Source organism: Amblyomma mixtum, chromosome 10 (assembly GCF_055824585.1).
Source record: "Amblyomma mixtum isolate Tamu chromosome 10, ASM5582458v1, whole genome shotgun sequence".
Taxonomy (NCBI): domain Eukaryota; kingdom Metazoa; phylum Arthropoda; class Arachnida; order Ixodida; family Ixodidae; genus Amblyomma; species Amblyomma mixtum.
In genome coordinates, this window is record NC_143021.1 from 78,275,325 (window position 1) to 78,347,413 (window position 72,089).

At 46.7% G+C, this 72,089-nt stretch overlaps 2 protein-coding genes and 1 long non-coding RNA gene across 3 annotated transcripts; 2 read left to right on the forward strand and 1 right to left on the reverse strand.

The window, feature by feature from the left end:
- Positions 1-1,436: 1,436 nt before the first annotated feature.
- Positions 1,437-5,474, forward strand: LOC149326225 (uncharacterized). The gene is made up of 4 exons (XR_016286260.1): positions 1,437-1,670; positions 1,996-2,064; positions 2,576-2,640; positions 4,997-5,474. It is a non-coding gene; the product is annotated as an uncharacterized LOC149326225 (long non-coding RNA).
- A 5,094-nt stretch (positions 5,475-10,568) lies between these two features.
- LOC149326226 (chromosome-associated kinesin KIF4-like) lies at positions 10,569-35,110 on the reverse strand. The gene is made up of 10 exons (XM_089564504.1): positions 34,770-35,110; positions 29,956-30,233; positions 27,070-27,230; positions 26,317-26,408; positions 24,672-24,785; positions 14,442-14,679; positions 12,128-12,248; positions 11,888-11,978; positions 10,943-11,124; positions 10,569-10,718 (listed from the first exon to the last, which is right to left on the reverse strand). The coding sequence occupies exons 1-10, from the start codon at positions 34,990-34,992 to the stop codon at positions 10,569-10,571; spliced, it is 1,650 nt and encodes a 549-aa protein (XP_089420630.1). The 5' UTR covers positions 34,993-35,110.
- A 2,242-nt stretch (positions 35,111-37,352) lies between these two features.
- Positions 37,353-59,346, forward strand: LOC149326227 (uncharacterized). Its single transcript, XM_089564506.1, has 2 exons — positions 37,353-37,457; positions 58,060-59,346. The coding sequence occupies exon 2, from the start codon at positions 58,327-58,329 to the stop codon at positions 59,344-59,346; it is 1,020 nt and encodes a 339-aa protein (XP_089420632.1). The 5' UTR covers positions 37,353-37,457; positions 58,060-58,326.
- Positions 59,347-72,089: the final 12,743 nt, after the last annotated feature.

The following is a 72,089-nucleotide window of genomic DNA, read 5'->3' on the forward strand; positions in this document are numbered from 1 at the left end:
TAGAATTACTCTGATGCTAATGAAGAAGAAGGCAGAACACCGACCAAAATAAAAATGAACACTTTAAACGACGTTTCGGCTCCCACACGGGTACCTTGCTCACAAAAAGGTACAGACGTGAAAAGGCTGGCTATTTATGCTTTAAAATGTGCCCTAGGCAGCCGGCGTATGCACTAGGAAGTGCCCCGTCAGTGCGATTAAGAGTGTGGTCGGTTGTCTGAATGATTAATGATTCCAGATATAGGCGGCTTTTGAGATTCTTTTCGGTTTTTAAAATGCGCGCATTGCTTCAATCTATGCTCAAATCATTGCTCCAATCATGTACACCCCCGACCAGACGGGTTTCCGTCCAACCCTCGACTCTGATGCTAATGTTTACTGCCGCCACGATCCGATGACAACGAAACGCGGAAGCACACCACGCTGCTAAAAATGTTTGACTGCGTGCATACTCAAAACAAATACTTACTCGCCATGACTTCTTGGACCTCTTCCGCAGACATTGCCAGATGATGCCTCTTGCCGTTAATTATAAAATCCATTGCTGTTTTCCCAAACGATGGGTGCGGAGTGCGTAGCTTGGCGAGGTGGCAAACGTTGTGACAGAAGCACGTGTGACCGCTGTTGTGGTTTACAATCAAATGCGCGCGCCATAAGAAAGGCGGCGCTGCATGCATGCCCCCGCCGGGTGCATCATTTGTCCTCGATGTTGACCCTCGCCGGGGCGCCACCGCCGCGGTGCGCAGGGAACCGCGCCGGTTTCGGGGCGCACCCGGTGCGAGGTGATCGAGGACGCTATAACAATGGCCCTGAATGGCATATCCGGTTGAGGTGAGGAGTATCTGTTCTCGCTTCGGCGAGCGCGGCTTCGGCCGCTTCTTTTTGAGCAGCGTCCGCTCCGGCGGACGCAGTTGTTGCTGCGACGCGCGTCTTTTCTTTCCTTTTTCTCTTTCGTCTGATCTTTTAACTCTCCTCTATCTGCACGTGGCAGCGGTGGTGGCTTGGCTCGAGCCAGTAGCAGGCCCGTGCAATTTCCTCTTCATCCTTCTCTCAGTCACAACAACAACAACAACAACATATCCGGTTTGTGCGTTTTTGCCGCGAAAAAAATATCCAAGGAATTCTTTGAGCTGGCATTGATGGCAGTTGCCAGAGAAGACAACTGTAGGCTGCTACAAAACGCTAACGACGCAACAACGACGCTAACGACGCAGTACGCCGTTGCTAGTGGCCCGAGTTCTCTTAGCAACAACGACAACGTTGCTAGTGGCCCGACTTTTTAAGCCTAAATTTTGACGTCACTTCCGCCACATTCTTGTCAATGCATTGGGAATACGAAGTGCCTCTCTTTAGTTTTCCTTCCTCCATGAGCCGTGGCAGAGCGGTAGGCCTAAAAGTCGATCCAATCCAATCCATGGATGGTTGTGGCGCGTTCGTCTCGTTCAGTCGTTGGTTCTCGTCGCGTGGTGCTCCTTTCGACCTTTACTTTTGCTGCAATGTGCGGTTTGTTCGCTCTGTGGTTGCTTGGCTGTGCTACAAATGTGATGTGTCACCTACGCGCTCGAAAAGACCTTCGTTTGCTTCTGAAGCTCTCGTGAAAAAGACCCCTTGCCGAGACATGCTTTGTGGCTTTGGATGAAAGAAGCGGCCATGGTGTTACCACTTGCGAGGTGAGTAACTGTGCTTGAAAATTACTTTCAGGATGTTGCTGTGGGATGAGTAAAGCGCATTAACGCAGTTGTACTCTGTTGCGCAACTTGTTTGCCACGGAGTGGAAATTACAAGCACTATGCATTAACTGCCGCAAACGTGTTTCTCTGTTTGTGAAAAAAAAGTTGAGACGGTGTGTAGTTGCATGGTGTGAATCTTAAGGCAATTGCGCGTAGGTTCATAATTGCGATAAAACAGAACGCACGAAAAGCATAGTGCCAGGACGGTGTTAGTTTTTCAGTGCTTCGCGACTGAGTTTTTCTTACTTTTCTGTTGCCTTTGCAGTGTGGATGTGGCCTGGCTACCGAGTGTATTGGTGCCTACATTAATAATGCCAAGCCATGGAAAGCACAGGTAGGTTGAAAATGTCATATAAAGTTGTGCATACTTCCGCAGCTTATCAATTTTTTCATTAGGCTTGCCAAATGGAAGTCTCCAACCATCCACTACACAGTACTTTGCACTGCGCAGTAGCATTGTTTAGGACAGCTTAACTGTTGTGTTAAATTTGCAGCTTCAGTCACACATTTTTCACTTACTTCCCAATCACTGAGTGCAATGAGCTCTTGCAGTGATTTGGTATAACTTTGCCAAACATGTTATGCCCACAGGGCTCAATGCTGAGCCAGATAACAGGACCATATATGGCACTCCTAGAGCCACATGTTCCTGGATTGTGACCAGACCTCTCTTCCTTACTCCTGTGCAGCTGTGGATCATCAAATATGCTGTCAGTGCCCTGATGCATGATTCATCAAGTGAACCCTGTGGGCATTGTAGTTTCAACAGAGATTGTGTTTTGCTGCGTCATTGACAACATGTGGTATAAGTTGCTCTCTCATACTTTATTTTCTTGTCCATACAGTGTGGATTTGACTGACCTAAGCTAGCAGCTATATAGTACCTGCAGCGTACAGCAGCAACCTTCAGGTAAGTTTGAACTGTTCATGTTCTGAAGCGACACATGGGCTGAGGTGCGCCATAGTGAAAGGCTCCGCATTGACTGGGAGTCTTCAAAGTGCATTGACATTACACAGCACTCAGGCGTTTTTGTATTCCACCTGCACCTAATTAGCGCCAGTACGGCTGGTATCGAGCCCACAGCCACAGAATCAACAGCCGAAGGATTTTTTTTTCAGACCGTCAGGAAGAGTATATCGCTGGTAACGGGCTGGAATTGGTCTTGTTGCCGCTGGCGCACTGCTAACAAGCTTTCTCACTTATTGCGGTATTATATATGCCTCAAAATAAAGCGAGTCCCATAGCCCCCCACCAAAAAAAAAGAAACAACGGATTGCACGATCATTCGTAACTGATAACTGACCTCTGTTCTAAGCGCGGCGTGAGAGGTTGCATCTGCAGCAAATGGCATCCTTACCGGGCTAAACTGCACGCACAAAGATGACACTAGACTTCGCAAGCCGCTGGTTGCATTCATCCTATCAATATCGTGGGCCTTCTATATGCCCATTTGCGGAATGTGGATATGGACGTTTGTCTGTCTGCCTCTGTCTGCTACTCTTTCTACCCTTGTTTCTTGCTGCCTCTCTTTCTGTCACTCTTACTTATTTCTGTATCTCTTACATATCTCTTATTTTGTACAGTAACTCTTTGTTGTTGCCTGTCTGTCTCTCTGTGTGTCTAGTCTCTGTCTGGCGCTACTGTTTACAGTCGTTAATGTTTACAGCAAACATTGGCGTCGGCACTAATGTTTGCAGAAAATAAAGTTAACCACACCAGCAAGTGCGAGAAAAACCGTGGCGACGTCTATGGGCCCATTCGCCTTGCGTCGAGACTTCTGTTAGGGCATGTACGCCGCTTCTAGGTCGCGTCCTTTCGCAGTCGTCCTCTTCCGTTCAGGCTATACTCTCTGGTCAAAGTGAGTGGCACCAGATGACGCCGCAGTTGCCGTCACGGTTGCTGCGCCAGCTCACTGCGAGCGCTTCAACTGCGCGAAAGTAATCCTGCACGCTTCGCTCTCTCGGTAGCTGACGACCGCGTTTTCAAAGGCACGGACCGCATTCATTTTCTGCAAAGTGCAAAACCTTCCAAATCTTTTGTTGACGATGTGTGCGCGGGCTCCTCTTCTAGGCTGAGAATTCTCTGGAAAAAATGTCGCACCTCACTCAGGTTCTTCGGCCATGCTCTGCCACTGATATTCGCCACGCATTCTCGTGTGATCCTAGGCTTTTAAACAATAACATTTTGTTGGATACGGTCGACTTCTAGTAAAATCATGTTTGATTCCCTTGCATGCTGTGAAGATATACTACTTTGGGCGTGACAAGTAAAATCTGTGAAGAAAACCCACGTGTTGGGAACCGTGCCGAAGTGTCGAGAAACAAGTCATTAGCAAGAGGTTGCGCTGTGGGACATGATTATTTTCTAATGAATTTGCCCTCTGCGGCGACAGTTCGACCCGCTCACTGCGTCACTGAATCCCACCGTCGGCATACGGCATCCGTAAGCGCATGTGCTGCAGCGCGCCCCGAACGTAGGAGGGTTAAACGCGTTTTCAGGACGCCCCTGGAATGTCAGTTAATTTCACGTCTGTGCTGTGGACACCCCGCGATGGCTAAGGCATTCTGCTATGTTGCAGAACGAGATTGAATGTGGCCGGCGCCCTTGACGCGATGGTCGTAAGTGCGGCGGGGGGACCGCGATAAGACGCACTCAGCAATCACTTCCAGCAATGCTCCAGCGAATTTGCCCGAGGCATATTTTTGATTATCGCACTATGACGGCGTCTGTGCAACGTTGAGGGTCCCAAAACTTCACATGGGCTGGGAGAGAGGACGTAGGAAAGGGCTGTGGTTTATTTGGACTGCCTGTGGTTTTTTAACGTGCGCTAACATCGCAAAGTAGACGGATATCTCAGCATTTCGCCTCCATTGAAAGTAGTCTGAGATTCTCTCTGGCAACCTTAATTTAATTGTTCTCGCAGACTAATTCCATGGCCAGTGCGCCACCGCGGCATGTGGCTCACTGTGGTCAAGCAGCCTGCTGAGTGGATGCGAAATATTTTGGAATGGTGCCAGCACGAAAGGACGCACTCGAGAACAGTCCACGGCACTAAGCAGCTGGGCCACCTATGGTGGTGCCGTGCTTTCTCGAAGGCGCTTGTGTAGTCCATTTCATTTACTCAACTGTACATATCTTCCTTATCGTCGCCCTGTCGAAGGAGCCATAAGCCACTGATATGCATATCGATATGAGCGTGTTTATATTGTCTGTCTGGAAAACGCTGTGTCTTTGTCTCACAATGGTGTCTTCGCTACTTTCACAGGTCGGCCACTGCTGGTAGAAGACCTCTCATATTTCTAACCTGTGCAGAAGTTGGGACTTCGACATTTCTTGATGAGTTCTCGGCAATCAAAAGAGCCAATGGACACACCGGATAATCTCAACGACAAAATGCCTACCGGCGTAGACAATAAGGCATTCTGGTCAACAAACGCTACTCGACGACAAAATCCCTACTGGTGTAGACAATACTGCCTCCTCTGGTTAACTAATGCAAAGAGCGAAGGCATGCGACTCCGCTGAGACCACATTTCAATCTGGCCTAGAGACCATGGGTTCCTATGGTGAAATGACTGGAACTAGGAAGACCTGTGGTGACATTGAGACCGCAGTTCCCCCTGGCGTAGGGACGGTGGCTTCTGATGGTCAAGTACTGGAAACGAGGACGACCGCATCTACCAGCACGGCCACAGTTACACTTGGCGCAGAAACGGGTGCACGTCCGAAAGAGCGGCTGTCGGGCCGAGGGACCAGAGTGGCAGAAATAAAAAGCATGCGCGCGGAGAGACCAATGACGACTATGTGCCGGAGAAGAAATCGCGCGGGTCAGTGAAGGGCAGATTCGTTGGCTCATGCTCATCCTCGTCTTCTGGCAGTAGCAGTAGCGAGAGTTTGGGACTCCAGAGTAGCTGTTTGAAGGACGAGGTGCCAAGTCTACAGTCTGACTTCCCACCAGTGAGGATCCGACAGGGGCAGATGGAAAATGAGAGCAGGATGGTTAACGCTTCGACCAATCTGCACGCTCTTGACCACCTCGGGGAGAAGTTGATGGAGCAGCCACCAGACCGTATGGGAATATATGATTATGTGCTAAGTTTGAGGACGCAATTTTCGCAGCTACTGGTAGCCCTCCACGCCATTGTTGAAAACACCTTTAGCCTAGAGGAGATCATCATGAAAAGGGCGACTGGCCTGCTGCCGAGTGAAGAACCTGCAGGCCCAGTCACTCAGAATTTGGGTGAACTGCCGCGGGGCACACTGCTGATCCCTGAGCCGAATCACCAGAGAACATCACCTCAGGACAGTTCGCAAAGTGAGGAGCAAGGGAACCCTCTGAAGAACACGCTCGACGCCTCCAGTGAGTACAAAGCGAGGCTGAGCCACGTGGAGAAGGAAAACGCTGTGCTCAAGAAGAGAGCGCAACTTCTCTCAAAGCTCCTATTAAAATACACAGACAAAAAAAGAAAAACAGGAAAATGCGACCAGCTCTGAAGCAAGCTCGAATGAGAAATGATAAACGCCACCGTGCCGTTTAATCTTCTGGTTATAAACTGTGCCTTGAATTGATTTACTTAGAAGCGCACACAAAAATTATTACCCAGGAGATTTGCTCTTGTGCTTCGAATTTGTCTTTTGCTTTCATTTTCGTCCACTTTTCATTGAGAAGCATTGCGGTAGGTACTCACGTACAGAATACCTGTTGTGTGCAATAAATGGTTTCCTGGTGCCTGTGTCCTTTTCTGTCGTGCAGCCGGCCATCGTCACTGGCCAGAGCCCAGTTGCGGGCTGGTCAAGCAGTGATTGTACTCAGTATCAAGGTGATCAACTTGATTTTTTTGTGCCACCTAGCGCATCTTCCTCGTTACCTTGTCAACCACGCTATAACGTGAGCGGACCTTTACCGTTGATTCGAGGCCGTCCCTCCACGCTTCTGCCTTTGAAGAAGTGAGGGATACCTCGCCATCTTCACCTGGAAAATAAGCATGAATATCGAGCATGCCCCGGAAAAAAAAAAGTGAATGGGATGGCATGTTTTTATAGACGTCTTCTTTTCTGGGTGCATTCAAATGCAAAGAAACGAAAACAGAGGGGTAAAGCTCATGAGGGTCCGCATAGGAAGGCACTGGAAACCTCTGTGAGCGTCGCGCCATCTCTGCGCGTTTTCTTTTCTCTTAAAAGAGAGAGGAGAAACGCTGCAGTTCATCAGCCAAGTTGTTGTCGCGCATTGCAGTAAAGAATCATGAACAGCAATCATAACCCGTTGTGACTTGTCCGTCTGATGTCGATACCAGCAATACGCTGTGCAGGTGCCATTACGAAGGCACGGTTGTTGCCGGCCAAAGCATTATGTGTAATTAAAGCAGGAGCGGCTTGCTTTCTAAGAAAAAATAACTTTTGCTTAAAAGTGGTGACAGCTTTTCTACTTCGGAGTTCTTACAAAAACTCGGCAGATCAAAGTATATCAACGGGAGTGCAGTGGCTACTTTGCAGGAGTGCAGAGGGTACGATGTTGCGAAGGTGCGCTTTGTTTTCAGAGAGATAGCGTTATGAGTGAACTTCTGAGAGCGAAGGCACTGGGAGAGATTGTGTAAGAGGAGGAGTCTAGCATGTCTTCCGACACTGCCGAATGCACTTTTGGAGTTGTGTTCAGGGTCTGTTTAGGAGACGAGATCAGGAACACTTGCTTCATGTGTGTTTGCAGCGCGTGCGCAGCTATTTCTCAAATATACCTCAGAAACATAAGGAGCCCCACTGACGCCACAGCAGGGTTGTGGTGTGTTGGAAATAGTAGTGAATCGTTTACATGAATGTGAACTTACAAGGGTGGCCTTACATATATGTTTTTGGCTAAACAGCTCAGTCGTGCATTGCCTACACACCCATGAATGTCATGTTCAGCAAAACCTGGCAGTGGGCTGCTTGATCTGAATCCTTCATTCTATACTAGGGCATACTTGAAGGCTGTTGAGATCAGTCACGACAAAGCACATTCTAAACATCACATCATTCTGGTTGTGCAAGAGACAGTGGGTGCCCTCTGGAGCCTTGGCTGATGACACCAGTGCCAGGCCACCCAAGTTCATCGCCTGCAGAGCAGCTGTACAACGCGGCACACACCTCAATGCGATCGGTGGTCGAGCACCATTGGCATGCTCAAGAGCCACTTCCGGTGCCTGCAGAGGTACCGGACGCTCCATTACGAGCCGGAGCGAGCGGCTCTCATCATCGCAGCGTGTGCTGCGCTGCACAACCTCTGCTTGGAGGCCCCTATGCCAGCGGACGACGAGGATGCCCCTGCCCCAGAGGACAACGGCCCGCCTCTCCCTGCCGGCTATTTGCCATGCACTGGGACCCACCTGACTTACTTGCGGGGGGAAAGCCGTGCGTGCACGTGTCATTTATCAGCTGCGGAGAAAACATCTACTGGCACGGCTGCACAGGCTACACCAGAGGCAATGAACTAGCCGGCCAAGCCATCGCAGCCACTGAAGGCAGTGTCCAGGGAATGCTGCTGTGTGTGTCGTGGTTGTTTTGGTTACAGCTAGCCAAGTGGCAGTTTTTTTATTGTTTCTTGTTTGCGGCGTGTGTCTGGAAGCCTGCAGTGGCAACGAAGCAAGCGTGCGCACCAGCTGCCACTTCATTGATAGTGCATTTGACCCTATACCTCCCGGTCCATCGTGCAGTCACTCGTTCTCCTTCTGCAGTTGAAACTTGCGCCGAAACAACTGTCCCAGAAAGCCAAAGGACTTCTTGCACCCTCCTATGCCGTTGTCCATGTGGACCCACCTGCCCCTCCACTGCCGTCATCTTGCAGCCCGCCTGTGCTGTGCTCGACTGTTTGCATGATGAAGTGCGTGAATAACTAGTGTAATGTTGGAACAAGGCAGGAAATGTTCAAAATGATTGTTGTAACTGGAAAGTAGCACCAAGGAATTTATTCAGTGCACACCATTAAGTTTCAATTCAATTCAATGTTTATTTTTCCAGAAAGTGCCTGGAGGGTCTCCTTGGCTAAAAGCTGCTCACGCAGCTTGACTAAGGCCAAGAAGACCGTTTACATAGCAGTTACAGTGAAAACATATTACAATTAAAACAGACATTTTACCTCTAATTTGCAACAGTAAATTCAAGTTTTGTACAACATTCGGAGCACTGAAATTATACCATGTAAATAACACAAGTCAGACATCAAACAAAACACACAAAAAACACATTTCAAGAAACGTGGCAAGAAATATTGTACAATTTATTTACATGAAACAAAGCACAAGAACAGAACAAGGAAAAAAAAACAATGTGCAACAAAACATAGTATAACAATACAAAGTATTACCAGGGGAGAGCAATTACAAAAAACGAGACCTCAAACCTCTTCTATTCAAACCTAAAGTGTGAGTATTTTTGTTTAGTATAATTGGGAGGTTGTGTGATAACGCTTGATACTTATAAAAGGTTCGGAACCGTGGGATTTCCCACAAATCTTTATTTCTTGTGGGTACGTTAGCGTCGCAGCGCTGCAGTGATGCTAATGACATAGTTGATTTATTGTAGTAAGGGAGGAAAAGTAAAATGTTTTCAATAGTCGGAATTCATAAATATCCTCAATACAAAGTATTTCAAATGACCTAAAGGTACTCGTTGTAGTGGCCATTGGCTCCATATTCGCAATATGACGAATTATTCTCTTTTGTATTACTAGAAGCCTGTTTAAATTTCTCTTTGTTGTTGTGCCCTATACTAAAGCACAATATTTTAGGTGAGAATTAAATAACGCTTGATATATTTAAAGTTTCGCTTTCAAAGGCAGTATACTGCGGCAGTGTGCTACAGCTCCTGTAACTGAAGACAGTTTTCTACTTAGATAATTTTACCGCATACAGATAATACTACTTAGATAATAGATTTTACCGCATACAGCACCATTTCACATAGGTGGTTGAATCAGTACAGGCATTAGCAAAACATACTGCATGCCATAACACTGACACCAAATTCCATATGTCCTATCAAGTGCAGCACAAATCCTCACGTGGACATGATAATAAAAAGATCTGAAGACTACAAGTTGACATGGTAATTATGACAGCTTGTGCAGGCTGGAAGCCCACTTTTGTACGTGAGTGTACAAACATGGTGCACAACTGGTATAATGTTCAGTAAGTGCTACATAATGCATTTAACATGACTGCAAATGTAAAAAGTTTGTAAAAAATGTTCAAAAGCATTCATATCACAAATGGCCAATATCACTACAAATGGTGAACAGTGGAGCAGTTGCGATGAAAATAGTGCATTACTAAATGCATGCCATTTAGTACAAGTCACAGTGGCTACAATGATTGCAGCATGAGCACAAAGTCCTCATAGAGACGAGTAAACATCACAGCTGTGTTGATGAGGTGGTACGCAAGTAGTCTTTCGCTGAACAGCAAAACATGAAGCACAGTCATGCAGAGCTGTACAAAATATATAGCCTGTTGCAATGCAGGCAACACTGTATAAAAGCCCCGTTTTGCAGGAGCTCAATGGTTAGGCCAGTAACACTTGTGCATCTTGCAGAATGGAAAACTGGAGACATCGGAAAAATGCAGATAGAGACTGACTAGACATCAAGCATCCGCTACTTTCAGAATGTAAAAAGACACCATTGGAAATATGCAAAAGCAAACTGACTAGAAAATATCACACACCTGCATTCTGCAGAAGGTAAAAAGGCACCATAATAAAAAAAAACTATAATACATATCACATAAAGAATAAAAAAACTCTACATATCACACATAGCCTTCTGCACCTTGCAGAAGGCTTTAAAAAAAGGCACTGAAATAACACAGTCAATTTGATGGCTGCTGCTGCTGGCTGTACAGCAGCAACATCAAACAGATGGCCACCACCAGGTGCTCCTGCAGGCGCACCAACTCTGCCCTGATGTGTCTCTCCGCCCCGGCCAGGTCTGTCACAGCGGCACAAACCTTGCTGAGGTGCTGCACACCCAAGGTTCAGTTGCAAATTTGTGCTCCTCACAGACGTTCAAGGCTCGTTTCTCTTTCATGTTATAAATGACCCACTGAAATACACTGGGCCACGTCCCACAAGAGGCAGCCATGCAAAGGTTAAGCACAGGTTTGGAACCATGAATGCAGCAGCATTATGTTGCGTGCAGCTGCTTCTGATGTAAAAAAGTGTGGTGGATGCTGTCAGCACGTACCTGCAGGAGGCGTGCCTGGTATTCGGCATCCTGCCTGTTGCGTGCCTCAGCGAGGTCCGCTGTGCGGCGCTGTTGGAAAAGGAGCTCATCCACTCCGATGGCATGAAGACTGTTCCGCCGCATTGGGCGGCCGGGAAACGTGGGCGGTGCGGGTGGTGCAGTGGGCTGCTGCTGCTGGGTGCCTGTCGGAGGGAAAACAGACGCAATGTGCACTTGCCATACAATGTGCAGCACGATGTGCTGCATAATGCAGCATGCAGCTCACTGCAGCAAAATGTTTGCTGCAATGTCTGAGGGGAGCAGTTGTACTTCAAAACAGTTACACTCAGTGATATGACAAAGGCAGCATTGTTTCAGTGTACTCAATGTGCACATCACCCTCGGCACAGCTCCCGCTGTAAGGGGGCAAAAAGCACAACATGCCAATGCCAGATGTGAAGCAAACTTTTGAGGACATTTTAAAACGACTGTGACTGTATGACGCTCCTGCAAATGCTATTCATTTGAAGCCCCTTACAAAAAGGGTAATGTGGAGCCTGCACAGACTGCATACTGGCAGGTCAACTTAGTTGCTGTGTCAGCACGCTGCTGCTGCTCCTCCACTTGATCGCTTTCCAGCACCACCTCACTCTGCGCCGCCCACGACGTTTCGGTGGTGTCACCTATACGAAATCATTACATAAGCCACAACTGCTCATTTGACAGTTTCAGCAAAGCACGAAAGGTATAGAAATAAAATGTGTGGTTAGTCGGCACTGAGGCACAATGAAGACGAAAACGCACTACCAGAAACGTGAAGGTAAAGAAGCTGAGGCTGCATTTGCGGTCTCTAGTTTATTCACTCCTACACCTCCCAAACTTATAAAAAACACACATGACGTCATCAGCACTGTATAGCAGCTATAACTTATACACATAAAATGGTTTGAGCAGCAGTTCACCTACCAGCAGCTGAGTGGGCCCCGCTCTGCAGGCCGCTCGTGCCCGGCTCGCTGCCCACTGAAATTCTGGGTGGGAAAGGTGGGCTGGGCTGCTCCTGCAAGGAAACACAATGCCACACGTTCAAACATGAATGTCTCGAAGTTCATCATACGGTTTCGGTGAAGAACCCTTCATTACCAGCAAGCTGCAAACATTGCAATAGTCGGTAACGTCCTAGCAGTTGACTAACGACAGTGGACATACCTGCTGCTGGCGAGGGACATAAGCCCGTTCAAAGCTGCCCCCGACGCCCGTGGCACTCACTGGCCCGATTGACTCTACGAAGTGGCCAGCCATCCTCGGCCGCTTGTCTCCACCGGTACCCCTGTGATAGGATGCGGAAAATTATGTTCAAGCGGTACTCCACAGACCAATGTTGACAGGCTCACCCTTGGCCAGCTTGCAGCCACGCCAACTCCGCGCGCTGCCAGCAAGGAAGCACATGCCAGGTATGGCGCCAGTGCTCCACAGACTTAACTGCCGGGCCCTCTCTGTTTAAAGCGGCGGCAATTTCATCCCATAGTTCCCGCCTGCGAGTCGCTGTCTACTCTGGCAAGAGCTCTGACGCTGGCCGTGCCAAGGACGGATGCTCCTCGAGAAACTCGAGGTGCATCAGCTCTTGCGAAAGGGACATGCGTCGGCGCTTCGGAGGAGTCGCCATTTCAACTGATAACGTTTTTTCGCTCCAATTCCCTGGGCGATTTATTGGTATCGGACAGGGAAATTAACTCTGTAGACAGGGAATAGCAGGGAATAGTTGCGCTGCATTGGAACAACTTGTAGCAGAGTTATTTATGAAAGAGCAAGGACGATTGAGAGGTTTAAACTGTGTGCCTAACAGTTTTGCTCGCCCTCGCTCGTTCCTATGGTTGGTCGTATTCCTTCAGTTTTGTCATCGATAGTAAGCGACCACCGGCAACAAACTAACCTCAACAAGTTGTCTTTGTCGATTTTCGTGCCGAGAGCTCCTTGCAAGTTAATCTCTGCACACCCACAGCCTTCACTGCCTTCAATCACATTTTTCTGTGATTGTATACGGCACGTAATAAATGAAGGAACTTGCATGGAATAAGCTGTTTTCTTGCAAGCCGCCATGTTGACGCTTAACCACTACTAGTGCGCCCTCAAGGCAGCAGAAGCTACCCTACAGCAAATTTAATTGCAAAACTGAGAACGCTTCTAATTTTCCTTCACGTTGTTTAGGTTTCAACACAGTTTGTTAGCAAAATAAAATGTTATTTTTTTATTCATTGCATTTTTGTTTCTTTTTTAGCTGACAAGTTCAACTTCACCGCTGTTGGCGCATCTCTGCTGCAAAAAAAAGTTACTAAAGAGCAAACTTAATTTCAACACTAAGAACACTTCTTATTTTGATTACCGTGGTCAAGTTCCAAAAACAGTTTCGTTTGAAAATAAAACGTTGCTAATTTTGGTGTCTTAACAACAAAGCGTTAGCATAAGGCCCCTTGTCGTGCGAATAAATGCTTCCGGGGCGGAGCCCTGCTACTAGCCACCGCAACCTTGCTGCTAATTGGTTGATTCCGCGGTCGCCATCTCGCGGTGTCATCATTTTGACGTCATGCTTTCAAACTTGAGAGCGATATTGAGAGCGGTGCAGAATACGGCTCCTGGAGGAGGTAGCACACAAGAAGGCTGTTTAACGTGAACAGCAGTCCACAACTGATTAAAACAGCTACGAACATGTCAGTTAAGTTCAGAGAAAGGAGCTGATGTTGCTCAGAGGCTATGTTAGTGCTTCACTCTCACTACACGAGTTCCTGCAACCTTCTCCGGGTCAAATAACCACAGTCACTCATGTAATGTTTCCCTAATAATTTGTTAAATTTGGGGCAGAGGTGTATTCGTTATGGAAAATAATAAATCGTTAGAAATTCTGATGACAAAAATAGTGATTGTGTTCACTGCAAAGAAGTACAGCATTTCATTTGAGCAAAGATCTCCCAAAAGATGTAACCGTAAAAAAGAACTTTTTCCTAAATCGAGCAATAACCAGATGTTTGGTGGTGCCAAGAAGTCATCCTGTTTCTCTGTAACAAAAAAGAGCAATCAAACCACCATATTCTCTGCAGCACTTTTGCTGTGTGTCAAGGCCATTGAAATGTTGATCCTTGCATGCATGGCTGCTCAGCCTTCTCAGCAGCCCTGTAATATATTGATATTTGCAGTCAAAGTCAACCTATTGTTGTAACAGTGAGGCACACAAGCAGAAAATAGTGGCATAATGCATACATAAACAATTAAAACAAGCTCGTGCAATATATTCAGGCAAATTTTTCTTCTTCATAGTTACAATCAGCCACATAACCTGTCCCTTCTTGCAGCAATACTTCTACCAGCATTCTTCTGGGCAAATCCTCACTAATGCTCATGAGATCCCCACCACATGCCTAGCCAAGAACAACTCATGAGCAAACACTAGGGCACGTCCTCCAAAATGAGGTAACACTTGAAACAAACTGAAATAAGTGAATAACTGGGGTAAAATAAAACAACTCACGTCAAGGGCAGGGCTGGATGCTTGGCCACAGGTGACAGGCTCTCGGTCGTCACGAAGGGAGCAGCGTCGGAAGCGGCCATCGAAGCGGCATCCTCCTCAGTCCCCAGCAGAGTGCTCTCCAGTTGAAGAGCTGAGGTGCCAGGGCGGTGCCTTAGGGAGCTGTTGCACACCGACTTGGGTGGCACCCGGGTGTGCAGTGGGGGTGGCATGTCCAGGTTTCTGCGGTACGGAGTGCTCACTGCACACAGAGAGAGAAAAGGGACGGCATGTTTTCCTCCTCCACGCACACAGCGACGAAGGTATGGGATGAACTGCCGCAGTGGACCACCTCTGTGGACTCTGTTGATGGCTGGCTTAGTCTTGATCTGCCGAGCCCTGTCTGCATAGCGTAGGGTGCTGACTGTCTCTGCGACGTTGCCGATGGCTGGGCTGATGCAGGCAATCATCACTGCGAAGCTGCTGTCGTTCAGGCAGTCTGCGCAGAGGAGACTCTTTTAAGCATTGTCCTCAGGCATGCACAGGGAACCTCTGATCAGCTGTTTGCTGATCAATTAAATATTGTCACGACCAGAGGGGCCGTGGAGATAGGCGTCGGGAAGAACCCAAGACTGGGAGCCTTCTTTTAATTACAGCGCCAGGTTCCAGGACACCAAACAGAACAAGCGCGCCTCGAGAGCCCACCGCCGCTTCGTCGTCGTCTTCGACTCAGCGCGGAGGCCACGCGGAGCGTTAGGCGCGTGGCAATATGTAATGCGTTGGAACCAGGGTGTCGAACCGGAATTTTTTCGGGTTCTGTTCAGGTTCGTGTTCAGTTCCGGGTTCGGCTCCGGAGCGACATTCCGTTCCGGTTTGAACAGGTTCGGATAGCGTCGAACCTGTTCAAACAGGTTCGACACCCTGGTTGCAATATGGGTGAACAACATTGCTAAACAAAATTCTGCTTCCTTAGTTTATTAAAATGTTAATATAAGACATCAAATTTAGGAGCTGCATGTCCTTGCCAATCATTAGGCATTGGTGGGTCTACTAGACATCAGCTCCCTCCTGTAAGTCTACTAAAATGTTAATACAACATATCAAATCGAGGAGCTGTATGACCTTGTTGGTCATTAGTCACTACGCAGTGGTGGGTCTGCTACATGACATCAGCTCCTGCTTCCTATTAAACACATTAAATACTACAGCTGAATTTTCTGGCAGTTGAAACCCATGATATATTGATAATTTTCCTCCCACACTTTAATTATTTCTAAAGCAGCTAAAAATTTCTCTGCTTAATGCAAACTAGTTTACTTTTTGCAGTGTCAGTGTCTTGCCGGTGCCATTTAGAAATCTGACATGTATACTTATTTTACGTTCATGACTGTGGTCCATTCGCTATTGTTACAAATAATTTTGGGTATGGTATCCTATGTGGGGGTTTAACGTTCCGAAGCAACACGTGGGCTTTGAGGCGCCGTAGTGGAGGGCTATGGATTAATTTATGCCTCCTGGGGGTTCTTTCACGAGCGTTGGCGTCGTACAGCACACTGGTGTTTTTGCATTTTGCCTCCATCAAAAGGCATCCACTACGACTCTCATTGTGTTGAACCATTCTGCGAGCCACTTTAAACATCAGTCCCTGTCCCTGCTTCTGCTGTCATTTTCACTTTGGAAACTCAAAACAACAAAGGAGTGTAGCATTTATTTATTTATTTATTTATTTCACATACTTTCAGGGCCCGAAGGCATTACAGAAAGGAGTGGTACAACAAAAAAAAAATACAGTGCATAGTTATGCAAAACAAGTTATATGATGGCAGAAAACACAGTTTTCTTGAAGTTCTCAACATCGGTAATGGCAGCGATGGCACCTGGCACCTGGCAGCATGGCACCTGTTAGCTAAATGGCACTTGGCCGCATTGCTGCAGCAAAGCGCCTGGGTAGGCATACTGTCACAGGGCATAATAACGTTCTAGTAGAAATCAAGAGGATGAGATGATTTTGGGTGGGACATACAATGTGAGAAATGGACAACCAGCAATATGACAGTGTAAGAGAGTGGATTCCAAAGGAAGGAACACCTCTAGAACTTCATCCATAAGAACCGATCGTCATTGGCACAGCTGGAGTTGCCCGAGCTATTGAGCAACTTCCACTTATTTGTAGCCCTGGTCCAGACGGCATCAGCACCAAACTTCTAAACCTTACCGCACACGTGTTGGTTGCCTTACTAACTTCAGCACTCATTAGGTACAGGATGCATTCCCGATGACTGGAAAACAGCAAACGTCACCCCAGTTTTTAAATCCGGTGATAGCACATCACCGGAAAATTATCGCCCCATATCACTAACATCAATTTGTTGCAAGCTGCTCGAACATATCCCTTATTTACACATAACGACCCACCTAGATACCAATAACCTGCTTATTGCTAACCAGGAAAAGTCCGCTAGGTGGCGCCACCCTGGTTAGCTGGCTGCCTACCGCGCTCTGCTTTAACCTGCCCCTGGCCTAGTCCAGGGCCTCGCCCGCCCCTGGATTTACACTCCATCGCTTCAGGAAGGCTCCCGGAGCACGTGAAAACCATCGGCATCACGGCCCGCTGCCGAACTGGCCCTCCAAGCGTCTCCAAAACTGTGAAGCGGCGCGGCGCCTCGCTAAACCTAACGCGCCGCGCCTCCACCGCCGCAATGCAGCGTCTGACCAAGCCCCTGCAGCCCAGACCCACCGATGCCGCCACCGCGGGTCCTGTTCCAACCACGTCGACAGCCGTCTCTCAAACGGGTACGTTCAACGCCGCCCACGCAACCGATCACATTCCTGCCGCACTGCACGCCTTGAGCGACGCTGGGAGCACCGGATCGACGGCCGCGGCGCAGCCGGCAGCGTTCGTCGGCGGCGCAGCGTCCACACCTAGCCAACTCCACGCTACAAGGGACGCCAAGGGCTTCGGGGCCATAGACGCGTCGCAGCCGGCTGCGTTCGTCGCCGCCGCTGGAGCCGCTGCACCTACTCCAGCCAAAGGTCCCACTGACACCAAGACCTCAAGCCCGACACCCGCGTCGCACACTGAGACTCCGGCTGAGGACTCAGACATGGACCTTACGACGTCCCCGGCAGACGACACTCCTTCCCAGGAAATCGGCTGGACCACCATCGGTGCAAACCGTAAGCCTGCCACCGCAGCCCGACCCCGCGCCGAGCTCATCACAGTTGCCATCCAGCTTCCCCCTGGAACCCTCACCCCCAAGCTACCTCTCTACGACGTACTCGCCGCAGTCGCCTCCGCTGCTCAACTTTCCTCGAAGACCAGTGCCGACATCACCCTTCAGGCCAAGCCAGCCCAAAGCCTTGTGTTTCTAAAGACTCATTCTCCTCTCACCGCCCACCTCCTACTCTCTGTCACGCATCTTCAGATTCATGGTAAGCCTGTCACCATCAAAACTTACACCCCCCATCCTCCCATCTCATGCCTCGGCGTCATCCATAACGTCGGGGGCCACTTCACTCCTGATGACCTCATGCATGACCTGGAATCTTTCAAAACAGATATTCTCGCTGCTCGCATGATGGGATCCACTCAATCAGTGCTCATAACGTTCGCTGGCACCGTCATCCCCCACTTTGTTTATTTCAAACGCGTTGCCTTCCGGTGCCGTCCTCATAAACCTAAGCCTCCCACCTGCACCCGTTGTCTCACTCTAGGCCATCGCGCCCACCAGTGCCCCCAGCACAGCGTTCCGGCCAAGTGCCGTCGCTGTGCTGCTCCTCTACCCGCTGACCCTTCCGCTCATGTGTGTGCCCAGCCCTGGTGCGTTCATTGCCAGGTGAACACCCACCCCTCCCTCGACCCCACTTGCCCCTTCATCCTTGCTAAGCAACGCGAGTGTGCTAAAGCTGCATACCTCCGACGCCTAGCTTTGCGCCGGGCCACTCAACCCACCAACCCTCCCCCCTCCTCCTCCTCCTCCTCCTCCTCCTCCTCCTCCTCCTCTAATCATGAATCTCCATCATCTCCGATCACGTCACCACCAGGCTCCTATGCCGCCATAGTTAAAGGATCCTCGGTGCCAGCGTCCCTCTCTTCCACTACACCACCCTCTCCATCCTTGACTGACGAGAACCGCTCCTTCGACCTCCGGCTCGCAATGCTGGAACGCCAGCAGCGAGAGCAGCAGCGCATTTCCCACGATCTACAACAGCAGATACATGCCTTGACTCAAACCCTCCAGACAACCACCTCCTCTCTTACCTCCCAGCTTAGCAAGCTAAATGAGCACCTTGCCACGTTCACCACTCCTTCCTCCAGCGCCCAGGTCGCCCCTTTGGCTGACCTTGTAGAAACCACCACACAGGCACATCACACTCGCTTGGTTCAGCTGGAAACTTCGGTTCTCCAGATCCTTACCACCCTCCAAGCACAATCAAAGCAATTGGAATCCTTTGCATCTATGCTTCAATCCGTCCATGAGTCACTGCCCCCGGCAAAAAAGAAGGAACGCGTACCATCGCGTTCCTCTCCTCTATCATAATGGCGTTTGGCGAGGACCTCGAGATTGTGCAGTGGAACTGCCGAAATCTTTGTCACAATAAGACCCCCCTCCACCAGTATCTACTCACCCGCCCCTCCCTACCTCATTTTCTCCTTCTCCAGGAGACCCGGCCGGCCCGCAATGTCCCAGGCTACCGCGCCTACCATGCCACTACGGCCACACCACTTGCGTCTATTTATGTACGCAGTGACGTGCTCGTAGAGCAAATTGACATCCCCTCCACCCTCCTTAAATATTTAGTTGGTGTGGTTTATTACCACCCTTCTTCCCGCATCTCACTCGTCCTTTTGTCTTTTTACAACCCCCCTGTCACTTCCTCTTTATTCTCTGCTCTGGGCAAATTCCTTCACTCTCTTTCTTCTACCTCCCATCTCCTCTTTGGTGGTGACTTTAATGCCCCTCACACACTCTGGGGCTACCCACAAACCCTCAAACCCGGCCGCCTCCTCCATTGTCTGGCCCAGGAACGCCACCTCACCCTTCTTAATACTCCTGGCTCTCCTACTCGAGCGGGCACTGCCTCACAACGCCCTACGACACCCGACCTCACTTTCTCTCGGGGTTCACTTTCCTTTCACTGGCAGGTGACAGCCGAAACTCTTCTAAGTGACCACTTTCTCATCCATATCACCACCTCTCTCTCCCACATCCCTCGCTGTCATCCGATTATTCACACTGACTGGCATGCTTTTCGCACTAATCTCGCCTCCGACTCCTTTCAATCCTACGACGACTGGACGTCGCGCATCTCTGCAGCGCTCACGTCCAGTAGCCGTCGCGTTCGCTCTCGTTACCCAATCCAAGACCCAGATCCTCACCTTCTCCGTTTATGGCGTCGCCGTAAACGTCTTCAACGCTCCTTTCGCTCCCAACCACACAATGCCCAACTTTCCTCCCGGATCACTGCTTTGCGGGCCGAGATCGTCGCCCACTGCGCCTCCCTCGAGCACTCTCGTTGGAGTGCTCTTTGTGACCGTCTTGACTCTGCATTGCACTCGCGATCCACATGGTCTCTCTTCAAATCCCTCCTTGGCACTAAGCCTGCCCTTGCTCCCACTCTAGCTAAAGCCCTCACTCAAGGAACTCCCTCCGATGTTTTTGATCAGCTCGCCTCTCTCTATCTCCCGCCCCCTCTGGCACCCTCCTACCCGGTGTACTGCGGTGGACCTAACCCCGATCTGGACCAATCCTTCACTCTCCGGGAGCTCGAATCGGCTCTGGCTGCTAATGCTACACGCTCGGCTCCCGGTGAGGATGCCATTACATACACCACACTTCGCAACCTTCCTGACTGCGCCAAAGAATTCCTCCTTAAAACCTACAATGATGCATGGGACAGCGGCTGCCTGCCCAGCTCCTGGACCTCCTCCCTCATTTCTATGATTCCAAAGCCGGGCAAGCCTCCCTCTCTCTCTAACCTCCGCCCAATCTCCCTGACATCATGTGTTGGTAAGACCCTTGAGCGAATGGCCCTGACTCGCCTCTCTAATTTTCTCGAGACGAGGGAGTTCTTCCCTCATTCTCTCATCGGCTTCCGACGCCACGTCTGTGCACAGGACATGTTTCTGGTTCTCCAGCACACGTTTCTGTCACCTACCCCCTCTCAAATTCACGCCCTTGTGACCGTCGATGTTCGCAAAGCCTTCGACGGTGTTTGCCACGACCACATCCTTTCCCAACTCGCCTCCCTAGACTGTGGCTCCCGCATGTACTGTTATATCCGCTCATTCCTCTCTAAACGTGTCGCTCGCTTTCGAGTCGACACCTATCTGTCCGACCCCCACAACCTCACCCGAGGCACTCCTCAAGGTGCGGTTCTCTCTCCTACCCTTTTCAATCTTGCTATGGCCCCTCTCGCCTCCCAGCTAGCTGAAATTCCCGACCTGCATCATATATTTTACGCCGATGACATCACTCTCTGGTGTTCATCTGGATCTCCCGGTCACGTACAGGACACCCTGCAACGTGGCCTAGATCTCATCGACTCCTTTCTCACCACCGCTGGCCTCTCTCCTGCTCCTGAGAAATCCGAGCTTCTCCTTCTCAGCCATTCCTCCTACCAGCGCTCACACAACCACTTCGTCTCTCTCCACCTTTCTGGCTCTCCCATTCCTGTCGTCACACAGTGCAAAGTTCTTGGCTTCCCTTTGCATGCGGCTAAGAATGTGCAATCCCTTCACCGCGCTGTCACCACCTGCCACTCTGTAACTCACCTCCTGCGGCGCGTGGTCACTCGACGCTCAGGTCTCCACGAGGCTCACGCGTGCCGAGTTGCCCACGCGCTGGCCCTCAACAAGGTCTTGTACTTTGCACCCTACGCTTCCTTCACTCAGACTCAACTTAACGCTCTCGAGACTGCTCTTGTGGGCCTCTACAAGGCAGCTCTCAACCTTCCTATCACTACCTCTACCACTAAGCTCTTTGCCACAGGCCTCTTCCATCCTCTTCGTTCTCTTCTCAGTCTCCATCGTGACTCGCAGCTTGCCCGGCTTTCCCTTACCCGTCAGGGTCAGTGGTTATTGACTCAAGCGGGTATCTCGCCCATTCCAATCTCCCCGTTTACCTCTCCTATTCCCACCCCCGCCCCCAATCTTCGTATCCTTCCCCTCCCGACCAACATGTCCCCCGTCCTGCACGCCGGACGTCGTCATGCGGCCGCACAGCACCATTCCCCTCTCTTTGATACCCAGGGTGTAGCTTACACGGATGCCTCCTTCGTGGCTCCTCGAGGTTCCTGCGGCTACGCCCTGTACCATCCACACCTCCCTGCTCCTGAAACCCACACCAGCGGGCCGTATCTACACCCTCCAGACGCATTGTCCCTCGAGGTCCTCGCCATTGCGCATGCCCTCCAGTCATTTTCCCTCCTTCCCTCTCTCCAAGAGTACACAGTCTATTCGGACTCACAAGCCGCTATACACCACATACAGAAACGCACCCTGACCCCTTCTCTCCAACAGGAGGTCGAACGAGCGGTCTCCGCACTGCAGCCTTCCATCGTTTTCCTCCGCTGGGTCCCTGGGCATTCAGGGATTGACGGCAATGAGCTGGCCCATCAGCTCGCCCGCGACACAGTTTTCCGGGCACCGTTGATCCCCTGGCCCAAGCCCTCGGAGGACGGTGGGAGACTCACCCTTCGCCGCACCATAAAAGAGGTCTACCTTGAGCTCCGCCTCGACAAACGCCTTTACCCTCCCCCTCATCCATCACTCACGGTGCCGGAGTCTCGCCTTCTTCGGCACATTCAGATGAATGCAGTTATCACCCCGTCCCGCCTCTTCCTCTATCGCTATCGATCGGACCCTTCCTGTCCCAACTGCCCCTGTATCTATGCGGACCTGGCTCATTGCCTATTCTATTGCCCGGCTGCTCAGCAGTCGGGTTCCTTCCCCCCACCCTCTCTATCCATCACCACCTGGCTCGACTGGCTTGGCGCTGAAGGGGAAGAAGAACAGCGGCTTCTGGTCGCCCAGGCGGTCGAAATGCTCGGCCTGTAAATTATGGTTGATTAAAAGTCTTTTACTACTACTACTTGCTAACCAGCATGGCTTTAGGCAAGAAAAGTCCTGTCAAACACATCTATTTGAGCTCATAACAGATCTTTGTGAATCGGTACACGAATTAATATATACTGATGCCATATTTATAGATTTTTCAAAAGCTTTTGATTGTGTTCCCCATATAAGACCAATGAAGAAAGTTAACAACCTTCAACTGCACCGCGACATCACCCGTTGGATCAAATTCCTAAGCAATCACTCCCAAAGCGTCAAAATTAAAGAGTATTCATCTAAGAGTTCACGAGTCATATCGGGAGTCCCACAGGGATCCGTCCTAGGGCCATTACCATTTTTAATTTACATTAATGACATAGCATCTAACACATCATCCAATGTACGACTATTCGCTGACAATTGCATGATCTGTAGAAGGATAGTCGCCCCCTTGATGCAGTTATTCTACAGACCGACTTAGTGTGCCTAAATGAATGGTGCCAGCTATGACAGATAGAAAATATTTAAAAAAAAAACAAAGTTGATGACCTTTTCCACGCGCACTAATACACCTTCTAATGTCTACACAATTAATGAGAATATAGTTGAAAGAACGGATTGTTTTAAGTACCTCGGTGTTTATATCAGTGCTGATTTAAGCTGGAACACTCACATAAATCACATCACAAACAAAGCATTTCAGAAACTGGGACTCATCAAACATCGTCTATATCTTGCCAACCCCGAGACAAAGCGTCACGCGTATACTACTCTCATAAGGTCAGCTTTAGAATATGCATTTTTAATATGGAGTCCAAGCAGCATTTCATTAATTAACCGTTTTGAGTTTGTGCAAAATAAAGCTGTGAGGTTCATCCTTTCTTCATACTCACCGTATTGAAGTGCGCCATTACTGAAGCAAGCAATCAATATTGCTGACCTTATCACTCGACGCAAGTTCTCTCGTTTATCGTTCTTTCATTCTTTGTACTACGATGACTACCCATTCACAGCTGATCGCATCGCCCCTGCCCATCATATTTCATCCTGGTCTGATCATTCCCACAAAGCGCAACCTATCTTTGCATGAACACTGAAGTATCAAACATCACCCTTACTTTTATCTATGGCAGAGTGGAACTCGTTACCGGCTGACATAGTTGCTGAAATTGAGTTATCACATTTCCAAACAAAACTTTCAGTGCACCTTGGTCTACAAAACTCACCGCGATATTTTCAGTTTTGTTGAAGAATTATGTCTTATACGCTCAACATATGTATCCTTCAGCGGCTGCAGTGGTGTGTACTTACAAGTTGTATGTATAGTTATTGTTTCTGTTTGGTAACTACTGTGTGAAAATATTCTGTATTGTGTTGTTTTCATGCCCTCCCCCCTATGTAATGCCCACTTGGGCCTTTAGGGTACTTAAATAAATAAATAAAATAAATAAAACTGTGGACGGCGGAGACCACAGGCTGGGAGATGAGACCAGGGGACCTGCTGGGACAGGGAAGTTACAGCTGGTAAGGACAGGCTTACTGGAGATGAATGCCCTAGCCTAGCATGCCCTAATGAGGGCACAGCCATTGGCTGTTAAATATGTGAAACAAGTGCTGTATTCTAGGGTAACAAAGTTAAATTCGTAATATCGCTGCACTCATCATCTTTTTTAATGTGCTAATTATTTCCAAGCCATTTGCGCTGAACTGTGCGCCCATGACAAGCTTACAGGTATTTTTTTTTTTGCCAAGTTTCAAAAACAATTTCAATACAAAACAGATACAAAACTGTTTCAGTTATACTCAAGCCATACTGAAAGTGCCTCGTGCCACAAAAAAAAAAAAATTTGCTTTGAGCTCACTAGCCCTTTTGCTTTAGCTACCACGATTTCTTTGCAGGCCATTCATGGCTTAGGGTTCCAGTCCAACAAATATGAAACTTTTCCTTGTGTCACCATGCACTGCCAGAGTTAGCTCAGCAGCCATGCTAAAGCGTCCTTTCATATACCAGAGGTTTTGCACAAGCCGCAAAGTAAGCGCCATATAAGCTATAGAGATTTGTATATTTTTCTTTGCTTTAAAATGCACCTGTATCATTATGTGCAAACTCTGTTTCTAACTTGCATGCTACATGATGCATATAGTATAGCAGTGTACACGGCTTTCAGGGCAGGCTGAGAACGGCTGTCAGTACTCACCGCTCAGAATGCGTGTGAGTGAAGAGTACCCGTAGGAAATGCACTGTGCCTTCCCTGAGCACAGAGAATTTATGACATTCCTCAGGGCTAGGAGACCAAAGTGGATGAAGATACCTGCAGAAAGTGGCATGCCCGACAAATCCTCAGAGTCATGAGGCAAACAGAGAAACAGCATATCCCTTTCCTTGTTCTGTGAGCAATGCGCAAAACAGAATAGGCACGGTGACCTTGCAATTGATCAGCTATGAGCAGTTCATACAGTGACTAGGTCGATGAGTAACACATGTCAAGGTTTATGGCCTCCTAGTGGTTAGCTAAATGCAGACTGGGATTGAACCTGCATCTTTTAGGTCAGCAGCCAAGCACCGTACCGCGTCAGCTAGGTGATTGGTCATGTGAACAAAACAGCTTTACATTTTTTTTATACCAAAGGCCAAGTTTCCTTGAACTTCACGCATTTCTGACTACCGCTATGGTGGCAGTTTCACCAATAAAAGACCAGCCCACTCATTTATATGGTTTTAATTTATTCCGGTCTTTAGTGTATTGATGCTAGAAATTATATCTGATGATCTTGAAGAGCAATAGTAATTAGAACTTCTTGGTTAATTTATTTATGGGCTGGAAGACATGGTGGTGACACTAGGTTAAGTGACGGGAAAGATGCAGTCCAACCAAGCTTGAGGTGGGCCAATAAAGCTGGGTCAGTGAGTTGGAGGTATCGTATCTTCCAGTATATAAGGTGCAACACACTTTAAGTACCACAACATCATCAGCTGTTCTTAGTCTGCAAAAATTTTGCTCCTGCGTGTAAGTCACACCCTCACAATAAAACTACTCCATGGTTGGCACAATGAAAGTGCACTGAGAAATCTTTTCATGTATTTTGTGACATTCCTGCTATGGTACCATCAGCAGCTGTTCTAATTCTCTTCTTGGCTCAGTCAGAGTTTAGCAGCAATGCATTGCTTGTTTCACGATTGAGCCTCAGCTGAAAACATCTTGAAGTGTTATTAAAAAACCAAAGCAAACGAAGTGCCCATTGCATGTGACATGGTCATTTTTGGCTATTCTGGATTTTCATCTTCTTGTATGAAACGCAGAAGATGCCATTTAAAAGCCTATGAAAAAGTTACCATGTCATCTCGCGCAATTTACACTGTTGACTTTAAAAAACATACATGCACATTTCATAATGTAGGTTGCAGTGACTAAAAATTTTGGAGAAATCTGTCACTTATACACCGGAAGATAAGGTAGACTAGCTTCTTCAGTGTCTTTCAGAAAACTTGATGCTTTAGAACCGGAGTCAGACAGATAGTGATGGTGATCTGCCTCCTGGTAGTCTTGAAATAATTTTCCTTCTTCAACAAATAACCTGCCCAAATGGTTTGTTTTGTTCACCAGGGCCTTTTATGGCAAAACGCCGTTGCAAGGGGGGTCCTCTAGGAAATGAGCAGCTCAGCCCCGTTTGGCATGAAGGCCTTTCCCTGAGACCCAATACGACAATCCCAAAGGCTAAATTTACTATGCCCTAGCTGTTACATATCCTACCTCTACTATCTGAATACCAGTACCACCACCTTTGTACAAAGGCACTGCTTCCCTTCACTCGCCCCAATAATAAGAGGGGAGCTTATTCTACCTTCTTCCTTCCGGTCTCCACTGCTGTGTATCCACCCGGCAGCCTCCGAGCCGGCCAGGTCAACAAGCTGCAGCTTTGAGGTAAACATTGTCCTGCACAAATTGGAATGACCATGTAGGCAAGCTCTGGCCCAACAAACCTAATGGCAACAGAAAGTGGTACCGCTCTCAGTACTGATCGGACTTAGCCATGAAACGGTGTGCTTTGCTGGCAACAGCTGCTTCTCCCTTTTGGACGCAGTCACATAAACATTTAGACCTTATGAGGGCCAGGTTCGCGGATGAATGCAGCTTCCCACTTCTACCAGACAAAGCATCAAGTCTGGCTTGGTTTATTAGGGTTTAACATCCCAAAGCGACTTAGGCCAACAGGAGCACCGCAGTGGAAGGCTCCGGATAATCTTGACCACCTGGGGTTCTTTACTATGCACTGACAATGCACGGTACATGGGCCTCTACCATTTCGCCTCCATCAAAATATTGAAATCCAATCGCCATGGCCAGGAATGAACCCGCGTCTTTTGGGACAGCAGCCAAGCACCATAACCACCGAGCCACTGCGGCGGCACGAAGCATCAAGTGTTAATGCTAAATGTGTTGTTGCATAAAACAAACTGCAAGACAAGCCGGCCAGCAGTGATGCCGAAAAAATTTGAAGCTCTTGTCTCTGCCAAGCTGGCCCAGATAAAACCTGCCGACACTTGTGGCAAGAAGAACAGGGATGTGGGCAGTATCGCCCACCACCACCGCTCACCCTTCAACCTGTCCCTGCAGGTGGACACTGAATATGGCGTGCGAGCGGCTGGAGCAGCTGTTGAGCAGGGTGGCAGCCGTGCTCCGGTTGCGGCTGCCTTGCTCCAGGCAGTGGAGTGCCTCCTCAAGACTTCCCACCTCCCGCTGGACCAGCCCTGGGAGCTGGACACAGGGCAAGCAGTGTGAGCACTTCCCATGCTTTCCAGGCAGAGTACGACTGTACAGCCCAGGATCCCACAACTGATACAAGCGAGCAATGGACAGCAACAAAGGGCAAAATGTGCATTAGACTGTGCTCATGGCTTTGACCACGTCAAAGCCACAATGAGGCTTCCAAGGATTGCCTGTAGTGGATATGCAAAGAGCCAACAAACCCTCACACTGCAAGAATATCAGGCAAAACTGCACTGTCTTCCCTCCTCAAACATGCCCACCACTCAACACGAAACAAGCAGACATCATCTCTAAAGTACAGACGAGCACTCCTCTCACCCCACTAATACCCACCAGCTTTGGATGGTAAGAAAGAGCTTACAGTCCTGAATGTCTGGAGATCAGGGCAGATACAGAACCCATCCTGCACACATGTACCATATTTACTCGCATTATGATCGCACTTTTTTTTTCAAAAAATTGACGCAAATTTTGGGGCGTGATCATTACGCGGGGTAAATTTTTTACAAAAAATTTTTGCGCATCGAAAACGCAAACAAGTTACAGACAGACAACCCTAGTCACACAGGCGTGCTACCCGCGGTTATACCGCATTACATCGCTAAACGCGGTTATCGCGAACCTAGCACACAAGCTGGCCCGCTTCAAGATCGTACTTTCTTCGCACTAAATCACGTTCCAAGAGCAACGCATCAAAATAAGCAGTGTGTATAGTGCTGCACGATGGCGCTTTTATGCAGCCTTTGACCTCGTCCGATGACGCAGCAACGGTGTACAACAGCAACGTCTCGTGGCGCTCAAGCTACGCATTTTACCACCGTTACACGAAAAATCTCCGGTCCCTGCCACATCACTGATGTATAGTCTTTGTCAAAAGTAACCAGGCTGCATGGTTTGCTTCTAGCCCGTACAGTGGAGCACTTACAGCTTCCCTAAAGCTGAAATGGCCGTTAAAGGCAAGGACTGGGGGTCTTCTTACCTTCCATCAACTTTTGGTTTTTAGGAAAGTCACAAGGGCTCCACAGTACGAGCTAGAAGCAAACCATGCAGCCCGGTTACTTTTGACAAAGACTGTACTTATGTGACACGTTCGCAACGCTCGGAGCACTGGATTGCGCGCGCTTACCGCAATGGTGCCGCAATGATGGACGGCGCTTTTGAATTGACCAACGCTATAATGAATATTCTACTTATGGTGCTGCCTTACTGACAATCGAATTGTTTCATATTAAAAGAAATATATACGATCGATTTCAGCGACGTCTTATCAGCGGAGCTGGCATGCTGGCGGGTCAGTCGCACTGCAACGGCGACAGCTGCTACGCGGCTCTGAACGTAAAACTAGCTTGTATCGCAGTTATTACTCCTACCAGCAACTCGGTACAGGCCTGCGATCCTCAAGGAGGATTCATTTTTGACGTTCCCATATCCCAGGGCTTATTATTTATGAGAACAAGAAAGTTTAGCCCGATCACCACGTCACTTCGTTCGTTGCACCGCAACCCAGAACGGTGACGAGCCTTGCGACAACGGCGAACCGTGATTTGAGATAACTGCAGTTAAGTTTGGTATCCGCGATTAAGCGTAACCGCTTTTGGACTGCCTGTGTGACCGCAGGTCAACCAACAGGCAGCTGCCGCTATAGTGCTGACATAATGCTGACATAATGGTCAGCTGCACGTGCCATCTCTCAGACAGATGGCAAGTACGATCATCGTCGGCTAGACTCGACATCGTCGACAAATCGCAGCGGTAAGTTCGGGGTGCGATAATTACGTGGGGAATAAAAAAATTGAGTTTTGCCAACAAAATTTGGAGGTGGGATCATTATGCGAGTAAATACTAACACTTCCTTTACCCCTCCCTATTTCCCACCCCTCGCCATTCTTCCTTGGGTGCTTAGCTCCATTCTGACTATGAACCATCAACAAATCTTAGTGGCATAAGCACCACTTTTGACCAGGCTGTAGCATTGCCTAGAGTGAAGCAACGGCTGGCCTACTTCATGGCACGTCATCAAGCAAAATGATTTTCGGCAGTGTCTGCACCTCACGCACTGAAAGAGGGGAGGGCTTAGGTGAGCGTGGAACCTGTTTCAAGTAGTAAATGGTGCCAGCCTACCAACTGGTGGCAAAGTGCTCCACTTTGAGATGCACATCAGACAGAGCAGTGAAATCAGAACTTGTCATATGTGTCGTGTTTTTACCTTGCCCTGGGAATATGGTCACTGTTGCATCACTCACAGTCTCACAGACATATGCAGGCAGTACTAATGTTACCGTTATGAAACAACGCTGTCAAGTTGAGGTGACCACGCTTTTACTCCCAAGTGCAGTGCAAACAAACTTAAAATGAACTAGTCCCTAAGGATGCATATACACTGCAGTCACATGTGACTTCACAGCAACATAACTTTGTGCACAATGCAAAGTTGTGTCGCTTGTAAGACTCCATCACAGGGACTCTAGATCTTAATGTTGCAAAAAGTCGCACCTTAATGCCGACTGGCAGGAGTCCAGGAAAGATTAAATGAATGGCCTTATGCAATGAAAATAATAAGAGGCTTTTTCAGGTTTATGTGCGTAAGCCCTGCAACAATTTCCGCTTCTCAAAGGAACATTACACTGGGGCAACACGATGGTCCATACGTTAAGATATTCAGAACAACCCCGCAGTAAATGGGTGAAACCCTGGGAGAAAGGGTGCCACCCACCACAATGACCTTGCCCACTTCACGAATGGGGACGGCCTCTCGATCCCTGGGGCCCGCCAGGAGGTCAAAGACGCTCTCGTTGTAGATTTCCAGGAAGGAGACCCTCACGGTCCAGCGGCCTTCCGGCTGCTGTGCCAGGCCTGAGAACAGGTCTCGCAAAGCCCTGGGGATGATGCCAGGGTTGGCTGCGGCCACTTGGCTCTGGCCATAGTTGGTGCCCATCGTGTACGTCTTGCCAGAGCCTGTCTGGCCGTACATCAGAACGCAGCAGTTGTAGCCTGGGTGAACAAGAGTCTGTGGTAAAGACCACGGCAATGCAATACTGGGACAGCACTGAGCATTAAGGGGCTGAAGTGGATTTTCAAAATACGCATCCTTCAGGCAGAGCACCTGCTTGTGAAATGCAAGCAGAAAATCAGGCATTGTCTTCGTCTACAGGCCCCCCTGCTCTTTTCCGTAGTACCTATAAGCATGCCTACATACAAACCTTCTCAAAAACCGCAAGCCATAAGTTCCATACATGGTAGAACCTAGGAGGATATAAAAAAACTGCTGGAGTGGAAGCCTCCTATACTTACCAATGGGCCGGCATGAAGCCAGTGGCTGCCATCTTGTGGTGGGCAAAAAGCACTTAGCACACCACCTTGACACCACAGTCAATGCAGCCTTGCAGCACTTTTTTGAGTAATTCTAGTTCATGAGACATAAAAGAGCAATGAAAAGAAATATTCACCATTTAGTTCAAGTTTTCAGGCAAGAATGGTGCATTTAATTATGGGTTTATCGCCATTCACGTTTCACGACAGTTGCGTTCGCCAGCTTGTCATTTTACTGGTTTTTGAAAATAACCAGCCTTGATAGAACAATTCTAGTTCATGAGACATCAAACAGCAAATAAAAAAATATTCACCATTTATTTGAAGTTTTTCAGGAAAAAGGGTGCATTTAATTATGGGTTTTTTGCCGTTCATGATTCGGGATATTTGCGTTCGTCAGCTTGTCATTTTACTGGTTTTTGAAAATAACCAGCCTTGAGAGAACTGCTCTCACCTTCTCCTCAACCATCTTTCTGTTTTTCTCCTTTGTCACGTGGTGGTCTTATCTTGATGTAGTACTCGACTACTTGCTTGCATAAATTATATACATGGTTGTCGAGCTTGTAAAAGTCCAGAAGATAATTATCCAGCAGGGAAAACTATTTTTTTTGCTGTTTGGCTCAGTACCTCTAAGACTAGCTGCTTTGTCCTTCCGTGGATTGCTTTCACCTTTTTAGACTCTGCCGCCAGCCGACGCAGCCCTTTCTTTGTTGCTTCACCGAGTGCGATCACATCCTGCAATTGTGAAATCAGCCCGCCTCGGTTCTTCAGTCTCACCAAAGGCGGTCGATCACTCGTATGCAGAACTGCAATGCACTGTACGCACGTGCTTCCTGCGGCAATCTTCCTGGCAACAAAGCCTGCGATATAGGATGACACAGAACTCACGGAGAGTGAAGAGGCTTTCGAATAGTCAATACGAGTGGTGTAGTGGAGGTCTTCCAACTAGACAACCTCCGAAACTTCTGACTTCCTTGTCATTGTTATATCCGCAGATGAGTAATCCTGAACTGCCCTTGCAGATGCACTGAGGATGGAAACAATATCCTGTGAGCAGTTGCCACAAAGGGATGACTTTATTTCAGTTTGCACAAGAAGGTGCTTGTATGCCGTAGTGAACTGAGCAGCTGTGGGGTTGTTGTTGAACCCACCTCGTCCACGAATGCAGCCTAGGAAAACTTCTGCGTGATCTTGACTCATTTTGCGCATCAAAAGGTAGTTCAGGTGACCTTTACCGATGAGGTCATTATATATGTTTTCTGTGCTTTTCATGCAGATCAGGAAGCCTACAAATCCTGTCTTTTTTGGTCCTTCCAAAATATGACGCCCAGATGGATCCTTCAGTCCTTTGATGTATTCCTGAGCTTCAGCGAAAAACGGTTTCCAACAAGCCTCGTTCTGCTTTCGCAGAGCACCCTTGTAAGATCTTGACATAGGATTTCTCAAGTTGAGGAGGTCAAACAACCGATCAAAGAGCCTCACAAACTTCACCGTGGCACTTGCTCCTCTAAACTGTTGCACTTGTAGGAAGTTTTCGCAGAAATCCAAGGCATCAGCGACCGACGAACTGAGTGCTTGCACTGCAAGTCAGACTTTCATCTTGTTTCTCCCACTGAATGTGAAGTTTCGTGAGCTTGTTTACGAAGCTGGGAGCCCTCTTCCTGCTGCAAAGCATCCAGTGCCTTTATACAGGCCCACTTCACGTGATGGCCTTCAGCATCAATGACGTGGCTTAAGGTCGCCAGCATGTTTTTGACCAGCTTTATCATGTGGCAAGCATCTAGAATGATCCGTACATCCTTTGATTCATCAGCTGGGCTGTTAAAAGCTGCAGAAAACTGGGGAGAGTCAGGGCACAACTCTGCTCCGAGACATTCTGCCATCATGAAATTCGATGATGCCCCATCAAATGTTAGGCTAATCATCACAACTCCAGCGGACGCCAGCCTTTCGATGCATTATTTTGCCAACTCAGCCCTCTCTGCGCCCATGAGTGAGTCAATAAAAAGTAACCGACTGAAATTTTTAGCCTCATATTGATGCCTACAGCAATGAAAACACATGCATAGCTGGCTTCAGGGAGGCTGTCATTCTCAAGGCCTGTTCCAAAGTGAACATAAAGTACCACCTTGCCGCCGACAAGCTCGACGTGCTTCCTAATAGCCATGTCGTCTACAACAAGAGCGCAGTACAGCACTTGTGTGCGACCTTTAACCAGCTTAAAGGAAAATGCTCCATCTGTGAAGCCTGGACGTCCATCAACACTTCTGTACCATCCCCTGAGTGTGCACTGGGAAGGCAAGGCATCGTTGAATTTGGAGCGAACATATTGATACGGGGCTGGCAAGTAAAAATGCAAAGTCAGCGCAAACGTACGGAGGTACTTCCCTTTTGTTTCTGCTGTTGCTCTGCACAGTAGTTATTGAATATGGGGAGAAAATGTCGTCTCAAATACCTGAGAACCTTCCTCAGATGGAAGGTTTTTTTTTTAGTTCCCTAATAATTTGTTCGGCTGTTTGATTTTTTCTTGTCAGCCTTCGCTCGCTTTGCTGTAGTGCCTTTATCCTTTTCCTAAGATGCAGCGTTTCTTCCTCTGAGGCTTGCAGTTTCTCCTTATACCACTGCTTCGTAGGTGAAGCTGTCGGGCCTGCTTCCTCACACCCAGGTGTTTCGAGGTCGTCAGCAAGCAACTGGAGCCACTCGCAGCTTCGGTGGTGGTCGCTTCCTTTTTGCCTGAAATAAAAGTTTCGAAGCGTTAGCTTTCCTTAGCTCTTTTTCTCCATTTTGCGCCACTATCTGCTGCAGCAAGCCCATCTACAAGGCCATAACCTACCACTTGCCGTGCTTCCCAGCACCTCACGGATAGAAGGCGAAGGCTCCAACCACTAGGCCACCGCTGGCATGGCCGAATGGTTAGCACTCTACTAGGTTTCCACTCTTTTACGATCACACAGCAGCTAGTGCTCGATCATTCCTCTACAAACTCGTAACTGTGCGGCGATTTCTTTTCCTGTTTGACTACCCTCAATCATATAGTTCGTGCCTTTTCATGAAACAAAGGTAAAAGAGACGATGTCATAGAGCACAGCAACTGAACAGTAACTGCTGAACGAGTCCGAGTCTGCTGCATTTGTAGCGTCCTCTTTTGATAAGCCCTAGAACGCTGATTTCATTTTTTCAAAATCCATATTTCAATGGGGTGCGTAAGTAAAGGGCGAGCAAGCGAGGGCATGCAAAAAAAAAAACCTCAAGAGACACAGTCCAAATGTTCATCACTCCATTAAAGAAATTTTTTCATTGTAAAGCTACTAAATACATCTTGCTACAAAAAATGAGAAGCACAGTACACACCTTCAGCGTATTTGCACCTGCCGTCGTTCATGTTGCATGATTTTATGCCGAACAACGACACGAACCATTCTTCGCTCACCTACCAGTATCTGGAGATGGCTTGGAAAGGCAAGAAACAAAGTAGGCACTGACCCAGGTTGCAGCCGTGTAGTCTGGCCAGTTCAATCAAAGCAATCCGATGTAAAGTGTTCTGAACAGAGGCGATCTTCTTTTTTAGGCTGCCAACTTTCCCTGCGAACTGCTTGTTCCCAAACACATCATTCCTGAGCATCCTTAGGAAACCTGCTAATGATACGCTGTTTTAAATTTTAAATATCTCCGACATAACGATTACTAGTGTCAACTGCCCATAAACAAAACGGACACCACGCCAACTTCTAAGAACAGCTCTCTCACACTCACCTATGGAATGTAATTCCCGGTGCCGAATTCACACGGTTGTGCATCCTTATGCTACGCATGATGCCACCATGCTTGCTGAATCCGCGTTTTAAAGCACTCGAGTTCACAAAGACGTTGTTTTGCACAAGAAAATTCACAGCACTGCACGCAAAACGCCGTGCGGCATCCTAGCAGCCTCGAAGCGTGCGGCAGCCTAGCGCTTTCTTGCCGACCACAAGATGGCGCCGTGCGGCTTCACTTCCACTGCGCCGTCTACACTCCAGCAGTTTTTTTTATATCCTCCTAGGGTAGAACTAAATGAGTTCTGTGACAGGGGAACCGAACTTCTGAAAAACTTTTTTTCCATTTACAAGTTTGATCAGCGAAGTAACAAACACCAACAAAAAAATGCTTTTTTGCGTTGCAATTAAATTAGCAATCATTCAAGGCAGCTTTAGTGTGTATCATTCACAATGTACGACTCACCAGTGGTAATCTTCCCTATGAGATCAGAAACACAGCAAGCATAGAGGTCTTCCTGCGTCGTGCTTGTGTTGAATACGTAGTCAAAGCTGAAGCCATGCTCACGGGCCACAATGAGCTGAGCTCTCTCGGGCATCATCTCAATGAAGCCTTCCTCGCACTGGGTTTGCTCCTCTGGAAAGGGTGGCCGCACCCTGACAGCAACTTTTACCGCCCCATCCGCCATGGTTTGCACTGCCACTGGAAGAGGAAACCAGACATGTACCGCTTAACAGATACCGTACACAAATGCCATGCTGAGGCACTAACCATAGCCTCTACTAGGATGGCTGAAGTTGACCTGAATTGAATCCTTATTGTGCATAAAGTAGACAAATACAAAAGAAGACTTTGGAGTCGCTAAAAGAAAAAAGGGAGACTCTGAAGTTGTTTTATATGCAGCAATAAAAGCATTAGGAGCCCTTTTCTTGAGCGTATGCTACAAGATTAACACACTAACTACCAATGTACTAAACTATGCAAGCTATGAGCCGCTACTGCTTCTGTCACAAATGTGCATGTCATTTCATTTTATCCTTTTCCTCATACCTTCATTATTGACATTCAGTTAAGGGTTATTCCACAGTCACTTTAAAAGAGGTTTCAAACATAAAAAACCTTTTGCATTTGTTTAAAATCTGCCATACACTGCATGCTCATACTTTTCTTTATACAGATTTAGGATAATAAAGCTATATCTGCTCTGTAAGCCACAGTTTTTAATAATGTTTAACCATAAATTACATAAGCACATGGAATATAACATTGCTGGCCTGCGGTAAAACAACTGCTGTGTCCACACTAACTTTAGCCAAAGGTTAAAAAATAAAATATTTGAGGTAGGCCAGAGAAACCACTTACCTACATCTACCAACCGGCTTGCACATCATAGGCAATTTTTGTTTTGCAATTAATTAGCAATTAAGATAATTTTTCTAGCCGCGTAAATATTGACTTTAGACAGCAAATGTCAAAAGCAAAGTTGGAAAGCATCTTCAGAAACCCCCATTCCATTGATTTGCGGTAAAGAAAGCCTCACGTGTATCTTTTTTCCGAGCTCCAAGGAAACCCTGCGAAGTACAAAAAAAAAATCAAGTGACTAGCGCATTCACGCGCCACGATTGTGCTGCTCTCAACCGTGGCTTGAATGAATGAAATTAGCTGCTGGCAAGGCGCGTAGACCTCAATGCACCGGCAGGCCAATAAGTCCACGGTGGTTGCGGCGCCCGCGCGAGCCAGTCTGCAAGCGTGACGGTGCAAGTTGCAGCGAACGCGCCGTGCATTCTGAGCTATGAAATGGCGAAAGGTGACAAACGCAAATGCCACGAGTTTTATTCGCCACTGAGAGGCAAAAGATAAGTAAAATACTTGCCTATCTTCTTTTACCGCTCAGTGGCGAATAAACCTCGTCGCGTTTGCGTCTATCACCTTTGGCCATTTCATAGCTCACAATGCACGGCGCGTTCGCTGCAACTTGCACCGTCACGCTTGCAGACTGGCTCGCGCGGGCGGTGGGGGCTTAGCTTTAGTTAAGCCTGGCCAGGCTTAACTAAAGCCCCCCCACCAATTTTTCTTCTTTCCCTTTTTATCCTCAGTATGATATGTCCTGAATTTCTGTAATATATTATGAGTTGCTTGACAGTTTTGCTGTCCCATTTACATGAGGCGGGGCTAGCCACATATGACATGGTTTTTTTTTTCGTTCTTACCCTGTATCGCGCTGAATCATGTATGCTTGTGCGACGGAAATTCACCCGGAAACGTAACACCTCCGGCCGGGAGAAATTAAAATAGGTGAGCTGGAGCCCCGTCTCCACCACCATCCAATGACATACGCACACGTGACAACTTTTCAAGCCATCTAGGTGACTCAGCACACTCGCATTACCGCGTCTCGTCTCTGGTTGCCTTATGTCGCGAATATACTCTCGTGCGTTCATCTTCGCAGCTGTGCGAGTCTGCAAACGCAAGCTATTCCAAACTTGCAGCACGGACGACACATTAACAAGCAGGTACAGGGGTGCACCGTCAGCAAACTGAAGCTTTCGAAGGAAGCTAGAAGACAAAGGCGCGGTCTCACATTGTGAGATGCTACATCAAGCAGGTCGCGGCAGTCACGCAGGTAAGTGCAGAGCACACTTGGGAATGAGGCTGCATGCTTGGGTTGCTGAGGAATTAAGCTTTTTCGTAACTTCCGTAAAAACTTAGGGCGCGCATGCGGCGCGAGGCTCTAAATTACCTTCTTAGGGAAATGGACAGAACTTCTGTACTGTGGTATTAAGTTGTGCTAAACAGAATGCCAGTTTACAAGTACTGAGTAATCACAGAGCTCACATTTACCGGTTAGCTACACTTACCTACTTTCTTTCAAACTTTCAATTAATTGGTGTGTTGACCAGGACCAAATACTACTGAACTTGTCCAGGACAGCAAGAACAAGAAGAACGGTACCGCGATGGTGGCGGTACATGGGAGAGGCGGTAAACGCATGGATTGCCCAAAACTCCCCGAGCCAAGCTCAAACAAGTAAATCCAGAAATCCAATATGGCGGCGCGCGTTCAAGCGGATAGTTGCGGCTGGTTGCTCGATCGGAGCTGTGTAAATGCTGGTGATTAGCTACTCTCGCGCTGCATTCGCACTTGATTTCCTAAGTACTTAGGGAATCTGCTCACTCGCTTTTGTATTTCGATGTGTCTGTTGATGTAGCATGGTGGCGAGCAGCGCGACTGCTTAGCAGCTTAACGGCCGTTGTACGATCGTTTTTTGGGCGGATCCGCCAGCAAGCGGACCGCTCGCTTTCAGCCATGCTTTCAGCCTCCGCTCGGGCGTGGGGCGGAATGGTGTTGTACGATCACTTTGCTGCTGGCGGACGAGACGGATGGTTCGAACGTTCCGACTGGCGCTCCCGGCAGTGCCGCACGCCTAATCGCCTGCAGCGGTACAGGCATGTGTTTGTAGCGAAACACGCAGATATCTTGCGGTAGAAATTACCCATATTAAATGCGGCGTATTCAAGACAATATTCGTTGCGTCAACGTTTCTTTCGCTGCGGGATTTTCGTCGAAGGTAGACTCGTGGTTGGCTGTGATTCGGGCTGGGACGGCACGAATCTCTGTTCAGACGACCCTGACGGCCGCAAAACAATTCGCGACAAAACCTTCCAAGATCGAAGGCGAGTCTGCTGATCCGAAGCGATGCCGTCGGAAACGATACGTTTTGATCATTTCTACCCAAGAGACTGAAAAACGCGTCACATCGCGTCCCCCTTCGACGATACGTTCTCACAACGGCCCGTGATTTCTGCCTCAAAATAACAATGCTGCCTGCTCTGAAAGCTACGCTGCCCCGACGACTTCACAACGACGACGCGATTCTTACTGCGAATTTTCGATCGGGCCAGGCTGCAGCATAGGCTGCTAACAAACGTCCGTAATTACAATCGGTATAATCACATTTTTCTAAATAGTTAAGAGTACATACTTAAAATTTTTTAGTTAGTTATTCAAAATAGCACACTGCAGTGTTTTTGCATTGTTGACAGAGAAAAAACAATAATTGGACTTCCAGCCGTTCCCAAGAATTTTGCAGTCACTGTAATATGCTTACCTAATCAATATATGTGTGTGTGTGAATTGTGCATGCATTTAACATTCACAATTTAGCACGACACTGCTGTCAAACACAAATGTTAATGGACATGAGAAATTATGTTTCCAGTTAATTGGAACACGTAAAATCAGTTGTAATAAAAGCAGTTCTGCATTTCACAGAACAGTAAAAATGCAACAATAGCAATTTATTTTTGTTATGTTTTTCAGCCCATTATTAAAGTCAAAATAGAAATAGCACTATGTGGCTACAAAGGGGCTTAGACGTGCATCACTGGGCTAAAAGTGCATGGCTTTGTTCTGCACAGTAACAGCGGGCCGTCAAGGTGTGATATAGCATACCTTCCTGAGCTCATATTGCAGTTGCACAAAACAGAATGCAGTGTTGAAAACAAGCATGGGAAGTTCTGCTGAAGGCCATGTCATTGTCACCATGTACAAAACAAGCTGGCATATACTCTGTGCAACTCCAAAGCATTCTCAAATGTTGCTGTGAATACAAAACAAAGTGGGTGCCTTTGTATTGCATAAAAGCCTGTACATGCCATTCTAATTAATATAAATATAATCAGATGTCGGAGCCAGTAAACTGGATTACAGGTAGAGTAAATGCAAGAATCAATTTTAAGGGTTTACATGGCCACGGCTCCCGGCTTAGGCTGAGAAAGAATACTTGTACAGTCAGGAAAACAGGGTACGATGGCCATATTACATGGTTATCTTGAGCAAACACTAACATATCAAGCAGAATTTGTAAAATTAGATTTCCAGTAAGGAAGATATATGATGTCGTGCAATAAAATGAAATTACAAATAAGGCGTTTAAGTATGTGACAGGTATATATGCTCTGATACAGCCTTAAAGCATGTCTGAAGTTATTTTCACTGATCAGTAAAATGTAGAATGGCGGAATGTAATGATGACCAGTTCCCAAGGTAGCAAGCAAAAGTGAGCATTGCTAACAGTTAACTGATGTTCATACCACTCAGCATATGCTGAATTTTAAGTGCTATTTGTTGCTGACTATCAGCATGTTCAGTAAAACATACCTACATCACTGCCAGTCTGCTTTCAAAGAAAGAAATTAACTGAGGCATTGACAGGCAACAGAAATCTGGAAAAGACCAATCTGAAGTTAGGCCGAAGGAAAACAGAAAAGCAGTGATAGCTTTTGTCATTTCTGGCATCTCTATACTTAACTTAAAGTTGACGGCTTTTGAGTTTAAGATGAACCAGCAGTCCTGTTGACACTATCTTGAATATATAAAAGTCACATGCATAAGTATGCATTTGCAGCATTCTCACTGAGCCATGTTATGAAGTCGATGTCTTGCTTAGATGAAGAGACGATAAGAGAGAAGCGCCAAGGAAAGACTGAGACAGATAGGCACAGTAATGCATGCTTAGCTTTTCAGTGCACATGTTTAGCTGGCTAGACCTAGCTTGTGCAGTGTGCAAGTTAGCCTAAATGCAACTGTATACCGTCCGACAAAACTATTGTGTGAATATGCCCCGATATTACTTGAAATAGATTGTGAGGAAAGCTCTTACAAATAAGATAGAATTGTATTGGTTTGCTGAGCTGAGCAAGTGGCTAAGCACTTCATTAGAACTTATTTTAGCATTTATTATACCTAAACAGTACTAAGTGACAATATTTTAGTGGTGAGCTAACATGATACACCAAGTAGGAACTTGATGAGTTTGTAATTTACTAAAAAGAAGCAATTTACCATTAGCACCCAAGTACAGCCATACCGCTACAAAGGAAAGCTTTGTAGATTTGCTTTGTAGCCTTATGGCTTCACTTGAGTTGATGCTAATGAGTAATTACTCCCTTATTCCTCAAACACGTGCACTGTAGCGCGAAGATTGCCGCGGCTGCTGGTTGTCGCCGCACAAGCCCACTTGTGGCTTCGGCGCTTCCGTCTTTTTGTATGTTCAGAAAGATTATTATTATTATTATTATCACAAATCTTCACCTTGGGGGGATTTACCTAATTCATTGATGAACATCATCATTTACTGCTTGGATTTCTGCAGTGACTAGCTCAAAGGACAAGAGGTTAGTAAGCCCTATGAGTTGGAAGGCCATTCCAGCCTTTTGTGGCAAAAACAAAAATTAATCTTGAAATGCAGTGGCCTGAGCTAACTGAGGCACAACACTGCTTGTGCGACTAGTGCAGAAGGAACCATGAGTCAGAACAGATTAGTTGCTTATGTGACGATAAACAGTTAAAAAAATCTGCAGTTTCTGCACGACATGCAGAAATTTGAAGATTCACTTTTAGTGCTGTTACACTGGAGCTTCAAAAATAGTCTGAGAGAATAAAACAAGCGGCTCAGGTCTGAACTCATTCCAGGTTTCTAGTTAAGGTAGTTTTTGTGGCATGTGCCATTAGAATACCCAAGCTGATGCCACACAGAGGATTTGAAAGCAAGCAACTTGGAAGACGGTGATACTAAGGACACGTCGGGTGTAAATATCATAGGTTGTGGGTGGGTGTATGAGGATTATTTGGTATTTGAACCAGTATACAGTGAATATACCTTTATCAGAACATGTTATAAGTTGGCAAAATGTAATGCTGACAATAAAAAAAAATATTATGCATTCTTAGTAACATTTGCAAACAGGCCAATCCAGAGCATGTAAAATGTTGTTTGGAGAACTGAAATGCTGGTATTGATTGCAAGGTGGCAGACCCCATAGAGCTGTCAGTAAAAACATGTGACAAAACACTGACAGGAAGATAATAATGCAAGTAATAAAAAGCTGAGGTCCAAGAGAGTGGCATGGGAACGTCCGAGATTGCAGGAAAAGGCAGGATGCATGAGAATTGGCAAGGGAAATCTGCCGACGGCTCACTGTTTAAGCTTGGATCCAGTTTGGAGCTATTGGATGCAAGTTAAAGAACGAGAAAACCAGCTTTACATAAATAAAGGAATCGCATGCTTTTTCAAAGCAAAAGAAAAAAGGATCATAGGGTGACGTTGCAGCCAATGTGCATGTCGTGAAGAACAAGAGAAAGTTGGCTATTGCAGAAATGTTTTCTAAAAGCTTGCCGATTTGTATGAAAAAACTTAATGGGCCAAAACAATCTAGCAGGGGCAAGAGTATGAAATGTGTTTGGTGATTTGCAGCAGATGCCTATGTCACAAAAATGGTCCATACGTGCTGGGTGATGAAGGGTAAGAAACAGAGGGGCCAGCTATAATAAGGCAGGAAGCTGTCTGCACAGCATGCACTAGATATGCCTACCCAACCTGCTTCCTCTCACATTGTTGCTTAATGTAAATTTCACAGAACTTAATCATAGTGTACTGTGGGGTGCACCGGTGGCAAGTTGGCATGTCAAAACTGTGCTAAGGGACGACAATAGAGCAAGAATTGCTACCCTATGCAGTGGTGTTGTTACCGTCGTCTTTGTTCCTAGTGTAGCCTTACCAGCTTCACAGGGGCTCATTTTGCAGTCTGCAAGTAATCATGTCTGTAGCAAGCAGTCACAGGCAAATCAAGGTGGCATATAGACATATGCAAGTGCATCGACAACATCTTCTGAAAGCTTCGAGAATGTCTTGTTAAACAAATTGCTGTGACTAAGTAAGGAAGCACTGCTGAACCACTGCTTAACACCAATAAAGCCGATTTCACGAGCAGCTCTGCAACAATACCGTTGTGAACACATCCAGTTTCATACCACTGATCTCCGGATCGAAAAGGACCGTGAGCAAGATCAACAACAAACACTGCCATTGCCCATCAGGTGCTTGAAGGCCACTGCATTTTTCTGATTGCAGTGGAAACCAACATCCCACTTCAACTTAATACTGTCAAGCATTTGTCAATATTGACTTAACACTGCTAAGCAAAAAGAGAAAAAAACCAATGGCAAAGGTTTTCTCAATACTTTTTTTGTTTTTCATCGACTCGTTATGCCCAACTTGCTCTGTGGTCAGTTCTGATCGCGCATAAGCTGCTGCCGCACTTTTTTTTTTCTGCGCTACATCAATTGAAATGCACATGAAAAACAGACCTTTGAGTTGGCACATATTAGAGATTTGTACACTGTCATCCAGCCATGATTTAAATGCGGCAATGATTTTTGTTTGTAATCGCGTAATACCATGTTGTCACAACCTAAACCGAAAAGGCTAGAGGAAGTGTTCAGTCACCCATTCACCACGTAGATATTTATTGCGGGCAAATGTGCGCACAGCCGGCAGGAAATGAAAAGAAATGACGCTCCCAAACACACATTTGCACTGCACCGATGTTTTCACACAGGTTACACAGTTCCTCCGGCGAGTCGTAACCCGAGCACCCATCATCACAAAATGTATTGAATGGAGCACCAAGGCGCAGAAGGATGGCGACATCGCTGTTGTCGCCGCAGAAAAGTCCGACGGCCATGCAGCCAAGCTCGCGTCACGTCACACACGCGACAATTCTCAAGCACAGTGCCAGCACGAATCGCGATCAAAATGGTAATGAATGCACAGCAAAAACGTCATGTGAATTCTTCGGTCGCGATCACTGCAACCATCGCAACGAATGCGACTAGCTGCACAACGCCACGTTCATTTCAGCAGCATTCGGAAAGCACTGCGTGCGTAGTGAGCTCTCGCAGGTGCACATTTCACTGCCTTGACGTAAAAGCACTCGCTTCGATCGCAATCACTTTCACTACGCGGACACTAGTCACTGTGATAGGCAGCTCATATGCGCACAGAAATTCACCGTGAGCAGCTGTTGCTCACCGCTGTGCGTGATGATCCTCGCAGGAATTAGGAACGCTTGCAGCAGCCACAAATAGCTCCATATAAACACTTTGCGACACCGCCAACGCGTCAGTCTTGCGTCGGTTTGAAGAGGTGCTCTGTCAACTACATCAGCGTCGATTTCAACTTGGGAAACTGTCGCTGCTCGCTGCTGCTGCACGCGGAGAAGTTCGCAGTCACTCTGAACACTTGTAATATCAACATGTGGCCAATATAATATGCTTCGCGGCATAGCTGCCACCACTACAGCCACGACCTATGGCTCGCTCCCCGGTTCAGTCGACGGACAGCCATCTCGCCCCGGCAGAAGTGGAGGCAGACGTCACGTAAAAAGCAGCCAATCGCTGCAATCCGGTCGCCAGGCGGTTCCGCTCTTCTGCTTGAAAGTTGAAGTTGACCAACTTTCCTCCCGCCCGCCGAACGGGGCGGTTGCCTATTGTCTGGTCGGGCGGTCCGCCAGTCCGCCTGCCTGGCAGATCCGCTCGCTTTCGGCCTCCGCCCGGGCATGGAGCGGAATGGTGTTGTACGATCACTTTGATGCTGGCGGACGAGACGGATGGTTGGAATGTTCTGATTGGCGCTACCGGCAGTGCCGCCCGTCTAATCACGTGCAGCGGTACAGGTATGTGTTTGTAGCGAAACATGCATATATCTTGCGGTAGAAATTACCCATGAGTGCACTGCACGGGCTCGGGCCAGCCCGAAAGCCCGGGCCGGGCCAGGATATGATTTGTTTTGCCGGGCCTGTGCCGGGTTTGAAGTTTCGGGCCCGGGCCGGGCTCGAGCTTAAAGCTGCGGACCCGAGTCGGGCTTGGGTCCGTACAGAAGCGGCTGGTATCCGACTTCATTCACTATTGCAGAGTGAAGTACACAACTGCAGCATTGGAGCAGCGACACAGATGAGCTATGGGTTATAGTATGGGCTGAGAAAAAACTGAGTTTTAGTCATTGACTTATTTATTTCCTTATTTCCACGCCGCGGTGGCTTACTGGTCAAGGCACTTGATTACTGAGCCAGGGAACCAGGGTTTGCTCCTGGCGGCAAGCATGACAGCCATGTACTTTGCAGTATCATTGCTCATTGAAGAAACCCACGTGGTCGAAATGATCCGGAGCCCTCTCCTTCGGTGTCTCTCACAGCCTGACTCCCCTTGGGCCCTTAAGCCTTGGGCTAGGCTGCAGCGGCACCGGCATCATGTTTAACCGCTGCTTGCTCTTCATGCAGTTCATCGCTTGTTTTGCTGACTACGGCCCCTGCGGAATCGTCTGGTCGGGTTTGGTTTCTTCGCTTCTGAATGGGCACGTGGATACCACCGTGTGCTTGCCCTTGGACTTGCCAGCTGATACCCTGCGTGATAGCGTCGGGCTTCCCGCTTTCTTCAAATGTCTGCAATCCAGTCACCTCGCCAACTTCTTGTTGGACCAGCCAATCTCGCTGCACTGCTGGTCTATGACGCCACCTGCCAGGGATATAAAAGCCATGTGCATGGACCGACTCTTCAGTGGGCTAGGCTGCAGCGGCACCGGCATCATGTTTAACCGCTGCTTGCTCTTCATGCAGGTATGTTACTATTCTGGCGCTGAGTGTATCCGATCTGATGATCGATATTTGCTGCTGTACCCTTGCCCACGTACTCTTGTATCCTGGTGTATACACGCGTTTTATTGTGCAAGTCATCTCCTCCTGAGTGGTGACGTGGAACTCAATCCAGGCCCCCCATCAAAGCCAGCGAGCTCCAGTAAAAACAGTCAATCTGGTAGCAGACCTTTAACCCGGTCTGTGAGTGGTTCCAGTCTCACTCTCGGGGAGGTTGACGATACGAGTGCTTCCACTGTAAATCTTGACAGCGAAATCTCTTCAAATTCCTCAGTGTTTGACATGTTCTCTAGAATACTGGCAGGGCAGGATCAGTTGGCCCGTGACATTGCAGACATTAAGCAATCTTTTGCCAGTTGCTTTGATGCTTTGGAGTCGCATGTGGCTGCATTAGAATCTTCACCCACGCCCAAAAATACCAATCTAATTTGTGATTTACAGGCTGAAATTAACTCTTTAAATTCCAAAGTAACACAGCTGGTGCAAAAAAAACGATGACCTAGAAAATCGCTCTCGGAGAAATAACATTATCATACACGGCATTTCAGAAGATCCGAACGAAACCGCTAACACATTGTTGACTAGCATCTCATCTGTATTTACTGATAAGTTGAAGATTAGCTGCCCCAGTATTGAGCGCTTCCACAGGCTCGGTGTAGCTCGCAAGGGTTATATTCGTCCAGTTATTCTAAATCTTTCTAGCTTCACCGACAGGAGTGTGGTTTTCAAAAACGTGTCTAAACTCAAGGGCTCTGCCTTCTTCATTACAGAGGATTTTTCTGCAAGGGTTAGGTCCATTCGGAAAAAGTTATGGGACGCATCAGTGTCTTTTCGTGACAACGGTTCTGTCGTGAAGTTAAGTTTCGATCATGCCTTCATTGACAAGGTTCGTTATAATTGGGATGAAAGTTCTAATTCATTGGTAAAAGCGTATCATGATCCTCTTTGTTCTGGGCCTGCGTCCTTGACTGCCGCATCATCATCTCCCTGACTTAGCTCTGGCCGTCCTGATAAGCTTGTCATCTTAAATATTAACGCTCGCAGCATTGTTAAAAAATTTCCTGATTTACTTTCCCTTATCTCTATTCACTCTCCCCATATTATTGGCATAACGGAGACCTGGCTGCATAGTGGAATTTACGACTCCGAATTCACTCCACCAGGATTTGTTGCCGTGCGCTTAGAAGTTGCAGTACTGGTGGAGGTGTGGCATTGCTGATCAGATCGGATTTGCGATTCTCAGTGTTACCTTCTCCCCCTGACACAGAATCCTTGTGGTGTAAAGTTTATCTAAACAATTATAGTATTATAATCAGTGTTATTTATCGTCCACCTGGCTCTTCCGTTCATATCCTTCATGCTGTCGCAAATTTCATGAGCAAGATCGACATTGCTTCATCAAGATTTATCTGCATGGGAGACCAACACTCCTGGCATCCACTGGCCTTCGTTGTCTGCATTTGGTCGTGACATTGCAATTTGTAGAGAACTAATAAACATCTCCTTATTGTTTGCACTAACTCAGGTTGTATCTAATGCTACTAGGCTGAATTCCATTCTCGACTTAGTTTTTCTAAGCGCTTCTTTGGCCCATAATTCCTTCTCTTGCGAAGTAATTGATGGGCTCTCAGACCATAAAGGCGTGTTAGTTTCACTCTCTTGTCCAGTTTCCAAATCACCCTATTTGTTTACTACTTTTCCTGACTTCACTCGTGCTGACGACAATTCCATCATTGATGTTTTAGCTGATCATTTCGATACGTTCCTTGCTTTCTCAGCAAGCCAAGACGTAAATTTTCTTGTTAATTACTTTGAATGTCTTGTCAACGATTATGTCCAACGCTTTGTTCCTTTTAAAACTAAGAAAAAAAATACTAATGTTCCTTGGATGACTCGAGACATCTTGCATTTATCTCGTCGCGTTCGTAGGCTAAGGCGTTCTAGAAGAAGCAACGATCCCATAACCCTGGACAGATTTCACAAGGCGAAAGAAGAATTTAATCTTAAGTTGCATGCGGCCAAAGATTTCTTTTTTCGTGTCCACCTGCGCGATCTGTTAAGAATTAACCCCCGAAAATTTTGGTCATCCGGATATCTTACCTCGCGGTACTTCCTCCACTTCGTTCCGATTAGATAATGACGTCATCAGTGAGCCGGCAGTAATATCAGATGCTTTCAACAAATATTTTCACTCAGTGTTCGTTCCCGATAACAATGTCATTCCACCGCTCACCAATATAATTTCTTATTCAGCAATCAGTGATGTTGTGGTAAACCCTGATGGCATCCTAAATCTTGTACTAAACCTCGATGTTAAGAAATGTACCGGTTCAGATGGAATATACAATGCGTTCCTGGTTCGCTACTCCATGTGGTCATCGAAATACCTGTCCATCATATTCAATAAGTCCTTATCATCTGCTACTGTCCCTTCTTCATGGAAATTAGCCAAAGTGCTTCCTCTTTATAAGTCCGGTGATAGGCAATGCTTGTCTAACTATAGACCGATTTCTTTGACATCACAATCATGCAAAATGTTGGAACACGTCATTCATAAACACATCATGCTTTTTCTTGAATCCAGTAATTTGCTATCTAACTTTCAGCATGGGTTTAGGCGCGGTTTTAGTACGGTAACACAATTAACAGAATTCACTCATGATATATTACTTAACCTCAATATCGGAAACCAAGTTGATACCATTTTTATAGATTTCTCGAAAGCGTTCGATACTGTTCTACATTCCAAACTTCTTGCTAAACTAAATGCTGTAGTAAACAATCCTCACTTGGTTGATTGGATTTCTAGCTTTCTCTCATCCCGCTCCCAGTTCGTATCTTATAATTCTTCTTATTCCGCTGCTGTTGATGTGACGTCAGGAGTGCCTCAAGGTTCCGTCCTTGGACCGCTACTCTTTTTAATATATATAAATGACTTGCCACATAACATTTCTTCTAACATTCGTCTTTACGCTGATGACTGTGTTTTATACGAAGTAATTATTGGCCCTAATGATCATCGTCATCTGCAAGAGTCATTTAATAGGTTTTGTAGTTGGTGTAGCACCTGGCAAATGAGAATTACTTTTGATAAAACCGTCCTCATGTCTCTTTGCAACAAATCTTCCGTTTCCCATTTTAGTTACTCGTTCAATGGCCGTGTGGTAGATAGGGTCTCTCAGTATAAATATCTTGGTGTCATATTACGTATGTAATAAAGCACTAAAAAAACTAGGTTACCTACGACGCACGCTACCCAATTCACCAAAAGACACAAAGCTACTGTTGTATAAATCTCTAATCCGCCCTTTTCTTGGTTACGCAGCTGTAGTGTGGAACCCGTACAAGCAGTTTGAAATTAACATGTTAGAAGCAGTCCAGAAAAAAGCTGTGCATTTTATATGTCATTGTTATGATCGCGATTTCTCACCCTCTTCTACACTTCTCTCATTGAATTTAACCACGCTCTCCGCCCGTCGCCACACTGAATCACTAAAATTCTTACATTGTATCGTCAATTCCTCGGTAAGGCTCTCAGTTAACCACTACATTAACTTTGCACCTTTATCATCTACAAGAAGTCATCACGAGCTAAATTTAATGCCATATTTTGCACGTACTAATTTGTTCAAATTCAGTTTTTTTCCCCGTTCAATAGAAGCCTGGAATTCTCTACCTGGATCCATTCGTTCATCTCCAGTTCAAAGTTTTATAACTGCCATGGAAGACACATAATACCTGAATATTCTTACCGTGCCATTAACAGTTCCTTTTTTGTTTGTTACTTTTTGTGTGTTTTGAACTTCATTGTGCTCACTTTGTACATTTTGTTGTATTTTGTTACCTTTAGTATTTTGCTTTTTGTTTTTTCCCACTCCTGCCATAGCGCATATAATTGCGCTGCAGTATGTATAAATAAATAAATAAATAAAACATAGCTTATATTTTATAGCTACATTTTTCTCTTGTGAGAAAATTCACAAACTAAAGCGCGTTTGGTTTTCTTTTTGATCAGCTGACCAGAACGTCTCGTAAATGAAATAGCCACAAAAGCTCGCGAGAGTTTGTAAATCTCATCTCATAACCACATCTATCCCTCCTCGCTTCTTCAGCCTGGTTGTCATGACAAGTGTTTTTAAGTTATGACGTGGTTCGCGTGTTATCTGCTCCACCAGTAAGAGGAAAACTCAACCGGTCTTAATTGACCATTGATCGTTCGTCATCCCAAAACATACCTATACAAGAAAGTATTAGTTTAGGATGCTTATAGTCTACAAAACACACACCGTGAAATACTCAAGCCTTTTAGCTTTTCGTTTCTGCTGAAAGGTGACCAGTTCGGCTATGAGTTCAACCTGTGAGATCGCGTTCACTAAAAAAATGTCGTCCCACTGTTTGCAACGCAGCTTAAATGTTGATACTTCCAGGCGGCAAAATATAACTGATTAAAATCATGGGGGAAAGCAAAGTAGTCTATTACGCGTGTATGCAGCCCTTTCTATTTGGCTCTCGGAACTTCCAACTTTACCGTTGCGCACCTACACAAAATCACTGTCCAAAAGACGGGCCTGGAGAGCACTACTCTTAGTCACTTCCTTCTGGGTTAAAAAGAACCAACAACTCTGCAAGGCAAACTGTGGTTTCAGAACCTTTGTTAGTTAGTTTCTTGTTGGTCTAGTAACAGTCTACTTGCTCAGAGTGAGCAGTATATCTCAAGCGTTACTGTGAAACGGGCCGGGCCGGGCCCGGGCTGTGCTTCACTCCGGAATTCACGGGCCGGGTCGAGCTCGCTAGAGCGATAATTTAGCGGGCCTGGGCCGGGTCCGGGCTTAAAGCCGCGGGCCTAGGCCGGGCTCGGGCTTCAGGTCTCGGGCCTGGGCCTCAGATTGAGGCCCGTGCAGTGCTCTATTACCCATATTAATTGCGGCGTATTCAGCACAATATCCATTGCGTCAACGTTTCTTTTGCTGCAAGATTTTCGTCGAAGGTAGAATCGTGGTTGGCTGTGATTTGTGCTGGGACGGCACGGATCTCAGTTCAGATGACCCTGACGGCCGCGAACCAATTCGCGACAAAACTTTGCAAGATCAGGTGAGTCTGGTCATCTGAAGCGATGTTGTCCGAAACGATACGTGTTTGAACCATTTCTACTAAGAGGCTGAAAAACGCGTCACATTGCAATCGAGTACTCCTCGTTCGACGATATGTTCTCACAACGGCCCGTGATTTCTGCTCCAAATTAACAGAATGCTGCTTGCTCTGAAAGTTACGCTGCCCCGACGATTTCACAACGACGACGCGAATCTTACTGCAAATTTTCGACTGGGCCAGGCTGCAGTACACGCTGCTAAAGGCGCGAATATAGTCCGACGTAACGCAAGCGAGCGCGCACACGCTGCGTTGCGTTGGTGAAAACAGCTCCGTCTATAGTTCGACGCACTGCAGCGGCCAACGCAACCGGCGGCTGCCAGCGTGCCCCGACGGGCCCGGCGCAGGTTTGGCTCCTGCTCCAAATGCGCGCCGGCGCCGCCGACCGCGCCGACCCACAATGCATTGCGCGGAGAAAAATGGCGGATGCCAGCGCGAGCGGCGTGAGTGGCGCGAGCTGCCCAAACACCGAAACCGAGCCGGATATCGTTGTGGAACGCTTTATTGAAGCCATAAAACAACACCCCTGTGTATACGACACAAAAAGACTCGATTTCAGAGTACTTGAGATGGTACTCTGGGTCTGTTTGCCGTAGTTCTTGCACAAGCTGGTGGTACTCGCCTGTTGTTTTCCGCTGTGCGAAAATCTTTCGCACATACATTGAGCGCCTGCGCTTTCGCCGCAAGCGGTGGACTAGTAACACGAGAGCAAGTTTCTGTCGCGCGGATAACACCCTAGCCATATTTCATATAGTAGCCGCAATGGCGTGAATGGAGCGAAACGGATGACGCGACGCAGAAAAAGGCGCGAACGGAATTCAAACTACCCGCCGGTCGACGATCGGCGCGCGAGTCGGCGGTCCTTCTGCGCATGCTCCGAAGCGGCGCGCGGCGTCTGGACGCATCAAAGTATAGAGGGGGTGGCGCTCTGGCCGGCGCAGCGAAACCGGCGTAGCGCAACAGACTGCGAGCGACGCTCGCCCGCGCGCTGAACACGTCGGACTATAAACGCGCCTTAACAACCGTCCGTAACTACAATCGGTGTAATCATTTTTTTTTAAATAGTTAAGATTACATACTTAAAATTTTTAGCCAGTTATTAAAAATAGCACACTGCAGTGTTTTTGCATTGCTGACCGAGAAAAAAAAGTAATTGCACTTGCAGGCTTTTCCAAGCATTTTGCACAGTCACTGTAATATGTAAACCTATTCAATATATAAGGTGCGTGCGCGTGCGTGTTGGTGTGTGCATTGTGCATGCATTTAACATTCACAATATAGCACAACACTGCTGTTAACACAAATGCTAATGGACATGAGAAATTATATTTCCAGCTAATTGGAACAGGTAAAATCAGTTGTAATAAAGCAGTTCTGCATTTCACAGAACAGTGACAATGCAACAATAATTTTTGTCGTTTTTCAGGCCATTATTAAAGTCAAAATAGAAATAGCACTATGTGGCTACAAAGGGGCTTAGACGTGCATCACTAGCCTAAAAGTGCATGGCTTTGTTCTGCACAGTGACAGCGGGCCATCAAGTTGAGGTTTAGCATTCCTCCTGAGCTCATATTGAAGTTGCACAAGGCAGAATGCAGTGTTGAAAACAAATATGGGAAGTTCTGCTGGAGGCCATGTCATTGTCGCCATGTACGAAACAAGCTGGCATATACTCTGTGCAAGTCCAAAGCATTCTCAAATGTTGCTGTGAATACAAAACAAAGTGGGTGCCTTTGTATTGCATAAAAGCCTGTACATGCCATTCTCATTAATATAAATATAATGAGATGTCGGAGCCAGTAAACTGGATTACAGGTAGAGTAAATGCAAGAACCAATTTTAAGGGTTTACATGGCCACGGCTCCCGGCTTAGGCTGAGAAAGAATACTTGTACAGTCAGGAAAACAGGGTACGATGGCCATATTACATGGTTATCTCAAGCAATAAACACTAACATATCAAGCAGAATTTGTAAAATTAGATTTCCAGTAAGGGATATATATGATATCGTGCAATAAAATAAAATTACAAATAGGCTGTTTAAGTAGGTGACAGGTATATATGCATAAGTTCTCTGATACAGCCTTAAAGCAATGTCTAAAGTTATTTTCACTGATCAGTAAAATGTAGAATGGCTCAATATAACGATGACCAGTTCCCAAGGTAGCAAGCAAAAGTGAACATTGCTAACTGATATTCATACCGCTTAACATATGCTGAATTTTAGAGTGCTATTAGTTGCTCACTATCAACATGTTCAGCAAAATATACCTATATCACTGCCAGCAACAGAAATTTGGAAAAGACCAATATGAAGTTAGGCCAAAGAAAAACAGAAAAGCAGTGATGGCTTTTGTCGTTTCTGGCATCTCTATACAGCAACTTGAAGTTGACAGCTTTTGTGTTTAAGATGAATCAGCAGTCCTGTTGACACTATCTTGAATATATAAAAGTCACATGCATAAGTATGCATTTGCAGCATTCTCACTGAGCCATGTTATGAAGTCGATGTCTTGCTTAGCTGAAGAGACGATAAGAGAGAAGCGCAAAGGAAAGACTGAGACAGATAGGCACAGTAATGCATGCTTAGCTTTTCAGTGCACGTGTTTAGCTGGCTAGACCTAGCTTGTGCAGTGTGCAAGTTAGCCTAAATGCAACTGTATACCGTCCGACAAAACTATTGTGTGAATATGCCCCGATATTACTTGAAATAGATTGTGAGGAAAGCTCTTACAAATAAGATAGAATTGTATTGGTTTGCTGAGCTGAGCAAGTGGCTAAGCACTTCATTAGAACAACTTATTTTAGCATTTATTATACCTAAACAGTACTAAGTGACAATATTTTAGTGGTGAGCTAACATGATACACCAAGTAGGAACTTGATGAGTTTGTAATTTACTAATAAGAAGTAATTAACCATTAGCATCCAAGTACAGCCATACTGCTACAAAGGAAAGCTTTGTAGGTTTTCTTTGTAGCCTTATAGCTTCACTTGAGTTGATGCTAATGAGTAATTACTCCCTTATCACAAATCTTCACCTTGGGGGATATACCTAATTCAGTGGATGAACATCATCATTTACTGCATGGATTTCTGCAGTGACTAGCTCAAAGAAAAAGAGGTTAGTAAGCCCTGTGAGTTGGAAGGCCATTCCAGCCTTTTGTGGCAAAAACAAAAATGAATCTTGAAATGCAGTGGCCTGAGCTAACTGAGGCACAACACTGCTTGTGCGACTAGTGCAGAAGGAACCATGAGTCAGAACAGATTAGTTGCTTATGTGACAATAAACAGTTAAAAAAATCTGCAGTTTCTGCACGACATGCAGAAATTTGAAGATTCACTTTTAGTGCTGTTACACTGGAGCTTCAAAAATAGTCTGAGAGAATAAAACAAGCGGCTCAGGTCTGAACTCATTCCAGGTTTCTAGTTAAGGTAGTTTTTGTGGCATGTGCCATTAGAATACCCAAGATGATGCCACACAGGGGATTTGAACGCAAGCAACTTGGAAGACGGTGATACTAAGGACACGTCAAGTGTAAATATCATAGGTTGTGGGTGGGTGTATGAGAATTATTTGGTATTTGAACCAGTATACAGTGAATATACCTTTATCGGAACACGTTATAAGTTGGCAAAATGTAATGCTTACAATAAAAAACAGTATTAGTGCATTCTTAGTAACGCTAACAAACTGGCCAATCCAGGGCATGCTAAATGTTGTTTTGGAGAACTGAAATTCTGGTATTGATTGCAATATGGCAGACCCCATATAGCTGTCAGTGATGGCATGTGACAAAGCACTGAAGAGACAGTAATAATGCAAGTAATAAAATGCTGAGGCCCAAGGGAGTGCCTTGGGGGACGTCAGAGATTGGAGGAAAAGGCAGGATGCATAATAATTGGCAAGGGAAATCTGCTGAAGGCTGGCTGTTTAAGCCTGGATCCAGTTTAGAGCTATTGGATGCAAGTTAGAGCACGAGAAAACCAGCCTTACATAAATGAGGGAATCGCATGCTTTTTCAAAGGAAAGAACAAATGCATCATAGGGGAATGTTGTATTCAAGGTGCATGTCGAGAAGAACAAGAAAAAAGTTGGCTATTGCAGAAATGTTTTCTAGAAGCTTGCCAATTTGGATGAAACAACTTAATGGGCCAAAACAATCTAGCAGGGGCAAGAGTATGAAATGTGTTTGGTGATTTGCAGCACATGGCAATAACACAAATAGGGCCATAGGTGCAGGGTGATGAAGGGTTAGAAACAGAGGGGCCAGCTATAATAAGGCAGGAAGCTGTCTGCACAGCATGCACTAGATATGCCTACCCAACCTGCTTCTTCTCCCGTTGTTGCTTTCTGTAAATTTCACAGAACTTGATCACAGCGTACTGCGGGGTGCACTGGTGGCAAGTTGGCATGTCGAAACTGTGCTAAGGGATGACGACAGAGCAACAATTGCTACCCTATGCAGTGGTGTTGTTACCGTCGTCTTTGTTCCTAGCGTAGCTTTACCAGCTCCACAGGGCTTATTTTGCAGTCTGCAAGTAGTCATGTCTGTAGCAAGCAGTCACAGGCAAAAGAAGGTAACAGACAGACATATGCAAGTGCATCGACGACATCTGCTCAAGGCTTCAAGAATGTCTTGTTAAACAAATTGCTGTGGCTGACCCAGGAAGCACTTCTGACTAAATGCTTAACACCAATAAAGCCCATTTCGCGAGCAGCTCTGCAACAATACCATTGTGAACACATCTAGTTTCATACCACTGATCTCCGGATCGAAAAGGACCGTGAGCAAGATCGACAACAAACACTGTCATTGCCCATGAGGCGCTTCAGGACCACTGCATTTTTCTGACTGTAGTGGGAACCAACATCCCACTTCAACTTAATATTGCCAAGCATCTGTCAATATTAACTTAACACTGCTAAGCAAAAAGAGAAGAAAAGCAATGGGAAAGGTTTTCTCACTTTTTTGTTTTTCTTCAAGACTCATTATGCCCAACTTGCTCTGTGGACAGTTTTGATTGCATAAGCTGCTGCCACACTTTTTTTTTCTGTGCTACATCAGTTTGAAATGCTGGTGGGAAACAGACCTATTAGTTGGCACATATTAGAGATTTGTACACGTCAACCAGCCGTGATTTAACAGCGGCAGTGATTCTTGTTTGCAATCGCGTAATACGATGCTGTTACAACCTAAACCAAAATGGCTAGAGGAAGTGTTCAGTCACCCATTCATCACACCGATATATTGATTGCAGGCAAATGTGCACGCAGCGGCAGGAAATAAATAGAAATGACGCTCCCGAAGATACACTTGCACTGCACCTATGTTTTCACACAGGTTACACAGTTCCTCCGGCGAGTCGTAACCCGAGCACCCATCATCACAAAATGTATTGAATGGAGCACCAAGGCGCAGAAGGATGGCGACATCGCTGTTGTCGCCGCAGAAAACAGTCCGACAGCCGTGCAGCCAAGCTCGCGTCACGTCACACACGCGACAATTCTCAAGCACAGTGCCAACACGAATCGCGATCAAAATGGTAATGAATGCGTAGCAGAAACAATGTCATGTGCACGTTTCGGTCGTGATCACTGCAACCATCGCAAGGAATGCGACTAGCTGCACAACGCCACGTTCATTTCAGCATTCGGAAAGCACAGCGCGCGTAGTGAGCCCTCACAGGTGCACATTTCACTGCCTTGACGTAAAAGCACTCGCTTCGATCGCAATCACTTTCACTACGTGGACACTAGTCACTGTGCTAGGCAGCTCATGCACACACAGAAGTTAACCGTGAGCAGCTGTTACTCGCCGCTGTGCGTGATGATCCTCGCAGGAATTAGGAACGCTTGCAGCAGCCACAAATAACTCCATATAAACACTTTGCGGCACCGCCAACGCGTCGGTCTTGCGTCGGTTTGAAGAGGTGCTCTGTCAACTACATCAGCGCAGATTTCAACTCGGGAAACTATCGCTGCTCGCCGCTGCTGCACGCGGAGAAGTTCGCAGTCGCTCTGAACACTTGTAATATCAACATGTGGCCAATATAATATGCTTCGCGGCATAGCTGCCACCACTACAGCCACGACCTATGGCTCGCTCCCCGGTTCAGTCGATGGACGGCCATCTTGCTCCGGCAGAAGCGGAGGCAGACATCACGTAAAAAGCAGCCAATCGCTGCAATCCAGTCGCCAGGCGGTTCCGCTCTTCCGCTCGAAAGTTGACGAACTTTCCATCCGCCCGCCGGACGGGGCGGATGCCTATTGTCTGGTCGGGCGGTCCGCCAGTCAGGATCCGCCCAAAAGCAATCGTACAACGGCCCTTAGGGCACTCGCTCGAGAACGAAAAGCATAAATGGTTTTGTACAAAGAACAGTTTATTAAAGGAACATAAGCAGTGACAACCTATGTTCAAAAAGTGATTTTAGGCATCAGTGGCATTGCAATATCAGTGCATTCTAAAAATCAAAATTAAAAAACGCCATTATGTAAACCTAGAAGACATGAACGCACAGAGAATATATATATGATAAAAAAGGTATCAAGGTAGGTACGGTATATATAATCAAATGCTGCATGAATGAATATAGGTGTGTACACGACTTTGGAAGAGATTCAGGTAAATAGCAGGGAAGTAAAACAGCTGACATGTATTGAAATGCATCAGTCTGTGGCTATGAATACACACATGCAGAGAAATGCAGCGAAAATTTCCAACCTTTGACTCGTGCATAAGAAATCACAGTGCATTGGACTAGGGGCAACATAATATGCTGCAGTGCTAGTGCTTAGGATAGACTCCAAGAAAAGCTCACTGTGTGACTCGGCCAACCTTGTGCATGTTTAGCTAACTTTTGCAGATGAGTTACATGCTGGCATGCTGTATGGCACAGCTCGTCTGCCATTCCCTATTTCGGTTACTTGTTTTTTGTTGGTGCCAAGGGTAGGAAGTTGCAACCAAGGCAAGTCGAGAGTTGTGTGCAGAGAAGACTTTCTTGAAAATCCGCAGAACAACTGTGACCATGGCTGGAGAACAACGATGATTGGAGGTCATTAATTCAGTTTGCCGTGATGATGCACTGGGGGTAACTGAAAGTATGCGTGCATATAAATAGGTCGTTAGAGAAATGAAAACAACGCACAGAGTGTTTATAACAAACCGGCAATTCTTCTCTAAGTTGCATTATATTGCATCCACCATAGTGTCAAGTTAAAATATTACTGAGTGGTAAATTGCAAGCGGTCCGTGTACTGCACAATATCAGTACACATTTAGGGACGCCATATAGTTCAATGTAATCTGCCGGCCACTGCTACTGCATCCCTCATAGCCCATGCATTGCTTCAGGAAGTGAAACCTCGAGTGTTACAACTTCCTGAAAAAAAATGCACAGCAACTATAAACAGCAGTGCAGCATAGTTCGAGCATGCTTCTATTGGACATGAGCATACATGTCAACCAATTTGCATCTTATGCGTACACCCCTCTTAATTGTTACAGAGCCGAGCACCTCATCCAGTCTGTTCTTGCTGCCTGTGGGTCATCAGTAAATTCTCTAGCTGCACAACCAAGTGCAAGCCATGAAAAGGGGTTGCCAAATAATATACCACAAAACCTCTCGGGTCTGCAGAGCACCTTTGGTTTTTGTGAGCACCTGTGTCTATGTATGCCTCGACATTATGTATGATGTGTTTCACAATTTTAATTTTGCACAAATCATGCTGCAACTGTTCATAGAGACTGTTTTTAGCATACAGCCAGTCATTATTAACTGATTTCTGGCATTCCTTGAGGGGCTCTGTGACAGCGTGCTTGTCGCACAGGAAGAAGCTGAAACACACGGGTTTTCCGCGCACCCTGTGTAAGCTGTTGCCATTCGGCATTATTGAGTAAATTGCGAACCATTGGTCATGGCAATGTTCACACTCACAAGGCACGCAACCCCTCCAGAAAGCAAACTTGTACTTTCTAAAGGAAGTAACGCAGCAGGAGCAAAAGCAGTCGACATAGTATATGGGCAATCGGAGCAGCACTGTGGAAAAACAGGCACATGAACTTGGCGGCATCGGACGAACAGGGATGCTCACCCATTTCTTCTTCATTGTGCAGATCGCACTGTATTTCGCAGGATTCGACGATGGACACAGTACGCATGCTTGCCGAGAGGCCGGCACTTTGAACCCCCTGGATCGCTCGACTGATAGCCGTATCATCGACGGAGCACTACCACCACTGTTCAATTCCCTTCCACGTGTGGTGCGACCATACCAGCTGACACAGGAGGTGACGTCAACAGAAGCGCGGCAGCGCAGCTATATAAACAACAGCCCTACCGGCCGACACTTCAGTGGACTTGGTGGCATCGGACGAACAGGGATGCTCACCCATTTCTTCTTCATTGTGCAGGTTGATGATAAATACACAGTATTTTCTGTTCGTGATGACTCTTGTGCTTTGATGGTGCTACCAAGTCCACAGTTTCTTGTTTCTACATTGGTTGATTGCTTTCATGTAATTATATTGCTGCTACTAACATCTGGGGACGTTGAACTAAACCCGGGACCGCGCTCTGACTCACACTCAGACTCTAGCTCTAACACTGAAATGTTGAAAAAAATTCTTAAAGAGCAGACGAAAACCAACAAAGCTTTGAAAGAGCTAACAACGAACCTGAAGCAAGTAGAATCAACAGTCAGTAGTATTCAAGACAGGATTGCGGCAATAGAGACGGAAGTGAGCCGATTGAAGCATTGCGAAGAGAAACTAGCAGAATGCGATGAAGCTTGTACGAATACCAATAAGCAGATGCTAGACCTGGCAGCCAAGGTGGACGATCTGGAAAACAGGAGTCGACGCAATAACCTCCTAATATACGGTGTAAAAGAAGAGCCGGAGGAAGGTGCACAAGCACTAGAGGATAAAGTCAAGCAAGACATTTTTAAAGACGTTCTTGGAATAGAAGTAGTCTCAATGGAAAGAATACATCGAATTGGAAACACCAACAGTGAACGCTCCCGTCCGATCATGTTGAGACTTTTCGATTTTTCTGAAAAAGCTAAAATTATGTCTAGTTGTTTTAAACTGAAGGGATCAGATGTATCTATAAGTGAGGACTTTCCAAAGAGAGTAAGAGACATACGATCAAACCTTTGGCGTTCTGCAGCAGAAGAAAAGGCGAATGGAGCGAAAGTGTCTCTTACGTTCGACAAGCTGAAAGTGGACGGAAAGGTATACATATGGAATCATGGCCAGGATTCTGGTTCATGCGCCCCTAGTTCACAAATCCGCCACCACGCGCCGCATGAAGCTGAGCTCCTCGTTCTCCTCTTACATACCTCGTTCCTGGTTTGGGAGAGAGATGCCTCCACCTTCCCCCACTGTCCACTTATTGTGTAGTCCCCACGCGTGAACCCAGCTTTTCGGGGCCCCGGCTGAGATTCTCTTTTTTCCTTTCTTTCTTCTGTCACCCAGGGTGTTCAAGGCACGCTGATTGTGTGGCTCTCCTACTCGCTCCCTTCTTTGCTGGGGTGAAAGAAAAGAAGCCGGACTGTGGCTAGTGCGGTCTACGCATGTCGTCTTCGTCGAAAAATTGCTGACGGTTTAGCTCTGCTAACTACGAAATATTTTTCGAAAGCAAGTTTTTGCGTGTGGACACCAACGCCGCGTCGAGGGAGGATTCAGAGGGCACGGCACCTGGCCTGGCGACAACATGCCTAAGCGGCCGTTACTGCTGTTGCAGGTTCGTTATTTGAATAATGCTAAAACTTTCAGAAGTGATGACCGCTTTTTGTTAGCCCTGCCGTGCCCTCGCAGTTTCCTGAATTTTTTGGTTGACTCTTGGTCTATGGTGTTGACACTGTTGGTTTCAGGAGATGTTGAAGAAAATCCTGGACCTAAAACCGCAGAAATGTTGCAATTAATCATTGATAATCAGGCTTCATCAGATGCTAAGATAGATGCATTAAGAGCTGAAATGACCGAAATGAACGTGAAATGCGAAAAACTGACCGCTACACTTAATGTGATTGCAGAATTGAACAAGCGAGTACAAACCCTAGAATCCCTTGTTCGTCATCAGGCGGATAAGTTGGTAGAGTATGAAAACAGAAGCCGATCCAATAATCTCTTAGTTTTTGGTATCGATGAGGACAAGGGTGAATCAGACCGCGACCTGAAACAAGCTGTTATTGATAATGTATTTAAAGGAACCTTGGGAGTAGAAGTGAACACGATCGACAAAATTCATCGTATTGGGAAGAAAAAAGACGGTAGTAATCGGCCGGTAATCATGCATTTTTATGATTCGCGAGAAAAACAGTCTGTGATGCAGAACTGCGGCAAGCTGAAAGGCAGCTCGATAAGCATTAGTCAAGACTACGCTAAAGAAACTGTTGAATTACGAAAGAAACTATGGCAAAGCAGTGAAAAGGAACGAGCAAACGGCAAAAAGGTGCAACTGGTACATGACAAGCTTAAGATAAACAATCATATCTACGTCTGGGATCGTGAAAAGAATGAACGGTGTCTGTACCGTACTGAGCAAGTTAAGGTTCCTCGATTCAAAAAGAGGGGAAAGACTGCTAGCCCTACATTGCTTCAGTTGCAAACTTCAGACAAGGCTTCTGACACGGAAAGCGATTCTTCTCGGTCATAGCTCAGAATTCTACTTGTAAACGCCCGCAGTATAGCAAATAAAGTAACTGATTTAGAGTATCTACTAATTTCTGAGAGCCCTGATGTATTGATGTTGACTGAGACATGGTTACATAGCGCAATTAATGACAGTAGTATTTTTCCTCCTGACTACAAGGTGTTTAGATGCGACAGAGATTCCAGAGGTGGTGGCGTGGCTATTATTGTGAAAAGCACTATAAACGCTGTCGCCCTTGATTGCAATGTCTCTGAAACGGTCTGGTGCAAGATCAGCTGTGCAAACATGTGGTATATGTTAGGGACTGTGTACAGACCACCAGCCACTCCGCCAGAATTTTTGGATGGCTTGAATGTATTTCTTAACTCCCATGTAAATGAAAACACAAGACTAATAATGGCTGGTGACTTTAATTTGCCGCATATTAACTGGGAAAGTCTATCAACGGGTAATGCAGAAATAAGGAGCGCCAATAAAATGATGCAGATCATGTTTTCACATAATCTTAAGCAAATAGTTAAAGACTTCACAAGAGTTACACCAAAGTCCCAGTCATTGTTGGACTTGGTCTTCATATCCGGTAGAATACCAGACTATACTGTATCAGTTGAGAATGGTTTATCAGATCATAAGATGGTTTGCTTGAATGTACCGCTGCACACAAGAATCTGTAAAAAACCATATGTCGTGATGCATGTCAAGGATTATGGCCGTGCGAATGACACGTCCATCCTAGACGTTCTGGAAGAAAGCTTTAATGAATTTGAAATAGCATCCAACCGCGAAAGTGTAGAAGAACTATGGGACCGACTTAAAGGCATAATCAAATATTGCATAGATCATTTTGTCCCCACACGTATAAGGAAATCACAGCAAAAAAATCCATGGATAACTAGGAGCATCATACACCTTAAGCGTAAGATAAAAAGGTTAAGGAAGAAAAAAAGCAGGGCAACAGAACTTTCAATAACCAAACAAATGCTAAAATCTGCATTGGTGGAGTCGAAGAAAACGTTCTTCAATAAAACGCTTACAAACTTCCTTAAAAGCTCGCCACAAAAGTTTTGGCGATATTTCGCAGATCGAAAGAATGAAATAGAACAGATAGTGGATGGCGACGCAGTTGTGACAGAAAAGAAAGATATTGCAAACGTATTTAATCATTTTTTCCAATCAGTTTTCACGAAGGATAGATGTGACAGTGACGGTGATCCTTTAGTCTGCGCAATACAATACCCAATGGAAGACCTACGCATTACAAGGGAGGGCGTGTTCCAGCATTTGCTTAGGTTGGATGCAAAAAAATCGTGTGGGCCAGATGAAATACCAACGGTATTTCTTCAACGGTACGCTGAATGGATGTCGTATTATTTGCAGCTTTTATTCGAAAAATCTTTGCGGGATCATTCAGTACCTCAGGACTGGCGCGATGCCACCGTTGTTCCGATATTTAAAAGTGGCAATAGGCTATGTGTAAACAACTACAGACCGGTCTCGCTCACTTCTGTGTGCTGTAAAGTCCTAGAGCATGCAATAGCAAAACATATTCTGTATTTTTTAGAAAAAAACGATTTATTATGCCCAGTTCAGCACGGTTTCCGATCTGGCCTTTCGACGGTGACACAGCTAATCGAAACTGTACATGACCTTTGTACAGCTGCAGATGAATGCCAACAGGTAGATGTTGTATGTATAGACTTTGCGAAGGCATTCGATAAGGTTGCACATCATAAACTACTTTCCAAATTGAGGAGCCTAGGAATTAGTGAAAATGTAGTATTGTGGATTCAGGCATATTTAAAAAACCGTTATCAAAGGGTCAGAATCGGGAAAAGTGAGTCGGGGAAGTGTGAAGTTGTGTCTGGAGTGCCGCAGGGGTCTGTTTTAGGCCCACTTTTGTTTTTATTGTATATTAATGATATTCCGTCTAATATTAACCCACCTGTAAAAATTAAACTATTCGCCGATGATTGTTTAATTTACACGCGTGTAGCCTGCACGGAAGATCAGATCAAACTAAATAAATGCCTACAATCATTAAACTCGTGGTGCCAAAGATGGGGCATGGTAATTAACTACAATAAATCTACATACACTCACGTAACTAAAAAACAGAACGTTATCAGATTTGAATATAATATTGGAGAAAATACCTTGGTCGAGGTGCAGAGTTTTCGGTACTTAGGGGTGACAGTGACGCATAATCTAGACTGGCGTATTCATATTGAGAATATCTATTCAAAAGCGTACCAGAAGCTTTGCTTTCTTAGGAGAAAACTTCCAAACGCAACTAGAGAAATTAAGTTAGTCGCCTACAAAACGTTTATACGACCAGTTCTGGAATATGCGAATGCTGTGTGGAGCCCTCACCAAAAATGCTTAAAAAAGAAGGTAGAAAGAGTACAGCGGATTTCAGCACGTTTTATATGTTCAAAGTATCGCCGTACTGACTCGGTTACAAAGATGATGCAGCAGTGTGAATTGGAAACGCTGGAAATTAGAAGAATAAAACATAGACTCAAACTTTTTTTCCAGATAATGCAAGGGACATTAAAAATAAATAAAGAACATTATGTGAAAGCGCCTCTAAAACGTGGTTCCCGGAAAAACCACAGCAGGGTACTACAGCCTATTAACACACGTACGGATGTGTACCGGTATTCTTTCTTCCCTGACGTAATTGAAATGTGGAATAAATTGCCAAGTGATGTTGTGGAGAGTATGAACGTGCAACAATTTGAGCTAGGTGTTGATACATTTTTGAGAAATGGTGTACAAATTTTGAACTCTGACTCATGATTGATCATTTATGTATTTGTTTTTGTTCCCTCCCTGTAACGACCCTCATTTGAGGGTTAACAGTATGACCAAATAAATAAAAATAAATAAATAAATAACTTACAGGGCAAAACACTTGTCATGACAACCAGGCTGAAAAGCGAGGAAGGATAGATGGGGTTATGAGGTGAGATTTACGAACTCTTGCGAGCTTTTGTGGCTATTTCATTTACGAGATGTTCTGGTCAGCGGATCAAAACCAAAACCAAACGCGCTTTAATTTGCGATTTTTTCCACACGAGAAAAATGTAGCTATAAAATAAAAGCTATGTTTTGGGGCTTAAGGGCCCAAGAGGAGTCAGGCTTTGAGAGACACCGAAGCAGAGGGCTCCGGATCATTTCGACCACCTGGGTTTCTTCAACGAGCAATGATACTACAAAGTACATGGCTGTCATGCTTGCCGCCTAAAGAGAAATGCGGCTGCCGTGGCTAGGAGCAAACTTTGGTTCCCCGGCTCAGTAATCAAGCGCCTTGACCACTAAGCCACCGCGGCATGGAAGTAAGGAAATATATAAGTCAATGAATAAAGCTTAGTTTTTTTTTCTCAGCGCGTACAAAAACCCATAGCTCATCCGTGTAGCTGCTCCAATGCCGCAGTTGTGTACTTCCCTCTGCAATAGTGAATGAATAGTCGGACACCAGCCGTTCTTGTACGGACCCAAGCCCGGCTCGGGTCCGCAGCTTTAAGCCCGAGCCCGGCCCGGGCCCGCAACTTCAGGCCCGGGCCCGGCCCAGGCCCGTCAAAAAAGATCATGTCCCGGCCCGGCCCGCGGGCCGGGCTGGGCCCGGGCTTTCGGGCCGGCCCGAGCCCGTGCAGTGCACTACTTTAGACAGTTTCGAACGCGCTGCATATACATTCTTATCAGGCCTGCGTCTCGTCGTGCCCGCGTACGCTCCGTGTTATGCCCGTAAACATTTCATGCTTACTCTACTCTCGGTTACGGGAGAGGCAGAGTTTTTTGATTCTTACACCGGAAACCCGCCGCATGCCCTTTCCCACAAAGCCTGTCCTTTTTAATTAAATGTTTTCACCACCACCACCACAAGGTGCGCACGGGCGGGTGGCCGGCTGAGCTGCAGCGGCTAGCGAACAAATACAAGGTTACAACATGTGCAAAAGCTTTAAAGGTGGAATTTGTGCATGTGTCTTTTAAAAGATCTGTACACACGATCCCTTTGAATAAGGCTTTTACTTACATACTAATATATTAGCGCAAATAAATATGTTCTTTCAAAAAATTGTGAACAAAGTATTAGTGCCGCATTGCGTGTTTGAGAATGTGGCATCTTCGCAAAGCTGTCAAGGTCGGGCGATACACGTAACACTTCTTGAGGCCTTTCTATCATGGTGTTGTCTTAAGCAGTATAATTTGATTAGCACCTTTTTTGGGAAGGTGCTTAAAAAAAAAGATCAAGATCTGAGTGGCACAGAGAAAGCGGAGCGCTTTCACTGCCGACGCCGCACTTAATTAATTGGCTAAGTAGTGGGAAATTAATTTGGCTTATTGTTGACGCATGGGACTTATATGGTTTCCCCAAAAATTCGTTGTATTCAGAGCTGTTACCGACGGGCAAGGCGTCGCGCTCTGTTCTGCTTCGTAGCGTGTTTTCGCACGTAGTTCAACCAAAATAATGTAAACGGTAGGAGGCTTTCTACGCGTATGCAGTGCGATGTGTTGAGACGCGCTGTGCGCACGGTTGCATGTATGGATAGTCTGCTAGCCCACTGACAGCTTTTACGCGCTTTGAGGCAGCTGCATCTATTAGTGAAGCTTTTCGCTTCAAAAGGCGACCGCAGTCACCAAAGACAATAAAAACCACACATGCGGGAAGCCCGCCACGCGCGAAGCGATTCGGGCAAGCGGCAGTGGGTTGACCACAAGGCTTTCGTAAAGCACACTTTAGAATTTCCAAATGTCTTCGGCAATTTTGTAAGGGGCGAGACCCACTAGGGGCTCTCCCCGATAACCTCTGTGTAAAGTACCAAATAAATGATTTTCACCACCACCACCCGTGTGCTATCCGATTTCAGTGCACGTTAGGGTGGTCAAAATTATTCCGCAGACCTCCACTACGGCACCTAGCTCTTTCACTCCCGCCTTCCTCCCTTCCCTTACGGCGCAGATCAGACTTTTCACCACGCGACCACCGAGATATGTGAGACAGACTCTGCGCCACTTCCTTTCCTTAAAAGCCAAAAACCGTGGAGGAAAGCCAGAAACACACATTTGTCGGCGATTTCATTCCACTATAATTCCACTGTTCCATTCGCTCCGAAAAGACAAATACCATTGCTGATTCACTACCAGCGTTAGTTTCGTATCTTTGAATCGTAGTTGTTAATTAATGTAGCGATCTTTATTTCTTTATTACCATCAACATACTCTACGTAATGCAGTTAATAAGTATTTTTCATGCAATACTGGTGACATTTATTTAATTTTTTCATTCATTTTACCAATGCGATTGCGGTGTCAGCCGGGATAAAAATGGCGCCGGTCGTGGTGGTGTCTGAAAGATATTATCGACAATCAAAGGTCGTTAATCTTCAATAATGCGTGTTTGAACGTTGTCATGTACGTTTTGTACCTGCTTAGCGTGTGCGGTAACTATTTCGGGGCGCTAGCATGCATTATGGCCTCGTCCAGTGCTGTTTTCGGCCTCATCGGTGCCTGAAACTTGTGAACGACAACACGAAGTTGTATGTTTGCTATGATGCTTCTTTGGCTCGTGCGGACACTGTTTAGTGGCGCTAACGTGCATTACAGCGCCTTGAAGGGTCATGTAGCCGCGAGCGCAAACGCTGCCAAGGCCATCTCGTCGCAGCGGGCAGCGTCTGCTTCGTTGTGTGTTTACGAAGTTCGCATGGCGAGCGGCAACGCGGCTCAGCAGACGGTAGTAATTCTATCGTGTTCAACTTATTTTCAGGTAAGGACGGTTATGGACTGCAATTGTTTTTGTCGTGGGACAACTTCTGCCAAGGTCATCTCGTCGCAACACGCGACGTCGGCCCCGTCGTGCGTTATGTCGATGAAAAATCAATTTCGTGTGACAAACTCCAGCCTGACTGAGCAGAAGGTATTAATGATTTCCGTATTAACTGCTCTGCATGCACAAAAGTTGTGTATTGGTGCTGTTCCTTTTGTGTGCAAAAACTTTCTCCATTGGGGGGATAAAGAATTTGCTTTCTGCTACAATCCCTGTAAAATTATCTGGTGTGTTGCAGCCTAGCGTGGAGACGATCACATCACATCGTTCAAAAGCGCCGTGGCTTCCCGGCCAGTTACCTCTCACATTACGCGGCGGCAAGAAGAAATTTTACGTAATTATCTAGAGAGGAACCCCCGTCTCGCAAGAGGGGGGGGGGGGGGAGGGGAGGGGGGTGATTTGGGTCCAAATTTTAAAGTAGGCGAAAGGAGTCGCTTGTGGTGCGAGCTGGCCGAGCTCTTAAGTGCAGAAGGCCCGCCTGCCAGGTCCGTGCAGGAATGGCAGCTTTGGTACACGAAGTATGCTATCTCCACAAGGCGCGATGCTGGCTGCTTTCTGACTGAAATGGGGTAAGTGTTGGCACAGGTGTAACCGTGCTGTGATGCGGCAGGTCGTTTGAAAGAATGCTTGGGGTGCTTATCGCAGGGGTACTGGCGGTGGCCATTTGGAGGGGGGTTGTCGGTGCTGGCCATTATTGGCCGACCGGTTGCGCCTAAGAGGCCGGTACCCTTTATGGCCACAGCAAGCGAGGTGAGCATAAGTTTCAGGTTGTAGTTCAGGAAGCATTGATTGCAGTGGCATTATGTGCAATTAGGAACAGGTGTGAGCAGTGCGTGGTTTTTCTGGGAAAAGCAGTGCGGAATTCAGTCCTTCGGAAGTGGGCACATTGATGCATAGCGAGCTATCAGCGAGCCCACTACAGCTGTTGGGAAATGCGAGGAACAGTGCGTAGAGATATGGACCAGCAAATGTGGCAAGAGATGAATGCGGCATCGACAAGGTCATTTATTTGCTACATGCTTGGCATGTCTGGAAAGAACAGAGGAAGAATCTGCAGGAAAAGAAAACTAAGGTAGCACAGTACAAACAAAACTACTTGAAAGGGGGGTGGAAGAGTGTGGTAAGTAGAGGTATGTATGTTTAAGCTGTGACGACAAGAAGCTTACACGAGATGGCAATGAAGCATGAACACACAGATTGTGTTAGGCTGCGAAAGATGAAATAACATAAAGCGAATAACTCACCAGTGTACAGCAATGAGTGCACTCTGACTGTTGGGAAACAGACACCAAATTACGTCACAAAGACAGAGTGTGGTTCATTTTTTGTAAGCTAGAAGTGTCCTGCCATCACATTTGTAGTCGGGTAATGGTGAATGTCTTGCTTTCTCTGCTGTTTTGCGCATTGTGACGGCATGCCTGCAGCTGCTACTAGTGCCTGTGTCTCGGCTGCGGTGAGCACAGGCAGCAATCAGGCGGCCACTTCTGTCGACATGCGCTCTAATTGGAGTGCTGTGAGCCGTAAGTAATGTCATCATTGTGGCATGTTAATTGAGGCGAATTACATACACATTTCACAGCAGTTCCTCGTATGTGTTCTCGGCTGTGCAAGTGTGTAGGGCTGTGTAGATCCTACAACTGAGTACAGCAAGGTGTTGGCGTGTCAATCGTCACTTCACTGCTGTGCATGTCCGAAAGGCATCTTCTGTGGCATTAAATTATGAGGCAGTATCTAAAGTTTTCATTTGTACAATAGCCGCATGTGTGTTATTGTTTGTTATAGTAATCAGTTTTTTCAGCAATCATTATCATTTGGTTTGCTTCCTACAGATTGGAAAAGTGCTAAGATCGTTCCTGTGTTCAAAAGCGGAAACCGGAATTCACCGGAAAACTACCGCCCCATTTCACTAGCCTGTATTTGCTGTAAATTATTCAGCACATTATCGCTTCCCACATTTACTGCCACCTTGAACTAAATTATTTCTTTTTCCTAATCGGCACGGCTTTCAGAAAGGTTTTTCTTGTGACACCCAACTGCTAGAATTTACGACTGACTTGCATTTCAACATGGACGCTGACCTACAAACTGACGATATCTTTTTAGATTTTGCCAAAGCCTTCAACCACGTTGCAGATCCCCGCTTCTTCTCAAAATTGTCTGCTCTGTGCCTTGATTCTTCAACACTGTCATGGCTTCGTAACTTTCTTTCATTTCGCCAGCAGTTGACTACAGATAAGAATTTCACCTCCCCACTCTGTGACGTTCCTTCTGGCGTACCTCAAGGCAGTGTTCTTGGCCCATTATTATTTCTAATATGCATTAACAACTTGTCCACAAACATATCGTCTTCTATACGCCTCTTTGCTGGTGATTGCATCATTTACTGCCCCCTTAATTCTATAGATAACCACCTCACTCCACAAACTGACCTGAACCTCATTTCAAATTGGGGGAGTAAATGGCAAATGATGCTCAACTGAACTAAATGCAAGGTTATCTCTCACCTGCAAGTGTAAAAATTCTAATTTCTCGTACTCCATTGATGGTACGGTAGTGTCTCGGGCATCATCTTCTAAGTATTTAGGTATTCACCTCACAGATAGTCTTCCATGGGCCATACACATTCAATCCATTTGTGCCAATGATTCTAGATCACTTGGGTACCTGCGCCAGAACTTGCAAAGCGCCCCTAATAACGTGCAAAGAGTGGCTTACTTAACAACTGTGCGTCCACAACGAAAATTTGCTTCACCTACGTGGTCCCCTTATCAAAACTACCTAATCAACATGCTTGAATCCTTACAAAATAGAGCCGCTCGTTTCATCACACAAAAGTGCAATCCCCATTTCAGCATCACTAAGAACAAACTTGATATCTCCCTCGGACCATTAGATATTAATCGCTCCATCGCTCTTTTATGCTTACTTCATAAATATCGTCACAGCACCAGGCCATCTCCCTTGCCCCTCGAAGAGCCTTCACGCATTTCACGCCGCCTGCATAATCAGTATAGCATTAAACGCATTTATGGAAGAACCCAAGCCTTCAATTCATCTGCACTTCCACGTGCCGTTGTTCTTTGGAATCATCTTCCCGTCAGTATCGCATCTATCTGCAACCCTCAATTATTCCAAGACCAGCTGCACAAACATTTTCTCTGATGACATCACATTGTTTCTTGCTATAGGTTGGTCTGTCCCATAATTTCTTTTTCTCCTCGTTGCTAATGTATTATGTTTTGGTTTCTCGTGCAGTTTCAACAATTCTCTTTTTTATTATGGCTACTGCTTTTTCTTCAGATGTGTATTGGGAACATGCGATGCACTCTTGTTACTTTTTTACTTTTTTGTTGCTCGCGGCGATCTATGTCTTGTAGTTATGATGTGACGTGTATAATTATAATTGTTTCTACTTTTTTTCTTGTATTGTGTGTTGTATTTAGCTAATTGTTCCTACCGTACTTAATCGGTTACTTTGCCCCCCTTACTCGATGCCCTTCTGGGCCTTGTAAGGTATTTTGAATAAATAAATGAAAGTACGAGGAAGTTTCGATAGCAGATAATATGGTTGCAGAATGTCCACGTGTTCTGAATGTACGAAGGAGTTCTGAGGCACCAGTGGTCAAGGCAGTATAACCCAAGAGACAGACAGTGGCTGTACAGTAGGAACAGAAACAATCATATTTGGACAACAAAGTGAGGCAGGACTGTGATAACACAGGGCTGTGTTGGGATTCGTAGACCAACCAAGATATACTTGCAAGCATGAGGGAAGTTAGGAGAAAAACTAGAAGAGGCAGTTAAACTTGGCCTTAACGGTATGACTCTGGCGGAGCTAAGTTGAGGAAGAACCAGCTCTGACAGCTTTGAGGTTCGAACTGTTCTTTTTTTTTTAATTGCACTGCTCGCCTGTGGCCTGGGCCAACTTCCTCCTTCTGGACCGGTGCTGCGTGCCATGGCCTGCGAGCTGTGTGCGGCGCGAGGGGCTCAACAGGGCTGCCCCGTGTAGAGTGGAAGCAACAGGATGCGCACAGCGGATGTGCTTGGAGGAAGGTGCGCTCAATGGGGCGCAGCCGAAGCAAGAGTGAGAGCCAATGGGCAGAGGAGTGGCAGTGTAGGCTGGTTTGAGTCGGTCAGCAGCCACGTCTTCACGGCCGTTGACGTCTAACGTGAAGGTCTTATGCACATGACGGAGGGCGCGGAACGGTCCATTGTAGGCTGGCGTGAGCGGTGGATGGACGTGGTCACGGCGGATGCAGACATGGGTGCAGGAGGCCCGTCCTGGCTGACAAACACGGACTGCGGGTGATGGGTGGCGGGGGTGACAGGAGTAATGTGGCGAAATGTGTTGCATAGGTCTCGGATGTGGGTGGAAGCACCGTGGATTAACGGAGGGGAGGAGGGAGAGAAGAATTCCCCAGGGAGACGCAGGGGAACACCGTAGACTAGCTTAGCAAAAGAGTTTCCAAGGTCAGCCTTCAGTGCCGAGCGAATGCCCAAGAGGACGAGGGGAAGGTGGTCGGAGCAGAGTGCCCTTGGCTGATAGGTGGCAACGGCAGCCTTCAGTTGTCGATGCAGACGTTCCACCATTGGCTGAAGGATGTGGCGGACGCCCAGAATATTGGCAAGGGCAGTAAACAGGGTCGGCTGAATGTGGCGGCCGCAGTCGGTGGTCATGAGAGATTGGCAGCCGAAGCGAGACCCAGCCAGCTATGAAGGCCGAAGCAACGGTCTCGGCTGTAGTGTCAGCAGTGGGCAGCGCCTTGGGCCAGCGGGTGAAAGTATCCGCACATGTGAGTACATAAGAGGCCCCATGTGATAACGGGAGCGGTTGAACAGTGTCTATGTGAACGTGGGAAAACCGAGCGTCAGGTGGCCGAAAAGGAGAGGCAGGCGTGACGGTATGCTGGTGAACTTTGACGCTCTGGCAGTGAAGGTAGGCTCGTGCCCAGTGGCGGACGTGGGCATTGATGCTCTTGCCAGGAGGCTCGATGTCCTCGCGCCCTTACCACGGCATTCATCGTTGAATTTCCGGTCACGCTGCCGTTCCCTGCCAGCTTCATGTTCTTCAGGGCCCCAACCATCTGACGTGCGGCCCGACACCTTGCCCTTGGCTGTATGCTGGTACCACCGTACTCTCCTCAGCTCTGCTCGCAAGTGCACCCATAGTGCGTCCATGTAGGAGGATGGGGTTGCGTGTTCGAAGCCGGGTCGCCAAAACGCGATTGCATTAACGGATCATGTCAGCAGCGTGCGGTACTCTGCGCGCATCACCTCACTTTGGTTCCGCCGACATGCTCATATATGCGGGAATGGTGATTGTGTGTTTTTGTTCATAGATCATGGGCAGTTTTCGTATCACTTCTGGCGAACTCGCAGAGCAGTTAAGCGATGTGCTACTGCCCCAGCAGGTGGCTGTTTGAAGCACAGGCACCGGTGGGGATTTTGAGGTGTAGGTTGCCCTTTTCAAACTGCCTCTCACGTCCTGTCATTGATTTAAGAGCTAGATGCAGGTGTGGGGAGGTGGCCACCTGTCGTAGTGTACAGGTTGTGATGAATATACCACGTGAGGTACGTGCCATGTCGGCCACCTGGCTTTTGAGCTCACGGCACGGACGTGGCGTTTTCTGCAGAACAGCAGCCTTAATGTTATCGCCTTGA

Excerpts from the sequence above, each read along its gene's own strand:
- LOC149326226 (XM_089564504.1), bottom strand. The coding sequence starts at position 34,992 with ATGGCGGATGGGGCGGTAAAAGTTGCTGTCAGGGTGCGGCCACCCTTT. Across the intron at positions 11,979-12,127 it reads ATGTCCCTCGCCAGCAGCAG|GAGCAGCCCAGCCCACCTTT; the intron begins GTATGTCCACTG and ends GTTTCCTTGCAG. Across the intron at positions 10,719-10,942 it reads ACCAGGCACGCCTCCTGCAG|CACCTCAGCAAGGTTTGTGC; the intron begins GTACGTGCTGAC and ends TTGGGTGTGCAG.
- LOC149326227 (XM_089564506.1), top strand. The coding sequence starts at position 58,327 with ATGCTCACCCATTTCTTCTTCATTGTGCAGGTTGATGATAAATACACA.